Consider the following 72089-nt stretch of genomic DNA (forward strand, 5'->3'; position numbering starts at 1 on the left):
TCTTTGAAACCTCATAACTATGGTTCTACTGATTGGACTTTTGTCATTTTGGTGTCCTTTTATTTATTTAATTTTAGTCTATTTCTCTAAATTGATGAGGGATTATTATTGTGTTGTTTTCTCACTTTATTATTGTTTGTGTGCTGCAGAATTACTTTACACATTGCCTCTAAGGTAAGCGTGACTGCGTTTGTGCCAAGCTACCAGAGGGTTAAGCACAGATTAATGTAGTAGTGTTCTTTATTCTTTATTCGGTTATTAGAACAATCAAAGTACACATCCAAAGAAAATTGCATCAATTAGAAATAATAAATACACAGGACATCCATCAAGATACCGTTTAATATGCCATAGCCCCCTGAGGGCTTGTAACTGTGAAGCGGGCAGTAATACAAAACAGATGATACTGTATGGGTCTTCCTGCAGCACTTCAGTTAGATTATTAAGATCGTATCCCAGAACGGATGTCTATAAAAATGTAAGCTACATGTTAACACGATCGTGGACTATACAGTTAAAAAGATAAAATTCAGGAATAAAAGAACATGTACATGCACGCAATGTTGACAGTAATGCTTTGTTACAGCCCTCATTGAGGATTTTATTTAGGGTCATACCAAGAAATAAAGTGACAAGTGCTTCAAAATCAGTGCAACTAGCGGTACCAGCGATAACGCTCGCTAAACAATAGGATACAACCCCATTGATGGAATCACTTCAAGGACCGAAGTGGTCTGTGCTGCAATACCAGTACAAAATAAGAGCAACAATAAATGTACATAGACAATATTCAACAGGGGCACCTTAAAGTCCTTAATGATGAGCTAGTTACTCATGAACAATGTGCTTTTTCATAGTTAGGGATATAAGAAGGAGAGGACCATGGATCATTTACACATCGCTTTTTAAAACTGCTCTTCGTTTGTGTCAGACTGCCTCTAAAAATCTGCTAACAACTAAAATGATTATAAAACATTTGTTGGTTTTTAAAATCCTGAGAGATACTTGATAGCGAGAGACCCCCAGTTCACGAAATATGGGAATGATCCACTTGCGGCGAGATCTAGAATACCCTGGCAGAAAAAGAGTAGATGTTATTCATTCTCATCAACCTGGTTGCACTTAGGACAAACCATGGTTACCTGTTCTTTACCCCATTTGTGGGTGAATGATCTTAAAGGGAGTGTCCCCAAGCTAAATAGTAAAAACAGGCTCTTAGTAAAAGAGGAGGGCATAAAATCTAAACATTCCTCAAAGGAAGGGAAGAATTTGTGATTGAGAGACCTATTGGTCAGGGAACCCACGGGACTTCTGTGTGTAAGTTCTTAATTTATGTATGCTCAATAGGTAGATTTCAATACATTTTTATCCAGTACATTATATTTAATTTAGTTAAATCAGCCCAAAATCTAAAACGTCCTAGCTTCCTCATTCGTGTGAACACATGTTTACTTCAAGGGAGTGATCTAGCACCTGGTAACTTGAGAATATCATCAAGTGAGTCCTTATAATCAACAAGCTCTGGAGTACTCCAAAAACGGACTCAGTATACTAGTACTTTTAGTACGGCCACATCAGTTACTCTTTTATACCCCAATTCAAGATACAACAGGATAAGGGGTGAACTGGATGGGAGGCAGAGTAGTTTCCTAGCAAAGTTGTTTTCCGCCTATTCCAGGGGCTGACCATTCACATCGCGCCTTATTTCAGCCCCATAGAGTGCAGCCCCTTGTGCTTTAGCCCGAAATATCTCCAGGATTAGCGATACTACATGTGACATTGTTCTCTTTTGTGTCCTGATAATGGCATTAGACCTGTGCTCGATTATCAACCAGCTTTTGGTGATCTGATTCGTCCACCTAAAACTTTCCATGAATCATACCCCTAAGTAGTCATAGTTATCTATCCTTTCAAGTGCCTCATTCTCCAGCCGGATGGTTGCTTTTCCTTTCTTTACCCCCTTCCCCAATACCATGAATTTAGTCTTGGTAACATTTAGTTTGAGGCTCATTGTCTTTCAAAAGTCTAAGAATGTGTTAATTAAAGTCTGTAGGCCCATGGGTGACTTCGAAATAAAGAGGTAGTCATCACCAAATAATAAAATCGGCACCTCTATATTGTTCAGGGTTGGGGAGTCATTTACACACTTTCTAAAACTTCCACTACATCGTTCAGATACAGGAAGAACAGCGTGGGTGCAAGAAGGCAGCCCTGGCGACCTCCACGTTAGATCGGGATACGTTCCCTTAGTTCACCATTTGGGACCCAGCGGACCTGTGCAAAGTTGTTCACATGCAGTATACTTAGGAGATATACAAGGTTACTGGGAACTCCTAAGTTGAGTAGGACTTGCCATAACTCTGCTCATGGGATGACATCAAAAGCAGATCTATGAAAGCTACGTAGAGCTTTTCTGTTTTAAAAGGATGGTTTTCCAATATAATAGCAAAGAATCTGGCCAGTGGTGCTAACCTTTGCCCTTAAGCCAGCTTGGTATGGTGACATTATTGTATTATCCAATCAATCAATGTATTTAAAATGTGTCTGCCAAAGATTTCTGGGCTTTGTCTATCAGGCTTATAGGCCTGTAGTTAGCTGGGTTGCTAGCATCTCCCGTTTTGAATATGGTTATGATCTCAGCCCACTCCAGGATTCAGGTACTTCTCCCACTGCTGAGATGGCATTTGATAGCAAATTAAAATAAGTTGACCAGATTTGAGGCTCAATCTTATAGAAGTCTCCTGGCATTTTGTCCCGGCCTGGTGCCTAAGCCATTTAAGCAAATTCATTGCACTAGCAGTCCCTTCAAGACTGGGAAACTGGGGTAGTATCTGCCTCTTGTATTGCAAGATGTGGGATAGCGGGACTAGTCTTACTGTTGGCTCTGCCACAGTCATTGTACTTTTTGAGGAAAGAGCGGAAAAGTGTGACAGCAGGGAGGCTTGGCAGTTCCAGGTTTATTAGTCGCTACTAGTTTCCAAAAGGTTCTACTATCCTTGGTTTCACTAGAGGCAAGCAAATCCTGCCAGCAGTTATCCTCCCAGTCTCGTTTGGCCTGTCTCAGTCGAGCTTTATAAGTGCTTCTGGCCATACACATTTCAAATCTATCCCCCTCAATAATGGCTAGCCTCAACAAGCTCTTGGCTAACTTACATGCTGAGTCAAACCATACATTTTCTTTAGAGGGCACAGTGTTAGTGACAGTCACCTCTTTGTAAAAGACCTTTTGTAGCTCACTAAACAGCTGGTTATGCACAGCTAGGATAGGAATACTAGCTGCTTCTAACCCCTAATTTTGTTCTAAGGAGGCAATAAACTGCTCCTATAGTTCTGAGTAAAGGTTTTGGTTTGCCAGGACTTTGGGCCATTTCACAGAGCGACAGTTGTTGGTTACAACAAGGGCAGGTACAACCGTGAGCAAAACATTACTCCCTTGTTCCAAGGGCTCGCCAAGGGAAGTCACCTCGAGAGAATTGTGGTCGCTATCAGACCTTACATTAACTTCCATATTGGCCAACAGTGTCCACAATCTCACGTCAATCAGTAAATAGTCTATTACGTTTGTACATGTTGCCCTTTAAAATGTTGGTGCTCTATTAGGATCGGAGATGCTACAACAATTTAGAGCTCTAAGTCCCCTGCTAGTTATCAATGAGGCTATTTGCAATGCGCTAGAACAGAGATTTTTCCTCGATGGTACTATCAATGCTGGGATGCCCCACTACTCATCCTGCTCTGCGGTAATCTCCTTTAAAAAAGTGCAGGGTTCAAAGGAGGTGTTAAAATCCCCCACCACTAATACTTTTGTATCAGGGTGTAAAGTATCCAGTGTGGTATCTAGCACTGCCATGATGGGGATTTATCATTTGGTTTACATTCTTATATACGTGTTAAATAGGGCCAAAGAAAGTCCCAAGGGTAAGGGAACTATGGTCCCCATTACATTTAGGCATTCAATTGCCAAGGGAGTTAGGGTGCTGAAACGGCCATTATTAACCAAAGTTAAAAGCCCTCCACTTTCTCTACCATATTGCTCGGCAGGTTTGGCTTCCACACTGAGGGAGGTGAACCCATCTATATAAGCTTTCTCTATAGCCCCTGTTTCTTGGAACATACACACATCAAATTTCATAATATACATTAACCAATCAGGATCACATATGTTTACATTTAAACCAGCTAGATTCCATGATAAAAGGTTTAAACTTGGCAGAATAAAAATGCTGCCAACGGAGTTAGATTTAAGCCCTAGGCAATCATTCGGACAGTGGGGCACAACCGGGATTGTAATGTGATTGCAATCCTCCATATTATGTGGTTCATTAATACATCCAGCTCCATTATACAGAACATCCCTGTTCTTACTATTGCTTTGGATGGGCACTGGACCACATGATGGAGCAGTGCTAGAAGTACACTCTAAAGAATTTGCCTAGGATCACTCCGATGTGCATGAAATTTTCATTTTAGGGTTGTCGTTAGCTGGTGTGCTTGTACTATGACCCAGATGAATGCAAGGATATATGTGCGAGGAATTAGATAGTTAAGCAAGTGCATTCATGGGTGACGACGGAGCATGAGAGGAGGTAGTAATTTCCTTGGTCACAGGAGCAATCCACGAGCTGGACTGGCCCCTCATACCAGTCAGCAGGGGGGAAATGCTTTTAGCCATATCCGATTGATTTCTCCCAGAGAGATGGCAGGTACGTAGTTCAAAGTTTATAAGGTTTTCAGACATGAAGTTGGGGCACTGGACTACATGAATATGGTCATAAGGTGATGCAGTAATTGAGCGCCTTTTTGAAAATATAATGTCAAATCGAATTATAGATAAACAGTCCTGCTCCGACCATATCCAATAAATCACCTTGTTTATTAATGCATCAGTGTCCTCCAGGGTACCTGGCTTCAATTTAGGGACCTGTACCAAATAGATGGACCTGTTGGTTTTCAGGTGCTTGCTAGAATGTTGAGAGTAATAGTTCAAGGGGTGGCTGCGTACGGATAGTGTAAAAGCTGGTCCAGGGCAGAATAGATGATGCAGGGGTCTTCTAGGAGGAAGCTTCCTCTCTGCTAGTGGATGGCAAGCCCACAAAGATGTTTTATTTTGCCAGTTTGGGGGAGCAGTGTTAGGGTTTGTCCTAGAAGTAATCGTTTCGTTTCGTTTCAAAAATCTTTATTTCGATCACAGATCATGAAAGATACATAACAAAATATACACAGTTATAAACGTATTAAACATGATGTGATCCAATAGTTAAGACATTAAAATACATTAAAAGGAGAACAGAGGGTACAGTGTACTGTGCTAAAGTCTATCAGGGGGTCTGTTATACAAGTCTTTTCAGCACGCGACTACGAGTAAACCACAGGGAGGTTAAAAATTTTGAAAGTGCAAAGACAACAATAGGATAAAGATCTGTCTTTAAGACTCTATAGGCAGGTTGGAAGGATCTGAAGCCCAAGTTCCTGAGTAACGGGACTAACCAACGTTTCCTGCTCCTCTCGTAGCCCTTGCAGAAGAAAACAGCGTGAACTTCATCCTCCTTCGGATGAGCACAGACAGGGCAAGTTGCTATGGTGGAGCGAGGAGACCAAGACGCTGTAAAAAATGCTAGAGGGAGGCATCCGTATCTCCATTGAAAGAATAGTTTCCTCGTTAGCAGAGGGGAGATCGCATCAAGAGTACTTTCGAGACAGTAAGAGTCTTTCGCTTTCAGGAATAAGTGTGTCAGGGATCCTTCACGGCTGTCGTTGATAGCTCTTGTGAGCATCAGTTCGTAGTATGCTCTCGCGAGTACCTTCTTTGAAATCTTTGTACAGGAGTTGGAAGGATCCGTCCATAGTTCCGGGTAGCCCAGATCCTCAAGCCTTCCCTTGACATAGGTCAGCCACGGGATCCTCGTGGCATTCCGCAGCTGCAAGAATTCCTGGAGTTCCTCTCTGTAATTTAAGAGATCGGGGCTGCACCACAAACGCCTCCAAAAGGTTAGGGGTTTAAGACCTAGCTCCTCTGTTATTGGTCTTACTCCCAGATCTAATCTGAGGGGGAGTAATGGAGTGCTCTGGGGGAGGGCAGTGACCTGTCTCAGGAATTTATTTTCGGTGGACTGTAACTTTGAGAGATGAGTGTGACCCCAGAGCTCACCCCCATATGTGACACCCGCCCGTGCTTGAGTTTTATATATGTGAATAATTGGGGTTAGTGGACGATAAAAGGATTTGTTCGCCAGGCGCATAGTGCCACCCGCCAACTGTGCCAGTTTGATGGTCACTTTGGCCTGATGAGACGTCCACGATAGATGTTCGTTTAACGTGATCCCCAAATATTCAATATTGTGCACACGTTCCAGTTGTGTTGTGCCTAGCCTGGGTGGGGCTCGATTCTGGGGGTTGGGGTTCAGGATCATGAACTTAGTTTTTTGGGGGTTGATTTCCAATCCCCGATCATTACAAAAGTCTAGAAAACCGTCCAAAATGCGCTGAATCCCCATGGGGGATTTAGACAGCAGCAGGGTGTCGTCTGCAAACATGATTGCAGGCACCCTGCTGCCGGTCAATTTTGGGGCATCGGAGTTGGAGATCCTGTTTAGGTGGGCAACAACCCCGTTCACAAAGATGCAGAACAGGGTCGGTGCGAGCACGCAACCCTGTCTCACACCTCTGCGAACGGGGAACCTTTCGGTTAGTTTGCCACCTCTGCCACACCTTACGCGAGCGTAGTTGTTGTGGTGGAGTCTCATCAGGATTGTCAGGATGTCAGTAGGGACATTCAACTCTTCCATGACTCTCCATAGCCTCGCTCTGGGAACCAAATCAAAGGCGGCACGTAGGTCTACAAAGATGGTATATAGACTGCCGCCCTCGATTGCAGCTGTTCTCCAGTAGAGGAGATTTAACCTGAAGATTTGGTCTATGGTTGATACACCCTCCCTGAATCCTGCCTGGTAAGGGGACAAAATTTCCATTTCTTCGGTCCAGGCCTGCAGTCGCTTCAGAATCAGTCTACCGAACAATTTTTGGGATATGTCGATTAGACTGATAGGACGATAGTTGGAAGGGAGCAAGGGGGATCCCTTTTTGTAAATTGGGACCACCTCTGCTCCCCTCCAAGTATCGGGCACCTCCAGTCCCCCCGCAATGGCATTGAATATTAGCGTAAGATAGGGTGCCCATATCCCGGGTTCCTGCTTAAACAGGTCACCGGGCACCCCATCAAGTCCTGGGGCTTTTCCGGCAGCTAGCCCTTTAATGGCGTCCCTCACTTCTTTTTCGGTGAAAACAACCCTAGTGGGACAGAATGAAATTGTGGGACCATCTCTGTTCTGTTCACCCCCACCCTCTGCGTACAGGGCCTCAAAGTGGGTCTGCCATACCGTAGGGGCTATATTGGGCTCTATTGCGGAGGATAAATCCTCCGTGCCGTTCGCCACTACGCGCCAAAATTTACGGGAATCTCTAGCTGTTAATGCATTAGTGAGGTTTTCCCAGTAATCGTGGTCCCATTCTGCCCTTGCGTTCTCCAGGAGGATTTTATATGATCTTCTCCTGGCGCGGATTTCATCTTTGTTATAGTGTTCCTTTATAGCAAGTAGCAAGTGGGCCTTGGCTTCCCTGCAAGCGGCATTATACCAAGATGTCTTCGGTTTAGGGCCATTCCTTTGCCTTGCAGATGAGAATAGGTCCTGCTCTAGGGTGGTGAGGATGCCTGCATGTATTTGTGCAAGCTCTCCTCTAGTAGCATCGTCTAAGACCCTAGTTCCTAGCTGGAAGGCATCCTCCAGTAATGGGATTATCCTTTCATATAGCCGGGATATTCGTTCTGGGTTGCTGGCCAGTATCTCCCACTTGACCTTCCTACGATTATTTTCAAGTAGGAGGCCCGTTTTATCTTTGTCCGACCCATTGATTATTGCCTCTCTCCCAGGCAGGGAATAAGTCAGTTCCAGGGAATTGTGGTCACTGTCTAATCTTGGGGTGACTTTAAAGTCGACTATTGCTGGCCACATAAACAGTTTGACCATAATATAGTCCAATCTGGATTCGCTGCCGGGTTTGTTAAAAGTATGGGTACTTGGTGTGTCTGATTTGGTACGACCGTTGCATGCCCTTAAACCAAGGTTGAGGGTGAGGGCAGTTATCTGTAGGACTAAAGGAGTCCAGGCCCGTGGGGGTGGTGCCACCGTCTCAGGTATAAGCCAATATGAATCTTCCTCCAGGGAAGGACCATCACGTAGCCCAGGCAGTGGTTCGTATTGAGCATTGAAATCGCCTCCTACCAGGCAAGCAAGTTCGCTTGGGATTCCTTCTAAGAGCTTGGCTAGCTCATCCACTGTGCCAGATTCTTTGTGCATTGGAACCGGCCTCGAGTAGATATTGATTACTAGCAACTTCGATGAGTCCGGCCACTCGAGTGAGACAGCCAATAGATCATCAGAAGCGGTCTCTAAATAAGTAGCTTGGCAACCTAAGTCCGTGGCTACCCATGTAGTTAGTCCCCCAGATGGCCTACCCCTTCCCCCCCATTTAGCTGCTTTAAAGAAGGAGGCAAAACCCGGGAATGCTGTTTCTTCGCGCGCCCAAGTTTCTTGTAGAAGAATTATATTTTTTGATCTGATGTATGTACCCCATTCTGTGCAATCTATTTTGCTAGCAAGGCCTGCCACATTCCAAGAAATCACTGTTATTTCTAGTGGTTGAGTAGAGGCCGTGCCCATAAAAACCGAGTTGGTAGTAGTACACTCGTGGGGCGGCCGTGGATTTGTGGGGACGAGGAACGTACCGTTGGGTCTGTTATCAGGGGAAGGAGAGGAAGGCGTAACGCTTGGGACCTGTCTGGGATCAACTGTGCCAGGTGCTAAAAAATAAGTATCAGCAGCTGTGGCGAATTTGGGCTCGTTTGTGGGAGATATTTGAGTTGCGCTCCCCTCATCAACCGCATGTCAGTCTACCATTTCAAGACTGCTGTATAGGTTATGGGTAGATAAATAGGCGGGGTAGTGTATTCTATGTGGCCCTGGAATTCCCCTCCTGTGTCCACCACCTCCCCCCCTCCTTCTTGTGACAGTTTCCCAGCCGGCCTCATCCCCATATGTAGGGAACTGCTCTGTTGGTCTTTCCCTGTGTGACGGATAGTTGTTGTTCTCCCTGTGACAGTTTTCCCAACCCTCCAGCAACTCCTGATGGTACCTCCACCTGTGGTCCTCAAGGTTATACAGATTCGAGGGGTAAAAAAATGAGAGGGGTAATGGTTGGATGATGCTCGCAAAATCCTCATCAGCAGCACAGGTACAGATATATGCGGCTGTATTCGGATCTCTGAAGGTGACCAGAATACAGTCACCTCTAATGGATTTCTTAGTGTAGCCCACCCACATTGCCCTCCTAGCCATGGATATATCGCTAGTAGTTCCTCTCGGTAGCGGTCTGTTTACGGAGAGCCAGTTGATTACTTTGTTTTTAAGTGAAGTGGTGGATTCAAATGTGGTGGAATTTAGTTCAGGAACCCCCGCCAGAACTAGAGTGAAGGGTGCTGCTTCTGGGGGGAGGTTTATGGATTTAGGTTTGGGAGTAGTATTAGGTTTCTCTCCAGTAGTAGGAGGATCTCTCTTAGCTTTAGCCGGAGGCTGAATATTATCTTTCAGTGGAAGGGTTGATTTTGGGGTAGCAGTTGCCGTTTGTTGGGTAGGGATAGGGGCCTTGTTTGCAACTAGTGATGCCGGAGCGTTGATTGGTGCAGGTTGTGAGGGTTTGGGATTAGTTTGTGGGGGTTTATTAATTATTGTTGTGGGAGGACCATTGCCTTTGGTGGATTTTGGTCCTGGTCCCTCTCTTGTTGTTTTGGTCCCACTGTTAACAATTTTCCTTGAGTCGGCAAGTTGCACGGTTGCCTTTTCGATGCTAACTAGTCTAGCTTCGATCTTGATAAGTCTTGCCTCAAGGGGGCTCAGCAGAGACCTAACTAGTGTGCCTATATCCTCTAAAGTGATGTCGTCTGAGGTAGTGTCTAATGGTGCGTTGCTGCTGAGTTGTGGTAGTGAGGTTGAATTGATCATTCTAGGGGGAGATGGCGGTCCTGATATATTCACAATAGGGTCAGAGGAAGCACCTTTCTCCCTTTTGCCTCTGACTTGCTTGGATTTCGGAGTTTTGGTCCTATGATCTTCTTTATTTTGAAGCCCCTGCTTCTTTTTAGGAATAGCCCCTTCCCTAGTACCCCTATTGCTATCTAAGTTGGTTCCTACAACTTTGGCTGTCTCAATGTTCTCTGTGTTTATAAGCTGGAGAATTTGGGTGTTAGGTAGGGCCATAAGGCTCATGTCCTCAAAGTCACTCGGGACCTCAATAGTGAGCTCGGGGTTGGTGGGAATAGTGACTGGGAGTGGACATGTTGCCTGGTCTGTGCTATGGCTGTTTGGAAGACCAGATCTGTTTTCTGGGGTTCTAGCTTGGGCCATAGGGCCCATTGAAGACCTCCTTACCCAGTCTATTTCTTGTGAGATTCTGCGCTCCAGAACCTCGATTTCCTCAATCAAAAGGGAGCCAGCTTTAGCAAAGTAAGTGTCAATAGGGCCTTTGACAGCCCCGGATACAGCTAGTGAAGAAGTTTTGCTCCTGGTTTCCCGTGTACACATTTTACTAATGGTTCAAAGACCTTTGGATACGGCAAAGAGAGGGGGCCCGGACCGGACTCTCACGTACTCGAATGGCCTCAAACGGCCCGCTCTTTGCCCGGTCTTCGCCCCGTGCTCCGTCCCGCGCGCGTCCCGCGTCGCGGTGGTGCTGAGGCCAATGAAGTACAAGAAGGTTGGGGGCGTGGCCGCCGGGGGAAGAGGCAGCAGCTGTGAAGAGCTGGGGCTGCTGGTCCTCGCAGTCCCCCGGTGGGCTCCACGCGCTGTGCACGTTTGTCCTAGAAGTAATCAATTCCCTCTGCCAGGACCGATCCAAGCTCATTGGAGGAACGCTGTGAGGGGAATTGGATTTGATGGTATCAGCAGTAGTATGTTTGACTATACCCCCAATGAATGGGGCGGGAGTCTGAGTAACAGCACATTCCATTCAATGAAGGATTAAGATGTGAGGCCTTCATTTCGTTCATCTGACCATTGGTCCTGCACTTTCAGCTGCACAAAAGGCTCAATTTACGATCCATTACAAGGGAAGTTATTGACCTTAGTTGGGTACGAAGGTCATTCATCTTACGAATCAACATTTTGCTATTCACTGCATCTGAAAAGACACTTTTTGTTCCGAGTATGAGAGGGATAGTAAGGACTTCATGTGGAGGGACAATAGGCAGAGGTGGTTTTACATGATGGTCAATTGGTTGTATGGGGTCAAATCGATTGTGGCATGGCATGTTTGGAATCACAGTAATGGTGGGGTATAGTGGCTTGGTCTGTAATGCTAATAGCATTGGCCCTACAAGGAACAGATTCATGAGCATTCGTGGTAACCTGGCTTTCAGAGTTGGTCTCGCAGGGCGGGGTAAGATTCTCAGTCAAGATGGGAGCTCTAGCATTAGACAATGCTTTAAACATGTCAGGAATTTCTGGCGATTTATCCTCCCCCCTGATATTGTTTGAAGTAAGGATCAGCTCTACTTCTCCAATTAGGGTGTCAATGTCAGCTAGTGTAGTAGATTCAAGTGCTGTAGTCTCTGGTCTAGTCGACCCTGGTCTATTATGCTTTTTAGCAAGGAGGCCATCGTTCACAGTGTCCCCGGCCTTGCGTTTGCCCATATCTGACTTTAGCAACAAGAGTTAAAAGGACTAAATGCGCACTTACAAGAGACATCTTCAAGTGGCTTCCACAGTAGATCATAGATGAAAGAGAGGGGGCCCAGCCCAGCCTCTTCCGGGCGATGAAGGGTGAAAATGGGCCCGCTCTTGGCCGGCAGCTTCCTTTGCTCTGCGGCTCCCTGCCACAATGTAAGCTGGGGCTTGTTGTCTGCCCCAAACACAGATCCAGGTAGTTTCAGCATGTCCCTCACTGCGGGTGCCCTAGAGGGATTTTGGTCGGCACCTCCTGGTGCGTAAACAGGCAGCAGCGTCCTTTGCTCTGCGGCTCCCTGCCACAATGTAAGCTGAGGCTTGTTGTCCGCCCCAAACACAGATCCAGGTAGTTTCAGCATGTCCCTCACTGCGGGAGCCCTAGAGGGATTTTGACGGCACCTCCTGGTGCGTAAACAGGCAGCAACGTCCTTTGCTCTGTGGCTCCCTGCCGCGATGAAAGCTGGTGCCTGTTGTCTGCCCCAATCACAGACCCAGGCAGTTTCAGCGTGTCCTCTCTGTGAATATTCCTAGCCAGTAGTCACCGAGGAGAAAGAAACCAGATGCTGCAGTAGTCGCCTCATTTCAGTAATTGACCCATGTCCCTGCGCTGCTGTACACTTCTGAATTGTTCACCACAGCAGCTAGATTGTGTGCGCTACCCAAATATAAGGAATTGAAGAGGAGAACCCCTGTGAAGTTCCACCTCAGACAACACACTTGTTTACATTTGTTCACTGCTAACTTCACACGGGCGTGCTTTGCCCCTGCTGTCCTTCCGAGTCTGGCTGGGGTGATGCCCGATGTGTGAGCGGTACACGTCGAATAAGAGGCAGCCGCTTACCCCGATGCACTGCCAGTGCTCCGCGGCCACCCGCCACTTTCTCTCCTTGACCTTTTGCCTGCAGCCCGCAGACGCAATGCATCCGGTCACCACAGTAGCCCAGACTGCAGGCGACACTCATCGCCGATCCGCCCCCGATCCAGGCAACCCGCAGGCGCCACCAAGTGATGTGTTCTGAACCAGCGGGCTCTGTGCAGCATCTCCAATCTAAGCAGCAATTCCTCCGGCACCTCCGGCGGCATTCCTCCCTTCTGTGTTCATTGCCGCCGCTCATTTCCTCGGGACAGGGATTATGTCAGTGCCGCCGGAGGGTGTCTTCAGCACAGGGGGACGCCGGGCGGTTCTTCAGGCCCAAGCAGCAATGTCTCCATGCCCCTCAGCCGCCCGCACACCTTTCCGCTCTCTACATTTTGTTAGAGCTGCCGTATTATCCTGGGTATGTTTTTTCCTTTCTTTTGCTTAATCTCCAATGTCATGTCTTCCAAATGTTATGCTATTCAAGACCCAGCCGCCATATCCAGTATGTTAATGTAGTAACTTTTGTGGTTTACCCTGCCAGGGATTGTGGTTGTCCCACTCCGACCAAAAACCCAATTCCTCACAGAGGAGACAAACCATTTGGGAATATAAGAAATTTGAAACAGGGAATTAGAGAGCAATACCCTGCAATATTATGAAAGAGTGTATGGTTAAAGTGAAGTTGCAACTGCATTACAAAGGCATCTTCCAGTGGAAACCCCAAAATACTGCCGGGCAGTGTGTGCACTCAAGCAGCACCTTGCAAAGAAGAGTAAGAAATTAATTATAGGCAAACATGTTTGATTATGGACCACTAAAAATGCATTTTCTGCATTGATGATTGCTCTGATAAAGTCCCATGATGGAGGCGAAACGCATTGGCTGCACTTGTTGATCTTTGAAAAGAAGGATGGAATACAATTGTATATATTGGATAATTAATGGAAGAATCCAAACTAAAGTGCTTGAAAAAAGTTCCTTGATTTGGATGCTCCTTTTCCCTTGATAAACTGTGTGGAAATTCATGTGACCATCAACAAAGGATCTTAACTGATCAACTGTATTCATACTTAATATATGAAATTATTGTTATTTGAGGTGCAATCCTTTCATTTAAGTAAGCATACAAAAACTTGCCTGAATAATGTTGAGTTATCAGATTTACCTGCATTTTGAGGAGAGAATAGGTATCGGGATCTAAGGGAGTGTGCTTTGGAGGGGGATGAGTAGCTCCTGTCAGCTAGAGAAAAGGTTATTACAGAATTAGTGAAGACAATTGACAGATGAGAAGGAATGGGACACATTTCACAAATTGCATTTTCTAGTGTGTAAGACGTGGTACTACTGCAGTACTACTTACCTACAACAAAATGGCATTCTCAAATCTATGGACAGAAATCTCCAATTTAAATTAAATTAAAAAAGAATGACTAATAAACTAAAAGACAATTTCTCATCCATTGAAATAGGGATCTAAGTGGGTTTCCAGGGTCCATAAACCCTCTGTATTCCAAAAAAGCTCCAACAACACACACTATTGCTTAAGTCCAAAGGACTTATTCACAACATTAAATTTACATATGTAGATTTACTCATATGTAAATTAACTCTGGCACCTATGTGTAAATCCACACTTTTTTGCTATTTACTCCTAATTATAGACCTACAGGTCTACAAGATACCTTTTGAATCCAGGGGCCGGGGAAATCTAAGGCTGAATTTATAAGTGTAAAGATAGTACTACCAACTTTTCACTCATAGGAGGAGGTCACCACCAAGAGGGCAGAGATCTGTCTTTGATAAAGTACAGGGAAAAATAATAAATGTTATCAATTCCTTACAAACAATATTAACAATATTTTATAGAAAGCAAAAATCTAAATTATAATAATTATTACAAATAAAATACAATTTTACTACACGTTAACTCCTCGCAATTAAATGTTCATTAAATAATGTAATATTTAAAATATATTAATTTATCAATATATTTTTTAAATCCCACCCTCACTAGTATTTTAGTATTTAATTATTGTTTACTAATTTAAAGTAACAGTTGTTTTTAATTACTTTAAAATAATTTTTAAATGGACATTTCAGCCCATAGATTTGTGAATTGGGAGTAGACTTGGTAGTGTGGTTGGGTTCATTGTCTTGGTGTCTCATGCAGCAGGTTCTTTCGACTAAGAGACCTAACATTGTTGTTGATGTTTTCAAGGTAGGCAGGTTTGTAACAACCCTTAATTTCCAATCATATGTGTAGTTTGAATGCTGTAGTCAATGCAGTACTTCTTGATACCTAAAAGTTCTCCTCTAGAAGTAATATGAATGGTGCTGAGTGGGTGGCCGCTGTCTGCTGAAAGGATCGATTTTCTTCTGTGATCTTTCTGCATAATTTGGTTTGTATGGTATTGTGCAAAAAGTAGATAGTTAGATCAATGGAGTCGACTTGGGATTTAGAGACGTTGTTAGTAATTGTTATTCCCCATTTGTTTGTGATTAATAAGTGCTAGGTAGTTTGGATGGCGTGAAAAAGGGTCTTTACCAGATGAGAAGAACATTGTCTGCATGGCTACTCCAGAAGATAACATAGAGAGAATAATCCTGGAATTAATAATCCCAAATCACTTCTCCTATGAATATGCATGCATTCAGTGGGCAAAATGTAACACCTGTCACCACACCCTGATTTTGAATGTATTATTCCTAGTTGAAGCTAAAGAAGTTGTTCTGTAGGCAACATTTTAGCATATCTAGAATTGTTAGTCCTGCGAAAATGTGCTGATCTAGTATTGAGTGCCTTTCTCACTACTTGCATGTTATGCTCATGCCTTGACCCTCCTGGTACTAATATTTGAGTCTAGTATGGAGAACCTGCTGTATTTGTTTAGTTCAGTTGAAGGGGATTTTTTCAAAACAATTTGTGTCCTCAGTTGTTGGTATGCTTTGTTTAAATAATTATCCTGGTGAAGGATGACCATATTTCCTCCCTTGTCTGCCTGTTGAGTATGATGTCACTATTATGATGTAGTTCTTTTAAGGCACATCGTTCTTGAGTGGTCATGTTGTATGGAAGGAATTTGGCTTTTTTGCAATATCTTTGTACGCCTCTTTTAGACCTCTGAGAATGGCAACATAGACGAGATCTATTGAGTTGCCTGGTGAAAGTCATGTGGAGAAGGTAGATTTAGACTGCATCTTCCTTGATATTGTGAAAGATGCATCTATGTCTAAAGAGAGGGCAGTATCTAGGCTTTGGTGTTCTGATTCATGAGGTATGTCAGATAAAGTGTTAAGTAGGTGGATAGCTTCTATTTCGCCTTCAGTAAGAATATTAGTCATTCTTTCTTGTGTTATGATATTTGCCATGGAAGCTTTTCTGCAAAGCATTATGTAACTTTCAATTGACTTGTGAATTTGGAGAGGTCAATCGTGGTATCCACCAGATCCCAGGATGACATTTCACAGAAAGATAATCCTCGATTTATTGCTGTTAGTTGATCTTCTGTAAATTTAGTTGTACTAAAACTAACTACTGAGCTTGTGGAGCCTGAGATTTTTTAAAGGAATATGATTGGAAGGGAGGGCTACAGATTTGAAAGAGCAAATCGAAGCCTGAGAACCAGCAACCTCAGTGATTTATGAGGTGGAATCCTATTGGAGTAAAATAAAATTAGCAACCACCACTACCTTCATTGTGCTAGATCTTTCTCCTACCTTCTGTATTTTACATGCTCAATTTAAAAACATCGCGCATTTCACCATGCCCCTCAAAATGGCTCTATTCTCTTTCTTCGGAGGATTGTTCCCTCATTTCTACTCATGTGTTGTTTTTCTGCTTTTTTATTCTCTATAACCCAAAAATACCTCAGACATCTTCCCAATTCCACAGATTCCCTTTTCATATTTCAGATGGCAACATCCACGTCCCTCTTTCTCCTTCCTTTGTCTCCAGATGCTCTTAACAGCTTATCCCTTAAAACCTTTTTAACACTAGCGAATCTGTCGCCTTTCTATAAAATTCTAGATTTCGTAATTTTGTTTACATTACTCTTTTCCTTGTAATCCACAGTTCCACAAATAAAAACAGAATGTTCTCTCTGTCCAAGTTTAACTATGAACTTCTTTCAATGCATATCACATTTCAGAGTTCTTCCTTCATCTCCATTAGTTATTCCATTGGTCACATTTTTTCCTTTTCTTTCTGGCTTTGTCCGTTCTATAATGGAGTAACTGGGAATGAAAATGAAATACATTGGATTAGACAACCTTAGGGTTTGAGCCAGAGGAAGGCTTCATGCTTAAGGGAAGGAAGAGAAAGTGGAAATCAGTGGGCCCGTTCTAGGGCAAGGAAATGCTAGTCTGATAGGTAACTCCAAAATGGGGGCACCATATTTCACCTGATGAAGGTAACCATGGCTTCATTAACCTGGGTTGGCGGAAGTCAGAAAAATGTCTTGTCACTTTGGACAGCAAAAATCCCTGTTTCTTCCCTAGTTTTTGTAAAGACGAATGCTGCGGGTTAGAGAGAGGTTACTGTACGTCTGCAGGAATATTAGTAAGTATGTTTGAAGGATTTTTCTGATGGATCTGGAAATGCTTTGTGTTTTTTATCTTGGAAAGAAGAACCTTAGATTTTGTGGTTTCTTCCTCTGTACTTTAGGTGTAACAACTAGATTCCCAGAGTCAGGTAGTTGTCAGTAAATGTAATTATTTGGATATTGTGTCCTTTTTCAGAAACCCAGAATATTTAATATTGAAGGATCATGACAGGAGGAAAGTTAGGCAGGGGATCAAAGAAACACACACTCATGAATAATATATATTGTGCCTGAGGGTCAGAATAAGATACTATCTGTCTATATGGAAAAGGAATATTGGCATTAGAAAGGCACAGAGATGCAACTGGAAATTCTTCCTGGCCCCAGCCACACACACACACCAGTGGTCCGCTCACTATCTGACCTGTTCTCAGAGAAGCCTCCTATCCTTATCCACTTAAAAAAAAAGTCCTCCCTAGACCACACCAGGATCGAAAACTACTTAACTATTGCATACTTGAATTGGTATACCGGTTGAAGTTCTTTCCTATACATATGCAAATTCGCTGGCCTTGTTGTTGTACCTCAATCCATTTGGGGTACAGCTGAACGGCGGCCTCTTCACATACACCAACATGGACATGGCAACCAAAGTTGCTTGTAATATTTCAGGCAAGTAGGAAGCACATTCCTATAAACTAAGTCTCGTCATGCTTTCTGCCATGATAATAGGCATACTGATCAATTCAAATGATGTTCATTCCAGCACCACTAAATGTGGCTGCAAGAAATGCAAAGTCTAAACAAGAAATCATGTAATTCCAGCCCTTCAAAGGTTGCACTCTCTACCAGGTAGCATAAGGATAACATTGAAAATAGGCTGCATAACCTAGCAGGTCTTATCCAGGAAAGCCCAAGTGTGCATGCATGTACATGCTCACCCTTTACATTTCTAACAGCCTCAGATGTCTAGCCCACGAGCCCATACATGAAAGCTCACAGAACAAGGATACTTGCATGCTATGCTCCAAAGGCAAGCCTGTCTGCGCCCGTCCGCGCCTGGATCACGTCCAGCGCCAGAACCCCTGGACCCCGCACATCCCGCAACGTCAGACTCCAATACAACGCCAACACCCTCCACGCTCTCAACACAGGCCGGGACTACCTCTGCTTCCAGGCTGCCCCGAAACGCACACACGGACCCTTCTCCTGCCGCACATGCAGCTTCTACTGTGACAGAACCACCAAGCCTCTAAGGAGCGGACCCAACTATCTCCACTGCATACTCCTCAATACTCGCTCCGCACGCAAACCCTCCGTCGAGCTCTGGGACCTCCTTGACACTACGGCTTCAGACGTAGCCTTCCTGACCGAGACCTGGTGGAACGACTCCTCGGCACCGGACATCGCCATAGCCATCCCAGACGGATACAAGATATCCCGCAAAGACCGAACCCACGGAATCGGAGGAGGAATAGCCATCGTCCACAAATCCACTCTTCAGGTCCACACCCTCGCAGACGACCCTCTCAACTCCACCGAACACCTCCACTTCCAGATCCACACCAACCTCAACACCACCCTCAGAGGAACACTCGTCTACAGACCTCCAGGACCCAGGGCCCCGTTCAGCGACGCCATCGACGACCTTGCCAGCACCCACGCACTCCCCTCCATGGACTACATCCTCCTCGGGGACCTAAACTACCATCTCGAGAACAACAGCGACACCAACTCCACCACCCTGATCGACAACCTCGCCAACCTCGGATTCCGACAACTTGTCACCGAACCCACCCACGCCGCCGGCCACACGCTCGACCCCATCTTCTCCACAAGCACCCACCTCGCCTTCAACCACACCACCGAACTCCACTGGACTGACCACCGTTGCATCCACTTCACATTCAAGAAGGCAACCACGCAGCACCGCACCCAACAGCTGCCCCGTCGCTGCTGGGGCAAAGTCACCGAGGATCAGCTGACCTCAGCCCTCGCCCTGGACCCACCTAGCGACCCCACCGACCCAGACGTCGCCGCCCAGAACCTCAGACAATGGATCGATGACTGCGCCAACACTCTTGCCCCGCTCAAGAAACCCCCATCAACCACCCCAGCAAGAAGGCCGCCTGGTTCACCGAGGAATTCCGGGCCTCCAAACACACATGCTGGAAGCTAAGAAAGACATGGCTCCACGACCGCACATCAGACAACCACACTGCCCTCAAAGACACCACTCGCAGACATCACCAACTCATCAGAACAACCAAAAGGTCCTCCTTCAAAACCCGCCTCGACAACAACGCACACGACTGCAAAGAACTCTTTAGCATCGTGAAAGAACTCTCCAACCCCAGCGCCAACACCAACGACATCCCGCCCTCACAAGAACTGTGCGACTCCCTGGCCACCTTCTTTCACCGCAAAATCACGACAGTTTCAACGTACCGCCCAGCCCGACCATGGCAGACCCCATCCCGACCAACACCAACCTACTGACCTCCTGGGCCCACGTTAGCGACGCCGAAACACGCAAGACCATGAACTCCATCCACTCAGGATCGCCAGCAGACCCCTGCCCACACCACGTGTTCAACAAAGCAGACGCCACCATCGCACCCCAACTACGAAAGGTCATTAACATCTCCTTCGACTCAGCGACATTCCCGGAAAGGTGGAAGCACGCCAAAATCAACGCCCTCCTCAAGAAGCCCAAGGTGGACCCCAAAGACCTCAAGAATTACCGGCCCATCTCCCTGCTCCCCTTCCCGGCAAAAGTCATCGAGAAGATTGCCAACATACAGCTGACCCGCCACCTCGAAGACAACAATGTCCTAGACCCGTCGCAATCCGGATTCAGACTGAACCACAGCACTGAGACGGCCCTCATCGCCGCCATCTAGACAACGGCGAAACCTCTGCCCTCATCCTCCTGGACCTGTCAGCCGCTATCGACACGGTCGGCCACCGCACACTAAGAACGCGCCTCCAAGAAGCTGGAATTCGGGATAAAGCCCTGGACTCGACCCCCTCCTTCCTCGCTGGTAGAACCCAGAGAGTCCGCCTCCCACCCTACAGAGCCGAAGCAACCGACCTCATCTGCGGCGTTCCCCAGGGCTCATCCCTCAGCCCGACACTATTCAACATCTACATGGCCCCCCTTGCACAAGTGGCCCGCCAACACGACCTGAACATCATCTCCTACGCCGACGATACCCAGCTCATCCTCTCCCTCACCAAGGATCCGCACACCGCCAAAACTAACCTCCACGAGGGTATGAAGGCCGTCGCCGAGTGGATGAGGAACAGCCGCCTGGAGCTGAATTCGGATAAGACGGAAGTCCTCATCCTCGGCCCTACCCGTCTGCCTGGGACGACTCCTGGTGGCCGACTACACTAGGAACAGCACCGACACCCACAGACCACGTACGCAACTTGGGATTCATCCTCGACTCCTCCCTCTCCATGTCCAAGCAGGTCAACGCCGTCTCCTCCTCCTGCTTCAACACCCTCCGCATGCTTCGCAGAGTCTACAAGTGGATCCCGATCGAAACCAGAAGAACGGTGACCCAAGCCCTCGTCAGCAGCCGGCTGGACTACGGCAACGCACTCTACGCTGGAATCCCAACCAAACACCTACAGTGACTACAACGCATCCAGAACGCCTCAGCCCGCCTGATCCTCAACCTCCCTCGCTGCAGCCACATCAACCCCCACCTAAGAGACTTGCACTGGCTCCCCGCCAACAAGAGGATCACCTTCAAACTCCTCACAAACACACACAAAGCGCTCCACAACTCCGGACCAACATACCTGAACAGCAGACTCAACTTCTACACCCCCGCCCGCCAGATCCGCTCTGCAAGCCTCGCCCTCGCCACCATCCCCCGAATCCAACGAACCACCGCCGGAGGCAGATCCTTCACCTACATCGTGGCCAAGACCTGGAACTCCCTCCCCACCCACCTGCGGCAGACCCAGGACCTGCTCACCTTCAGGAGACTCCTCAAGACCTGGCTCTTCGAGCAGTAGCAGCAGACCCCCCCCCCTTCAGCGCCTTGAGACCCTCGCGGGTGTGTAGCGCGCTTTATAAGTACTGTGATTGATTGATTGATTGATTGATTGATTGATTGATCCCTCTTACTTGTCCTTATCTCGTTCCTCCACTTTGTAAAGGTTTTGTCTTGTCTCCTTGTGCCTCTTTATCTTCCTCACTTTTCTTTCTCCCTTTCTGCTCTCCTCTAATTCTACTTTATTGTGCCTCCTCTCTTCAGTCTACATCCTACCATTCTCTCTTTCCCAAATTCTAATCTCCCTGTCCTCTCGCTCTGATTCTACCCTTTCTCTATCAAATCTATGGTGCCGATTCCGATTCTGGAAAAATTTTCCCCGTACGACTCGTATCCGGTCTTTTTACCGTACGAATCGTACAAGTAGCGTACAAACTGCCACGTACCATTCGCATGGGAAAAATTCCATACGAATCGCATTCGGAAAATTTCCCCACACGTCCTCGGGTCGGAAAAAGTGTCCGACACATCCCCGGACGATTTTACGTACAAATGTGAAAACAGAAGTCCGAGCGCGCAAGTACGATCGATCCCGTGCGTCCGATGTTACAACCGTATGGAAAATGCACCGTACGGACCGAACTCCCATAGCAACCATGGAGACATGTGCCCGCATACGTGCCGAACCCCCCCCAGCCCCCGTGAGTACGCGCCGAACCCCCCGTGTATGTACACCCGTGTACGTACGAGTCGAACCCCCGTGTATGTACACCCGTGTACGTACGAGTCGAACCCCCCGTGTATGTACTCCCCCATGTATGTACACCCGTGTACGTACGCGCCGAACCCCCCGTGTATGTACACCCGTGTACGAACGAGTCGAACCCCCCATGTATGTACACCCGTGTACGTACGAGTCGAACCCCCCTGTGTATGTACCCCCATGTATGTACACCCGTGTACATACGCGCCGAACCCCCCGTGTATGTACACCCGTGTACGTACGAGTCGAACCCCCCGTGTATGTACACCCGTGTACGTACGAGTCGAACCCCCCCGTGTATGTACACCCGTGTACGTACGAGTCGAACCCCCCGTGTATGGGGGTACGCACCGTACATACACCGGTGGGGGTTCGACTCGTACGTACACGGGTGTACATACACGGGGGGGTTCGACTCGTACGTACACGGGTGTACATACACGGGGGAGTACATACACGGGGGGTTCGACTCGTACGTACACGGGTGTACTTACACGGGGGTTCGACTCGTACGTACACAGGTGTACATACATGGGGGGGTTCGACTCGTACGTACACGGGTGTACATACACGGGGGTTCGACTTGTACGTACACGGGTGTACATACACGGGGGGTTTGACTCGTACATACACGGGTGTACATACACGGGTGGGGGTTCGACTCGTACGTACACGGGTGTACATACCCGGGGGGTTCGACTCGTACACGGGTGTACATACGCGGGGGGGTTTGACTCGTACGTACACGGGTGTACATACACGGGGGGGTTCGACTCGTACGTACACGGGTGTACATACACGGGGGTTCGACTCGTACGTACACGGTGTACATACACGGGGGGGTTCGACTCGTACGTACACGGGTGTACATACACGGGGGTTCGACTCGTACGTACACGGGTGTACATACACGGGGCGTTCGACTCGTACGTACACGGGTGTACATACACGGGTGGGGGTTCGACTCGTACGTACACGGGTGTACATACGGGGGGGGGTTTGACTCGTACACGGGTGTACATACATGGGGGTTCGACTCGTACACGGGTGTACATACACGGGGGGTTCGACTCGTACGTACACGGGTGTACATACACGGGGGGGTTCGACTCGTACGTACACGGGTGTACATAAATGGGGGGGTTCGACTCGTACACGAGTGTACATACACGGGGGGTTTGGCGCGTACTCACGGGGACTGGGGGGGGGTACGGCACGTACCGGGCCCCCTGATCTGGTCGTTTCGCGGCGTACTTTGCTTTTCTGGCACTTTTTGGGTGCCGTGAAAATATTGCCGTCCGGACTGCTGTCGGTTCGAATCATACTTCCTGGGTCGTGAAACGCTGCCTGAAAGCGTCCCGACGTCACGTCGGAGCATTCCCGGATCACATTCGTATGTATATTTTCGTCGGTCGGTGTTTTTTACGATTCGTACGGAAATGGTGTTTCCGTGCGAATCGTACTTCCATGTTTGTAAAGTTTTACAACCGGGTACGAGTCGGACGGAGAAAACACTCCGACCGACGGTTCGTACCCGGTTTTTCCAGGATCGTAATTGGCACCTTAATCTTGACTAAGTTTCTCTCCTACTCATCTCGTTCATTATCTCCGACCTCCTTTGTTGTCAATTTTGTCTGCCTATCCACTCCCTTTTTTTAAAAAAAAACAGTTTTATCCAAGTTTTCGATTTGTTGCATTTGAAGAACACAACTACAAAACACCCCCCGCCCCCAACTCGGATAACAGCTCTTACCCAACAATTATGTGCAAAGTCACTTAACTACTGTACTAATGAATTTCATTCTTAAGGAGATTAACCCATTGACCTAGTCTGTCTGGTGTTGCCCTGGTAGTCTTCTAATTGTCCCTTTCAATCCTTTTCCCTTCCCTCTTGTTACCTATCTCCTTTTGTTTGTTCTTAGTTTCCTTACTTTCCTTTTGCTCTCCTTTCTATGTTTCACACACCTTTCTTTCTATTCCTCAGCATTTTTCGCTTATTCACTTCTTCCTTTTTTACTGTCTCACTCCTTAAGTTCATCTTGTCCATTCATGCCCCCTTTTCTCTCTACACTCAGATCTCCCTTTCCCTTACCCTCTCCCCAAATATTCCTCTCTCTCCATCTTTTTATTATTTCTGTCCTTCCTAGTATTCCGCTAGTGAGAGCAGACTGATTCTCTGAACTCTATTCCACATGGGGATGCCTGGGATCACTGACAGAATATCGAGGAGCAAAATATCGACCTGGCAAAATATCGATGACAAAATATAGAATGCCAGAATATCGAATTCCTATCTCCAAACAGGTAAGTACAAAAATATCGAATCCAAAATATCATTGTAAATAATATAGTTTGTAAAAATATAATTTTTTTAAATGTCTTAAAAGTAATGTAAAATAATAAAATAATTAATATAATTAAGTAAAACATACCTAAAAATACTTTAATAACCATAAAATTAATAAATAATTAATGTAATTTAAAAAAATAAACATGCATTTTTATTTTTTAACACATATATATATTAACTTAATATTATTAAAAAATATTAAATAATTTTAGCGTTGGATAGCGTAGGGGTAACAATTACTATTCCCATGCCAGAGAGTGCAACAGTAGGGAAAGTGTTGGATAGTGTAGGGCTAAAAATTACTATTCCCACTCCAGTGAGTGGAACAGTAGGGAAAGTAATTATTTAATATTTAAATAAAAATCAATTAATTATCAATAGCAATAAAAAGTAATTAACATTAATTACCAACTACAAAATATTTAATTAATTAGTTACAAATACCAATAAATATTACTTATTAAAAATTAATTACCTATTATTAATTAATTAACAACAAATTAATTTGCAATACCAAATATTAATAAGTAATAATAAAAAACAATTATTGATTAATTAACAGTAAATTAATTATCAATGCACAAAAATAATTGCAATAACTAATAAATTACAATTAAATTACTTCCCACCCTATTCCCCTATAAACCCACAACCCGCTCCGAATGATTAAATAAAAATAAATTAATTATCAATAGCAATAAAAGGTCATTAACATTAATTACCATCTACAAAATATGTAATAATTAATTAATTATAAACACCAATAAATATTACTTATTAAAAATTAATTAGCTATTATTAATTAATTGACAACAAATTAATTTTCAATACCAAATATTAATAAGTAATAATAAACAATTAATGATTAATTAACAGTATATTAATTATCAATGCACAAAACTAATTGCAATAATTAATAAATTACAATTAAATTACTGCCCACCCTATTCCCCTATAAACCCACAACCCGCTCCGAATGATTAAATAATACAATTAATATAATTATCAATTAATACAAATTAATTACCAATTAATAAAAATCAATTACCAATTAATTAACAATACATTAATTATCAATACCAATAAATAAAAATAAATAATTTCTTAATTACAATTAAATTACACAACCCGCTACAGACCTAAAACGCAAAATTAAATTAAAAATAATTAATAATATTTAATTTACTATAATTAAATTACTTCCCACCATATTCCCCTATAAACCCGCAACCCGCTACAGAATTAAATTACGCAAAAATTAAATAACATAAAATTCAGTACTTTAAAAAAATTCAAACATACATTACAAAAATATTACATACTTTTAACACATATACTAACACTTGAAACACTATGAAAAAAATTGATATTTTTAACAGCTATATTATGACTGACGATATTACTAACTTCGATATTATGAAAATCGATATTTCTTACCTGAAGTTCGATATTCTGCACCACTATATTTTTGCAAGTCGATATTCTGTCCATTCTATATGAAAAACTCAATATTCTGTCCAGTCGATATATTTTTTTTCGATATTGTGTCTAGTCTCCAATGCCTGGCTATTCATTCTCATGACACGAAAGCATACAGCTAAAAGTTACACAACTCATTGGTACTCAGTCTATCAACCTCAGAGGGATAAAAGGCTTGCCTTACATCCCAAGCCTAAAATTCTCTTTAATCCAGCTCACTATTCCAAGAATAGAGCTCTCCCCAACCTGCCCTTTGCAGGTCTAGTGCTGCCACAAGACACTGATACTCTTACCAAGAGCACACACATGCGTCCACTCCCTACCCCTTCTATGATGCTTTTTAGTATGACGGACTCTGATGAGTGGATGGAAGGTAGCGCATGAGCAAGATGATACTGGCAGTGGAAGAAGTGGTTAACGGGGTGAGGCGGGGGGTTGAGTCGAGGCCACCCTCAGGAGAGAGGCTGGGACTGGAGCCTCGGCAGTGGATTAGACATAATAGGAGTGCTTGAAACTGGGCCTGCCTTATCAGGCCTACTCAACTATTGCCTTGTGGCCTTAATGCTGTGCAGCTGTCTTTATTTGCTCTTCAGTGATATCAGCTACAAGCAGGACTAGGGCTTCAATCTGGAGTTCTTGACTTTTCCAACCCACGCTGTGGCTGCCGATAGAAGTACAGGACCCAGCCTGGATCAACACCAGGTACAGTGATAATTGTACATTGAGATTAAAACAGTTCTTCAATTTTAAATGAAATAAATATATATATTGTGTTTAAAAAATCATATATTCAATGAATTCACATATCAATTAGGTAGGCACTATTAAACCCTTTGCAAAATGTTTAAGTACTTTTTGTTAAAGTAAAAAAAACTGACTTACTAAAAACAATGAGACAAGTACAAATCTTTAAAAAGCAGCACTATCAAACATTGAGCTCATGGTATATATGGAATGTCTCCACGATGAGCAACATACTACTTCCATAGCGCCTGTAGTGGCGCATGTGTGACAATCTTTAGCGACCCCCCAATTACCTCCTTCTCCACGGATTCCCTCACTACCACCCTCTAACAGTATACTTCATCTCTTAAGTGCCCCTCTCGCACACACCATTCATTTGTTGTATAGCACTAATCATTCCAGTGTAAGGTGTCAGAGCACATTACATCACACACATACATTATACAGAGACAATGAATTATGTGTAAAAATCACTTTATAGAAAATGTTACATAAGACGAGAATTAATGGATATAGCAATCACATGTCTTTGATACTAGTAGGCAGTATATTTTAAGAGTGTTTGGTCTGGAAAAGCACAAACTCGGGATTTAAAATGTACCCCAGTAGTTGGGATTGGTGGTTGGGATTGGCCCCACTGGGTGGGGTTAGAATTAATAAAACTAGTTCCACCCAAACAAACCCTTTTTAGCAATATTAGGATAATGAAAGCCCGGTAACAAAGTACTAAATTCTAATCTATACCATGCAGTCTGCGAGCAGCTCTTTGAAAACAATTGTATAGGTCGCTGTGCTATATTTGGATTGTGACTTATGAACTGCAAGTAACAAAAGGATCTCTCTGACAAAAGCAGTATCTACTTGCGCTATCCACATAAATACAATACCGTGATTTGCATGGTACACGTTTCTTTGCAGGAGGCATATTAACCCTCTGCACTACTTTATGATAAGTCAAAACTGCCTCTAGACAAAGATCCATTTCTCTCCAATAGGAACATTAATCACCAGAGTCATTTTGACATTTTACTGTTGCCTGAAAACTGCTAAACACACAGCACAACACTAAAACCAGCCTTGCTCAACAGGCATCCTGAAATCATATATTTGAACGACCTCTCCTATGCGATAACGAACGAAAAAGAGGCTTGGTAAAAAGAAGTCTTTGCCAAGTCTTTAAACAAAATAATCCAGTTTAACACGTTTATTTCCCACTGACCCGGAATGGCCTCCTGAAATGCTCTATTCTTAAACTAAAGGAAGGTGTAGCCCCTTTGTCTTTGGTGCATGTCCTGGGCCTCCTGCAGAGCAGCCTGCCACACATGAAAGAGGAGTTTTCACACCTGCAAAGGGTCGACGCCACGCAGCAGGTGTAAAAACACTTGCCGCGTGGCGCCAGCAAAATGTACTTTTATTGTCCCTTTTGCTCCTGGAAGTGGCCTGGGCGCTCTCAGAGACAGTCTGGGCACAGGAAGAGGCGCGCAGACTTATGGGAACATAGGCCACAAGTACGATTTGCATATTGGCTCCTTCAGCGTGTTAAGTTCTAACTGTGTGATGCAAATTCTGCAGGTGAGTAATGGACACCGGTGCAGCCCATGTGTTGTCAGGGTGGGAGGAACACCAGTCTTCTATTCCTGGATGGGTCCCCTCAGCTTCTTTGTGCAATGCTGTGAGTGTCTTTCTAGAGCGGCTTCAGTGTGCAGCCTGCTCTGAGCTGACCCAGGAGTGAAGAGAAACAAAATAACGTATTTGTTTCTCTTTCAGTCTGAGTCGCCCAGGTCACTTACAAGAGTGGGTGGGACCTACTTGGTAAGTGAGAACATCATCTACAGCACATTGCTCCTCTGAGAAGGGAAGAGGCAGCACAGAACTGACTGTGGCAGAGGTAGAGTTGCAAGCTCTCCCAGAGGAAAATGCCTTCCATCTGTTCATGTTCCAGCTTTCTGGAAATGCGCAGACATGATTCTTAAATTGAACTTTATGTGAAATTGTTAATATGGTATTTCTGTCTTCTTTTCATTAATCTGAGCTCATTAGGAATGCTGCAGAACACATATTGAAGTGTTTTCTTCTTACATTGACTGGTTAAAGTATGTACCAGGGCCCGCTCTAAGGCGGTGCGACTGGTGCCACCGCACCAGGTGCTGACTCTTTGAGGGGCGCCTCTTTAGAAGTATTTTATGGTTTTAAAAGCACCTGCTACTGCATTTCTGGCCTCCCCAATTTTCATACAAAAATAAAAATGCCAAGATAACTCGGTGATTTGTGTTCTTCCTGGTGAGAGAAGGAGTTTTGTCATTTTATGGTATCACAGAGGGTTAGTGTGCCTGCTGCGAAGAATGTGTACTATGCAGATCACAAAGTGCATATAGTTTAAATAGGTCAGTGCTTTTGTCAGAGAGATCCTTTTGTTACTAGCAATGTAGATGTTAAAATCCTAACATGGAACAGTGAGCTAATAACTGTCATCAAAGAGCTGCATGCAAACTGCAAGGTATAAATTAGAGCATTCTGATGTTTTCCTCCGTCTTTCATTATTCTAATGTTTCAAAAAGTGTTAATTTCGGTTAAAAAAAAGAAATCCTTATTATTAATTGTAACCCCCAACCATGGGGTTATGTTTTAAATTCTGAGTCTGTGTTTCTCCAGACCAAGCACTCTTAAACTATACTGTCTACCAGTATGGATGACATGTAACTCCTACACCCTGTAGGCCTCTGTATTATGTAACATTTCCTATCACTGAGTTACACACCTATGATTGATTGTCTCTGTGTAGTGTTTGTGATGTAAAGTGCTCTGACACCCTACACTGGTAAAGGTGGCGCTATTAAATACATCTGAGAGAGAGTGGTTATGGAGACTTGAGGGGGCACTGTTAAAGCGTAGTAGTGTGGGAGTCTGTGGGGGTGCCAACAAACATTGTCGCACAGGGCGCCACCAGCGCTAAAGCATGCCCTGGTAGGTACTGATAAGGGTAAACAATACCGGCTATCTAAAGTACGTACTGAAAAGGGCAAATAATCCTGGCTTTAGGATTTGTTTCTACATTTTGTACCAGTAGAGACATTAAAATGCTGGTCATGCTGGTATAAAACCATCCAGGTAGCAACCATATGGAGAGGATGTGTGCAAACCTAGCAAGAGGACCAGGACTCTGCTTGGAGGCAGTGAAGGGACAAAATATAGCTAGAATGTTGAATGACTGGTATAGATATGAAGAGGTGATGGCACATGATGGTTGTGGTGGGTGAGGCGTAAAGAAGTGGATCCTCACTGGCAAAAGAATCTTCTCCAACATTGGCCTTTTTTGTCAATGACTAGCAAAGTTGTGCCATGCACAGGGAACTTGTTTTGTTAAAGGTCTGTTGGAAGGGTACAGGGCTAGAAATTTTTAGCATGTTTAAATGGAGGCATGGTGTTCCCTGCATATGCAATAAACCAAAGGGGGGTGTTGTGGAGGGACATGTGAACAATTTTAACTCATGCAGATGCTTTGAAAAGGTAACAGCATCTCTTACACTGAATCAGAGCCCCAAAACAAGTATTTTAAAATGATCTCCCAAAACAGCAATTACTTATGACTGCGTAGGCCATGGCATACATCTGCATAATGTATTATATGCAATGTTTAAAATACCACTAGCCAAACTATGAGTGGAAACAACAATGAAGAGACTCTGGAGAAAATGAATACAACCTTGAGGGCTGGGCATTCAGGGTGAGTAGCAGGGAAGGAAAAGCAATGAGAGTTTGCGATGATTGATCCAGTCTCCACGTCATTTATAGGCTACAATACAGGTGTGAATCCAGCAATGCTTTAAAAGCCAAGCTCTTCACCCATGGACCCAGTCTCTACCAGATGGAGCGAGCACACAGTGCTAGGTGAAAAAGCATCGGGACCACTATACCAGGGGCATAGATATCAGTTCTGTCGCCTCTGCAGTGGCACCACACCCCAGAGGTGAGAGGGTGATGCAGAGTGCATTGCACTAGTCGTAGTTCATTTAAGAGACCTTCCTTCTTCCCATTCAGAATGCTTTTTTGGGGGGCATGGCTTGGACGGCAGAGCTAATGACTGCCTGATCCCGTCGCTCGGCGTGAGGAGGGGATATTTCTCCGCCGTTCTGGAGCTTCAGCATGTGGTTTAAGGAAGCGAAGCATGCTATTACTCCGTTAAGGAAATCGGAGCAAGGTGTCCCGTTTGGATGTAGTGGACAGCGTCTCCTTTGCCTGATATTCAGGTTTGAAGATTGGTGAGTTGCGGCGGCTCCTGCTCCACAAAATGGCGACAACCACAACTCGGTTGACCTGCTGAGGGGCTGGTGAAGTTACTACGGTATTGTCTCAGCTGCAAGTGAGACCAACGGGTACCTAGAATTCGCCTTTACCCCGCGAACAGTGAGCCTGAAGGTGTGTTACATGCTGTATAATTCTCTTTTGCTGGAACGGCGATTACTGCCATAGAACGTCAAACTTGTGCTGCCTGATCCCAAAATGGCGTTTCATCGTTCGTCAGCGCCCGCGGCGATTTTGGCTTCCTAAGGTGACGTTGCGAAGGCTGCATGGGCTGTTAATTCAATATACTTCTATCTACCTGGTGATGTCCTGACCCTGACAGTGAGGGTGTTGTTCTCTGGCAGAGTGATGTGATCTCTCCCTCAGAAGGTTGTGCCTGACCTTAAAATGGTGGAACCGCTGACATAAATTGAGAATAAGGAGCACTTCTGTGTCTTCACGCCCGATCTATTGCACTGCAAATTCACCGCCAACTCCATCCCTGAGGGAGTGCAGCGCTTGAGAAGTAGAGATTACCCCGCTGCTCACACACTACACCTGCGGGGCATGCTGTTTCTTGGATGGCTGGATGTCCACACATGAGAGGCAAGTTGTTTCCTTCGCACTGCTGCCACCGTTGCCATTAGTTCCAATACTACCTTACGCTAAAATGATGTCAATACCTACCTATCAATACCCGCTGCTTCCCATCCAATATGGCAGGCCAATATGATCCTCTGTCCGGGTGGTGACCGCATGAGGGGATAACAAGTCCTTCCTGCTGATGCTTTGGTGGCTCCTGTTCTGTCCACAGCTTCTCCTTCCAGTTTTGCCAATTTTACCATTTTCGCCAGCACTGCTGATGCAGCGTGGAATTTTAAATCCTCCCTTCGTCACAGACCAAATATCATACTAGCATATTCACTCAATACATTCATTGGTGGGGCCCATAACACCAACACTCACACATCATTGATCCGTTCTCACGGGAGAGATGAATTTTCTAATCGCTGACATGAAAGGAATACCTTTTCATCTAAAGAACCCAATTTACTTGAACATACATTAAGTACCTTTATTAAACTCTGAACCTCGAGATATTCCCTCCATTTAGTCGATGGATCAGTTAGTTGAAATTGGATATTTGGTGACTCAATTCTTTAATGTACATTTAATCTTATTCTAATTTCTCCAAATAACTCACCGACACATTTGTTTGTTAGAATAATAATTTTGTTTATCTAATCAATTGCTTTAAAAGATCATAAACTAAACCACCGAACATCATATTTACCTAATCTGGCTATTAGTCGTCCTCTAAGTCAATCAAGTTGTGGAAAAGTCTTTAATTCATCAAAGTCAGGCAGCAATTCAGTCTGTCAAAGATTCAGGATAAACAGCTGTCCAGCAGTGTCGCCGTCCTCTTCGTCAGCATCAGCATTCTCCTTATAATAATGACGAACGCAGTGTTTTTAACTCACTATTCTACCATCTTTTATAATAAATGTTATGTCAAGATGTAACAAAAATCAGTTTTAGACAGTCCTGATTGGAGGATTTGGGGTCGTTCGGTGAGGTTCTCACATAGTTTTTTCTGTTAGATCATCACGCTTGCTGGTTCCGGTTTTAAAGACAGTCTTTTGTTTAACAATTTTGGCAACTCTCCCAGTGCGTCCTTGATGGGTACATCTCACATGAGGTCAAGACGAGGCCACTTGTTGCTGGTTGTGGCGCAGGCGCACTTCACCCGAAACCTCGTGGAACAGTGACTAGGCCATCATGTCGAAGTCTGCATCTTTACGAAGGCCCAAAACGGTCAACTTAAGTAAAACAAACACAAAATGTAATTAAAACATTGAAATGGCTAATAAAATGTTAAACCCTCACTAATACCCCTATGTGTATGTAATTATCTAGCATGATAGCAACATTCAAAGCGTTTATATTCACCCAACAATGTCATCTGGTGCAACTTACAATTACATCACAAAAGCAACATATATCATGCAATATTCAAATTTTCTACCATTAGTATGCGTACATGTATTAGTATACAAATTAGTTCAGTTATGCAAATGCAAATCCCACATGTAATTCTTTCATTAATATAGTTGGTTAGATATCACTTCCAACAGATTAATAATATTACAATTAATAGATTATTCGGATTAATATAAACATGCAGAAATGGGGGGGTATACAAAAGTTTGTACTACCCGCTCCAGCACTGCCACCACAGCCGCCACTACAAGCCGAATTACATCTGTCAGTATCTATCACTACCGGAAGACCTTACCGGCCATTTGTTCCGTTTCCTGCCTAGCCATAGGCTTTTGACCAGTGTTGGCACGGGTTCTCAGTGCCCGGGGGTTACCTGGTGATCTGTTGTACACTGGTGTTCGCCCATCTACCACCAAATTACGATCAATACCTCTCTGCTGCAAGATGGCGGATAAAGAGCCCAGGACACAATATAAAAAATCTAAGGCTGAACAGACGCTCTCTTACTTACCGATCAAAGCCACATCGGACATCAATAGCACTATGGACATGATTTTGAAGAAATTAGCCGACGTCCATGACCAGGCGAAGTCAACAAAACAGAATACTGATCCATGCAACTGGAGCTCACCGCCATATGTGCAGACATGAGCACAATTAACTCAAAAGTTAATGACACAGAGCAAAAAATAAGCGATATGGAAGATGTCTCTTCGCAGGCCAATAAGGAAATAAAGTACCTTCTGGACACTGCCATTGACACGCAGCTGAGTTGGAGGACCGCAATAGAAGAGGCAACATTCACATTTTTGGGATTCCTGAGGGCTCGGAGGATTCCGCTGGGTCTTGCGTGGCATTTCTGGAAACCTGGATTCCCATGGTCACAGGAATAAAATTTCATCAAAGCTTGGAATTGGACCGGGCACACCTAACCCCTACGTTTAACTCTTCAACTAGGAAAATGACTCGCCCCATCATCTGCAAACCACTGTGATACCAACACATGGAAGCCATCCTTAACTTTGCCAGGAAAAATCACCAGGTCTCCTGGGAAGGTCAAAAAATAACATTTTTGCAGGATTATTCAAAAACCACCGTAGATACGAGGAAGGGATTCCTCTTACTAAGGGACAAGTTGAGAGATAAGAACATTCAATTTTCTTTCGCAGGTCCCGCAAAGTTCAGAATTTTTGAAAATGGCAAGCCACATTTCTTCACGAATCCAAAAGACCTGGCTAACCCAAGAAATGGAACTATCCTCAGCGGCCTTGAATAAAAGGAGGCCTTGATACCCTTTAGGTCTAGTAAATGCTTCTGGATGTGACTCAGTTATGTCCACATCTATGTTGGAGATTTGATGTTACCCTTGCTTACTATACTTGCCTAATGCTATTAATGTATATTGTCAATGCATATTTTCCTGTGTGAGATTTTAATCTGAAGTTCTTTTTTCAGACGTCAACGTTTAACTCCGTATTCCTTGCTTTTCATAGAACTTCGGGGCTTTGTCTTATGGCAATTTACGCTGATCTACTTTAGTTTGCAAACAGGTAATATTCTTTGTTTGGCACAGTAGTGAGTCTTGTCTTACTACAGTTCATGGTGTTACTTAGATGGAAATGCAGTTTGTTTGCATTGGTTACGTAGGTACTACTGGCCCTTGATGTAATGACCAGTACATATGTTAGTTGCAGAAGTTGTTACCTATTGATTATAAATTGCAACAGTTAAGGAGGTGCATGTTTTGTTTAATTTTTGCGATACTCCAGATTGCTAAGATCTATGTTAATACCCTCAATGCTGCCAGATCGATGCTCCTGTTGTTGCAGCTCCTACATTTGAGTCTTTCAGGTACGGAAAAGGAGGGGAGGGGGGTAGAGGGTTTGTGGGTACAATTTCACTTGGTTGTTTTTGTTTTTCTGTATGTTTTCTTGATCCTTTTTCATGACTATCTTGAGGTGACAGGTATGCACTACTCTACGTTTGGTAGCAGGGCCTCAGTAGTATGTAGGTTCAGTAAGAGACTCCCTTATCGGCACAATACCCAGATAGAACAACACGCACCAAACTGTGGAGAGTTGACGGGGGCTCACAGATATCTTTTGAGGGCTTATATTATCGTCAACACTGACTTAATTGATGTCTCATGTTAGATGTAATAATATTGCGGAGGACCTTAATGTTGTTTTCTTAAATGTAAAGGGGCTTAACCACCCAGTCAAACGCAGGAAAATCTTTCATTACTTAGCTAAAACTAAAGGCAATATCATACTTCTACAGGAAACAAAATTATCTGAGGAGGATGCTGCCTTTCTCAAATACAACTGGATCTCACATGTCTCATGCTCGCCGGCGGACCATAAAAAAAAAGGAGTTCTTACCCTTATAGCTAGAAAATCTAACATCTCAATTGAGTCACAATCACATGATGATGAAGGAAGGGTGGCAGTTACACATCTGAAAAAGGGAGATGATTCAATTCATGTTCTCAATGTATATGGCCCTAAGGCCGATGAACCCAACTTCTGGGAAAATATTTAAAAAACCATAGAAAGTTTTCCCCAAGATGACCTTATCATAGTGGGTGGCGACTTCAACTTGCCACTAGACCCTATAATTGACCACCAATCCAAGTGCAAATACCAAATCACTCGATCTCATGACATTGTTTAAAAAATTTGCTCTAAGTTTAATCTTAAGGATACCTGGCGCCTTCAACATCCGGACTCTCGAAACTATATGTTTTACACGGCCCCACACAACTCCTATACTAGGATAGATTACATATTAATATCTAGTTCCTCCACACACCTAATTGACCAAACTGACATTGCACCCATACTAGTGTCAGACAACTCCTGCATCAACACCAAACTGGCTGGTACCCATACCACGCCTCCTACTAAAAGATGGCTTTTTAATGAAGATGTTCTTTTCGACCCGGAAGACAAAAAGAATATTGATGACACAATCTGGGACTATATTAAGCACAATGATCTCCCTGAGACTGACGTTTTCACCCTCTGGGATGCGCTGAAGGCAACTGTTAGAGGTGTCCTCATTGGGGTTAAAGCGAAGATTAATAAAAAACTAAATTCTGAATTAATTAGTTTAGAACGTGAAATTAAGCTCCTAGAGACCTCACATGCCCATGCGTTGTATAACAACAATATCCTTAACCAATTGGTACTGAAAAAATATGATTATAATAAAATTGTAAGCAATCGGGCGGGTGTGTGGATCAACAAGTTTAAGGCCCTTAAACTGTGTAAAGCCAATAGAGCAGGCAAAGTATTAGCTTCCTACCTTAAACATAAACAGAGACAACATACCATCTCTCCAATAAATAATTCCAACAACAATACACAGACTAAACAAAAAGAGATTTTGAATGCCTTTAAGTCTTTCTATGAAGATTTGTATAAGAGCAAACAAACCTTCTATTCGGAAGAATGCGTTAGACACTTAGATACATTAAATCTCCCTCGGATGTCGGATGCAGACAGCTAAGCACTAGGGAAACCAATCTCTGAGATGGAACAAACCAATTCCATCAAGTCCTTGAAAAGTAATAAAGCTCCGGGCCCAGATGGCTTCTCAGCAACCTTCTATAAGACATTTGGAGGGTCAATTCAACCAACCATGTTAAAAGTATTCAACACTATAGCCTGGGAAGGTCATACATCCAACTCAATGAAAGAAGCCAACATTATAGTTATACCCAAGGAGGGGAAGGATCCTCTTTTACCAAAAATGTATAGGCCGATATCTCTGATCAATGTCGATTGCAAGATCTATGCAAAAATACTTGCCACTAGACTAAATGTGATTCTTCCACAGCTGATAAGTAACTCACAAGTTGGATTCCTTAAAAATAGAATGTCCAATGATAACACCCGCTTGTTATGTCATGTTCTAGAACAAGCAAAGCTGAAGCCAGAACCGACTATCGCAATCACACTGGACGCTGAGTAGGCATTTGACAGAGTATCATGACAATTCTTTAAGCATTGCATGCAATCCTTCAATCTAGGTGAATCATATATTAACATGGTCATGGCTATGTACTCAACGCCTACTGCTGTATTGCGATTAATGGGTCTCTCTCTGAAGCCTTCACCCCTGAACAAGGTACGAGACAGGGTTGCCCTCTTTCTCCATCAATATTTCTATTAGCCATTGAGCTCTTAATACAGGACATTAAAAGTGATAAAGAGATCAAAGGAGTAAGTTTTAAAGACACTCTCCTTAAATTAGCCGCCTATGCGGACGATATACTTATAGTTACAGAGGCCCTTCAATTGGTGCCCTGATGTTAACCATAGCAAAGTACTCGACTCATTTGGGATACAAATTAAATAGGGATAAATCAGAAGTAAAGGCCCTCAATGTCCATTGTACTAGGGAGGTATTGGGAGACTCAGGCCTAGCGTGGCAACCTGGATACATTAAATATCTAGGTATTGAGTTGGGCAGTAATATTATAGGTGCACTACAACAAAACGAATCCTCCACAGTGGGGAAGATTAAAACCCTCTTAGACGCATGGTCACCAAAATGTATCACATGGTGGGGCAGAATTGAGACCATCAAGATGATGATCAAGCCCTTAGTGAATTATTTAATCACCATGCTCCCTCTTTTATTAACCAATGATTTTCACCGCAAACTGGATGTCCTTGTATCTAAATTTTCATGGCAAGGCAAAAAGGCAAGAATTGGTCTAAAAAAACTAAGACTGGATAAATCTCTTGGCAGAGTTAATTTAGCCGACTTCAAAACGTATCAAACGGCCTTCTTAGCAAAACAAGGCTTGTACTGGATCTTACCCCCGTTAATTATTCTCCAGTATGGCTAGAGGTTGAAAAACCTTTACTTAATAACCATGACCCAATAGCCCTGCTTACATCCAAACATACAAATATTAGCAGCTCAAAATCTATTTTTAAAAACACAAAAGCAGCTCTACTGAAATTGGATAAGAAATTAGACATCAGTATGAGACACTCTAAATCCGAATCGCTATGGGACAATCACAATATATTATATAAAGGGAAAACAATACATTATGATGCCTGGATTGATAGTGGGATCGTTTTTTCCCTATCAACTGGAAAATTCAGCGTACCCTATCACTTTTAAAGATCTTCAAACTAAATATAATTTGGACAATCTAGAGTTTTATAATTTTCTAAAAGTTAAGGCTGCACTGACATAGGCTAAACAACATACCTCATCCCCCTCCTTACCAAACTTTGTTATGAAGATTAATAAATTAGGTCATCAAGTCTTTTGGATCTAAAAAACTAATTCGCCCAAAGAACTCAGCCTTAATAAGAATCTTACATCCTTCTAGGAATCACACTCCTCTACCGCGATCTCTGAAGCTGATTGGTTGCAAATATGGTGTTCTGCCTCCAGAAATAAAATATCCCCAGTCCTATCACAGACACAATTCTGGCTCCTTTACAAGGTGTACTGGACGCCGGCCTGCCTACACTTGCATAATATACGAGATGATCCTAGTTGCTGGAATTGCAATGAGGAAAAAGGAAGACTTGGCTCATCTGCTTCTGCACTGTAAATGTGTTGCATCATATTGGGACAAGGTATTTGACTTTATATTCAAACTATTTTCTTGCACCCTTAAGAAAGAACTATCCACTCTGATAACCGGCTTTATACGTGTAGATACACTAAACGATGATGATAAAGCCCTACTAGACCGTCTACATACATCCGCTGTTAAAATCATCCTCAATAATTCGAAAGACACACAAAAAGCGACATTTAAGTGCTGGTTGAACTGGATCTCTCACCTTAGGGGTGCTGACAATATTGCTCTCCAAAACTCCCCATGGAAAACCTCCACTAGACACATGTGTGATAGCCTAGATACATATTTCAGTTCACATAAACCTCCATGATCCACTAGTGTCAATGTATTATTATGGCCCCTTTCTCTTGTTGTTATCATGTGCTACCTGTTTTGACCGTGGTCTTCTTATTGCTAGAAGAGGTTTTTTATCAATGCTATTGTATTACTCACTGCACAACTTTGTTTTTTTTGTAGTTTTATTGATTTGTATGAAGTAGTATTGATGGTCCAATATCTATCACTCCAACCTGCATTATTGTTTATCTCTTTGCATGAAGTACTGAGTTATTGATACCATGCTATTTGTCATAGACCACTGCAACTTTTATTTTCTATTTTTGATTTTTGTTTCTATTTCTTTTTCTTTAAAAAAAAAAAAAAACAACCCATAAAATTATTTGACATCAGAATGCTTTTTCATCTTCGTGATTGTCTCTAACTTATCTCTGTTAACTCTTTCTGGGGGGAGGGGGCGTAAGATAGTCATGGAGTGTGATACAGACATAGCCCCATGCAACCACTGGAAAAAAACAGAAAGTAGAGCAGATGTGGGCAGTCATTCACAGTCTGTATACATGGTGCTTGGTATGAAAAAGACAGAAAGATGATTTTTATTTATAGAGAATGGAAGAAAAACTAAAGTATAGAGAGAGATAGAGGAGTGAAAAGAGAAACAGTGGTGGGAAAGAAAAAGAAAGCAACAAAAAGTATGAAGGATATAGATGTAGAAGGAAAGAGGCGACGAGTTGCTACAAGAACAGCTGGCCTAATCGGAGACAGTAGAGGGCTTCGGGGTGACAGTATGTTGTGTTCTTTCTGTTTAAGCGCTTAGAGACCGATGGTGATAGGCGCAATACAAAAATTTTAGAACATATCATAACATAACATAACTGTTCTGAATTCCATGCCCGATGGGGTGAATTTGCATCTGATTGACTCTGGCAGGTGACTCTAATTAAAGAGAGGCACCCAGCATCTCTTTCTCCAGCCATCACAGTGGCACTCGGCTCAGAGTGGAGGTGGTGGACCGGACCCTGTGATCTCCTTGTTACCTATGGTGGCTGCTTGCCCTCCTCACCAACCACCGGCTGTTGTGGCTGGGGAAATCCTCCTCATTACCCATGCTCCCCCTGCCGGGGGCAAGGAGCAGGGTCCCGGGGGGTAGTCCACATGGTTGTGCTCCCCTCCTGCTCTGTGTGCTACAGGGGGCCCCCTGGGCTGGTATGAGTCGAGGGGCGCATGGACTGCCACCTCTAGGGCTACAACACTGTATGGATCGAGCATTATACCTTGCTGAGACATGGATTTCTCATAGGACTGGGACCGAGACACCTCCACCCTGGTGAATGCACACTCTCGCTTGTTGGACCACATGGCAACTCCGGTGGGGACCTGGGAATTGGTATATCATTGCTCGATCCTGGTGGGGACTTGGCCTCAGGAATCGACACCTAGTGATGCAGGCCGGCCCCCACTGCCATCAACACGACATTGTACTGAGCTTTACTGTCCCTTCTCCCGACACCTATTTGTGGGCCATGTTCTTCCCCTCCAGGGTAGCGAGGGCAATCCTTTCACTCACCGGGATAACAGCTGCCCCACACCCCACCTCGCACTCACCTCAAATGACCTGTGATCACCTGCAAGATGGGCAGACTGCACTCAGCTGTGCCCCGCACCCACACCTCAGGTGGTGGGCCCCCCATCCACCATCTTGGACAACCATATGCCGAACACTGCCTCCCTCCTTACAACCTCGGACAAACTGGACAGGGTCTTGGCCGCAAGTGAAAAGTCACAGGTCTCCATGGAAGCCTGGTTTGGGTCCTTCACTGCCCAACTGGGTTTCTTGCGTGATGACCATCACAAGCTAGTGGACAAAGTAACCGACAGAGAGAAGATGGCTAGTTTCCCTGCAACCACTTGCTGCAGGTACACAGCTCGAGACCTGTGGTCTCCTGGACAGAGTCTGCCAACTCAAGGAGAGAGCAGAAGACGCAAAGGACATTAATGAAGGAGCAATGTCCAGATCTTTGGTCTCCCAGAGGGAGTTGAAGGGCATCACCCTCTTGCATACCTCGAGACCTGATTCAGATTGTTTAATCCAGCATCCAATATCTTACACCCTTCTTCTCATTGGAGAGGGTCCACCAGGTCCCATCTCGCTGCCCTCCCCCCGGGGCGCCACTGTTCCCATGTTGGCTGAGCTGTTACACTTCAAAGACCATGATGCCATCTTGGGACCTTCCAGGTGGACAGGAAAAGGTCATAATGTTATTACCGGATTACTCCCAAGCAGTACAACACCAGCACTCCTTCTTCCTGGAAGTCAAACGGTGGATCCGTCAGCTGGGGCTCCAGTACTCTTTGATATTTCCAGCTCGTCTCAAAATCATGTGGGATTGGGCGGACTGCTACCAGACTACCCCAGCTGCGGAGGATGCTGGACCGTCAGCTAACATCACCAGACTATATCGAAAGTCACTCAAGAGAGAGGGCCCCCCAACCGAAATCTCCAACTCCTGGAGTGCTCTTCATGCAGCGCCTGCTTGGGGGCCGATACTAGAGCCTTCAACAATGAGTGTGGTCCCCACATCTTCACCTCCGATGATGGGACGATCCCCTCGGATAGCTCCCATCAGGGTTCTCAGACCCCACCACTGGTAACTCCCCAAACTTCTGACACTTATCCCCCTTTGTGTCCAGTTGTCCCTGGGCAGCTCATCCACCTACCTATCTCCTGCACCTCTCTGGGATCATGGCAGGTGCAGGGGTTTTACACATACATCTATGGCCTTTCTGCATGTGGGCACCACCCTGGGGTCAGCTCACTAGGCTTCAGGTACCCCAGCCTGACCCCACGACTCTCAGACATATTTAACCAGGGCTTATCATATACCATACTTAAACTTGGTTACCAAGATCTCAACCCCACAATACTATAACATAGTTACTTGAGTAGTGCTTGGACATACTGCCATTGCGGTAGGCTCTTAATGTTTTCTTCTACACCTGTTATTCATATTGCCCCCTGCCCCCCCTCCACACAATTTCCCCAGGCAGGCAGGACTTGTCCACCACAAATATGCCTAGCGGGATGACCTAACGAAATGGGAATTTTCCTGAGCACCCCCTGCCGCGCACATGGCGTGCCTCTTTCAGCACAGACTATGCCTCCTCTACCTAACATCCATATACTCATCCTTGAATGTGCTTGGCATTCACACTGCAAGGAAGAAATACTCATTTTTTTCCTATGTCAGGCTTCAACACGCAAACATAGTACTCCTCCAGGAAACACACAGAACTTGCGAGGGATAGGGGAAAACGCTGGAGAAGGACTATACACCACTAATAATACGGCGTATGCCCGCAGTACCATGATTTGGATCAGACCAGGAGTGCCATTTCAAGTGTTAGATGTTATCATAGATAAAGAAGGGAGATTCATACTCCTCGAGGGTCGCCTAGATGGCCACCCCATATTTATCGACATCTACGCCTCTAGCACAGACCAGGGGACCTTGTGAACACCGCTCTCCAGAACACTGGTGCACAAAACACGGATGCCTTGGATACTCGGAGGCAACTCTATCCATTTTCTTTACCCTTAACTAGGATAGGTCCCACCCTCCATTGCCGCACGCTACACCACATGTGCATTCAGAAAAACTCCACCACTGTGTACGACACTGGGCCCTCACTGGTGCTTGGAGAGCCATTTAACCCAACAACAAGGTTTACTCCTTCTCCTCAGTACAGCATACTCTCTATGTGTGACTGGACCACTACCTTCGCTCCCTCCCCTTGATTCAACTCATCCACCAATCCGATTATCTTGGCCATGTCATCTCAGATCATGATGCACACATCATGGATCTGCAGTGGGTGACCCCTTTCCTTCCACGTCGTCTTTGCTGCTTACTTGGGATTGCCTGGAAGACCCCGTCTTCTATGAGGCGCATGAAACCCATATCCACATTACTTTGCCATAAATTATGATATGGCCTATACTCGACTGTTAGCGTGAGACGTCTTCAAAGTGGTATCAAGAGGTAACTGCCTGCAGGAGATTGTAGGTGTCCATCGGATGCTGGACAAGGAGACCATGGAAGCGGAGAAGCTCCTCTCCCGGTTGAGCAAAGAGGTGACCCGAGACCCCACAAGGCTTATCGAGCTCATCAACACCAAAATGGACTATATGGCCCTCTTGGAGTCCTTGTGGTGCTTTAACTTCACGGTGCACAATGCCAAAGTCCACAGAAAGGGTGACCAATCCGGCCATCCTCTTGCCTGGTTAATATGACAAGAGATCCCTGAGAGCCCAATTATGGAAATCTTTACTTCCACCGGGGTCACAGTCCATAGACAGGGCAAGATCCTTCAGGCATTCCCCAAATACTACACATCTATGTACCAGGTACCCTCTAAGGCTGTCTTTATGTCATCTCTTCCCTCCTACGCATCCCTGACACTCTTAGACTCTCCCTGGACTCTCCCTGGACACCAATATAACACCAGTTGATGTGACACAAGTGATCCATGAGCTCACTATCAATAAAACCTCGGGCCTTGATGGGTTACCAATAAAATATTATAACACCTTTTCAACTAGCCAAGCACCCTGACTTGCAGAGATGTTTAATGTGGCTGTCCGACTAGGCGATCTTTCCCACTCTCTCCAAGAGTCCCTCCTTGTTTCCATCAGCAAACCGGACAGGGACCACATCCTATTGGCATCATGAGAGGCCCACTGCTATTCTTGGGACAGACTACAAGATCCTGGGAAAAGTTCTCTCCAGCAGATATGCACAGATGCCCCTGGAACTCATACACCTTGATCAGAATGGTTTCGTCCAGGGGTGCAGCACCTTGCAGAATATCAGAGATCTATTCCATGTACAGGATCAGGTACAACAGAGGTTTCCTCATGCGGCCTGTCTTATATTAGATCTTGAGAAGGCATTTGAGTTGCTGACATAGGATTACCTATTACAAGTCCCAGTTCGCATGGGGATAGGAGACAGTCTGCTCGCTTACACCAAGTTACTGTACACCAACGCCATCTCCCAGGTGTAGCTAGGCGGCCTAATTTCTAAATGCTTCCCCATAGGTTGGAAACCAGGCAGATGTGCCCGCTCTCCCCCTGCTCTTTGCAATTGCCATGGAACCTGCGGCTATCGGACTGTGAAGGGAAGGTCAGAAATGGGGTATCCCATTAGCAGTCAGGACACACTCAGTATCCCTGTATGCTGATAATTTGCTTTTTTATCTACAGGACATAACATCTGACTTTTACTCATTATACGTTTCCCTGACTGACTTTGCAAGAGCTATGGGAGCTATGGGACACCAGCTATGGGTGAACTAGGCAAAATTGTCTTGGGGATGCATGTTTCCGATCGTGTGGGGAGGAGATACGTTATTTGGAGATACACCTCTATCACACCCCGCTGGACCTATACAAGGGCGATCTTTGGGCCTTTCTAGCTGGCATCAAATCCCGTTACACTTCTGGAAGACACTCCCCCTGGCATTGGCGAAAGCATCTCCTATATTGTTTCTCAAATCTCCCCGTAGTCCTGCCAAGAACCTTCTTTGGAAAGTTGGACTCTTTACTTTGTGTCCTGGTTTGGTGCCACAAACACAGCTAAATCACAGAAACTACAACTCCTGGTGGGCCAAGGGGGACTGAGTGCCCCATCTTTGAAGTGTACTTCCTAGTGGCACAGCTACAGTGGATGGACGGGTGCTACATAGAAGAGACAAGTCATGGATCAAGCTCTCCGCCCCTATCTAAAATATGGAGTTTCTCCTCCCCAAGGTTTTAACCGTCCCCCTGGCCCCTGCAGGTGTCGATGGCCAAGCCTGTATGTTCTGTTTACATTGTCTCACACATGGCACTCCTGTATACGCTCGGCACTCCCCCTTGTGGGACTCCCCGGCTATCCAGGGTTAGAAACACCCTGGGAACTACGCAGTTGGCGAGTTCAGTCTTTGAGCACCATAGGGGATCTGTTCAGCGATGGTCACCCACTCACCTTTGAACAACTCATGGTGATTCGCAGCATACCTCCAGGACAATTCCTCACCCATAGGCAGTTCCAATACACTTGCCAGATCCTTTGGGGCATGCTAGACTTGGAGCTGATCATGCACCCTGTCCTGCAGGCTATCCTCACCATGAGTGAAGTGGCAAAGGTAAAGAACTTCTAGAGCAGGGTTACTCATAGTACGGCCCGCGGGCCGCCAGCGGCCTAGCAAGCCTTTCCTGGCGTCCCGCGGACCTTGCAGATATCCTACATGTGTTTTAAAAAAAAAAAAAATAGTGTTAGCAGCCCGGACTCTGAGACTCTGCTCTGTGGGGGCCGGGGGATTCCAGTGATTGTCAAAGTGGAGATGCAGGGGCCTAAGAGGTGAAATACAACAAAGCTTTATTAACATGTAAATGGTCTTTTAAAGACCTGTGAAGTACTCGGGTGCGGGCTGTGTGTGAGTGCTGGGAAGCTGTCTCAGTGCAGCTGTGTGCGTGCTGAGAAGCTGTCTCAGCCCGGGCTGAGGGCTGACACACACACGGGGTGAGATGACAGAGGGTGACGGAGGAAGGGAGAGGGAGTCCGAGGGGGAGGGAGGGAGACAGAGGTTGACAGAGGGTGACAGAGAGGCGCAGTCTGGGGGAGACAGAGCAAGGGAGACGGAGGGGGAGGAAGGGAGACCGAGAGAGGCAGAGAGGGAGGCAGAGAGGGAGGCAGAGAGGGAGATGGAGGGAGGGAGACAGAGGGAGGGAGACGGAGGGAGACAGAGGGAGGGAGGGAGAGGGAGACAGAGGGAGGGAGACAGAGGGAGATAGAGGGAGGGAGAGAGACAGGGAGAGATAGAGGGAGGGAGACAGAGGGAGATGGAGGGAGGGAGACGGAGGGAGGGAGAGGGAGACGGAGGGAGACAGAGGGAGGGAGGGAGACGGAGGGAGACAGAGGGAGGGAGGGAGACGGAGGGAGACAGAGGGAGGGAGGGAGACAGAGAGAGACGGAGGGAGACAGAGGGAGAGAGACAGAGTGAGAGGGAGACAGAGAGAGATGGAGGGAGACAGAGGGAGAGAGACAGAGTGAGAGGGAGGAAGACAGGGAGGGAGACGGAGGGTGACAGAGAGAGGGAAACAGAGGGAGGGATAGGGAGACAGGGGGAGAGAGACAGAGGGAAAGAGACGGAGGGAGGGAGGGAGATGGAGGGAGAGGGAAGGAGGGAGACGGAGGGAGGGAGACAGGGAGGGAGGGAGACGGAGGGAGACAGGGAGGAAGGGAGATGGAGGGAGACAGAGGGAGGGAGGGAGACGGAGGGAGACAGAGGGAGGGAGACGGAGTGGGAGACAGAGAGGAAGACATAGAGGGAGACATAGGGAGGAGGGCGACATTGGGAGGGCGACAGAGGGGGAGGAGGGAGACAGGGAGGAGGGAGACAGAAGGAGAAGGGAGACGGAGGGAGGGTGATGGATGAAGGGCGACAGAGGGAGGGCGACGGGGGAGAGAGACAAGGGGAGAGAGACAGGGGGAGAGAGACAGGGGGAGAGAGACAGGGGGAGAGAGACAGGGAGAGAGAGAGAGGGAGGGAGGGAGAGGGAGGGGGAGAGAGGGAGAGGGAGGGAGGGGGAGAGAGGGAGAGAGGGAGGGAGAGGGGGAGGAAGGGGGGGAGGGAGGGAGGGGGAGGGAGGGGGAGAGAGAGAGAGATCTGTGTATGCTGGGTCTGGTGGCTCAGAGGACGAAGGCGTCTGCTGCAGGGACCTGTGTTCAACCTCATGGTCACAATTTTTTTTGCTTTAGCCCCTCCCCCTCTGACCCCGCCCCCACCGGTACGGCCCTCGGCCACAAACCACACTGTAAATTTGGCCCCCGAGAGAAAGTTTGTGAGTACCCATGTTCTAGAGGGTGGTTGGAGAATGCAAGGATATGGGCACTTTGGGAGGCCCCCCTCAACATTCTTTGCAGCGGGGAGCCTTAGGGTTTTAATAAGCCTCTTAAATTCTGTACATAAACACATACATTTAGTGCAAAAAAAGAATATTAGGTAGGTGAGGAAATAATGCTGTAGGGTTAATGTAAGGAGGATAGCCTGAGGGTTTAACATGGAATGAGAGAATCTGGCCATGTTTTACAATAGCAGAGCATGTTAAGGTTAACCAAACATCAGAAAGATAAATATGAAAGCACATTTGAACATGTAGACACTTTACTTGGTAGGAACATTGATTCATTAAGAGCTTTGTATGACCTGAATTGCTGTCTGGGGACATCGATTTTCCTGGCATAAGTATCCATTGACCAGGTCAGCAAAGGAAATTGCAGCATTTCAGTCTGGAACTATTTTCAAAAGAATATTTTTTTAGTGATTGCTGGAGATGGATGATCATTCGTAAATGTCAGCGTGGCGGCCTCCTTCAAAATTACACACCATCTTCGACTCAACTTTGTGAGATACAATGCAATCTATTCGGAAGTTACTGCATAGCCCTTTATAATGAATAGCGCATCTTCAGTATTGTAAAGACTGACCTCAAAATGCCGTCGAGAGAGATCTTTTGTACAGTTCCTCCAGCGATATTTGCCACCCTCTAATCACCATGCCATTTACTCTGAGAAAAATGCCTAAAATTAGCTAGGGGTGGGCATAATTTGCTAATTTACTGTAGCCTAATTACGTGAAAGTACAGCAAAATTACATGAGATCATGCGGAATTGCGCCAGCAGCATACCAAATAATTTAGTTCCATTTTCAAATTGCACCTTTGTGTCAAAACGAACATGCAGATGCATTTTGCGCTAAAAAGGTAACGCTAAATGCAGCAGAAAACGAACAGTAACAGTCAGCTTTTTTGCCCTAAATTACTCTAAATTACGAGAGTAGGTGTAATCAGCGGCGTCACTAGGGTTGGTGTCACCCAGTGCGGTAACTCATGGTGACGTGCGGTCCGCATCCCCTTACTGACCCCAATGCTCCAGCTTCCCGCCTCAGGCACATGCGAGTGGCACACATGAACACCTGAGGCCATCGCGAGTGGCACACATGAACACCTGAGGCCATCGCGAGCTGTATATACAGCTTGTCATCGTTGTTTTTGAACATCACTGAAACCATAGTGTAACAGCATAATTTTTTGGTAATTATGCTTCACAAGAGTAACGCGGAACTACCGACGTAATTACAATTTCACCCAGGCTCAATTAGGACCCTTCTCTTGATCGCAATATCTGCACCCACTAAATTAATTTAACATGACATATTTTGGATGCACATAAACAGCAACATACTGAGCTAATACCCGAAGAACACAGATCACAAGTAGTGACTGCATAATACACTGAAGTCCAATGATTTGAACTATTAAATATGTGGAGAGAACTAGAGCCACATGCAAGACAGACAAACAAGAATTCTAACCCACAATTGTGGCTGGTGCTATCTTGGGCAGTTTTCTTGGATTGGTAACTGGGTAGTATTTTATGTGGAAAATGACATTTTCCTCTGGTGTGACAATGGAGTCTGTTAGAATACCAAGTATCTCCATTTAGGCATTGGGCCCAAATGGATAGGTATTTAGAAGAGGGTCCAGAACTGAGGAGTCAATGACACTTGTTATTGTCACCATTATTTATCACTTGTTTTGCATACAAACTGACATTATTAGAGAGTTGTGGCATCTTTTGGTAGTCTGAGGTGTGACTTTTTAAATGTTTCAATTGTATATCATCTATGGGGTATATTTACAATGAAAGGACGCAGCGCAGCGCTGCAAGCAAATCTGCTGTTCCGACCTGCGTCATTTAAACAATGCAGGGATACACAGTATTTATAAGAATACGGTGTACCCCTGTGTTTTCCCTTGCGCTGGCACAAAAAAAAAAGCTGCCTATCGCCAACACAGGCACGCTTGCACTAAGGTGCAAGGGTATCTGTGTTGCAGGGAATGATTGTTTATGTGCAGGAAGGGACAGGTAAACAATCTTTAAAGGCGATTTGCCATTTCTATGTGGGCTGCAGTATTTCTCTTCATTGAGACAATCTAATGCCTGCTTTTGAAAGGCATTAGGTTTTGACACTTTCTCAGATTTGTACATCCATGTAAATCTGGGACAGCATGAAAACGCATTGGGTGAGGCTGTGGAACGCCCACAGCCACTCCCATTGTACGCCCCTTTCACGCAGATATCTGCGTGTAAGGGTGCCATATTTACAAAGCGGCGTTAAGCCATGCAAACTGGCATAACACCACTTTATAAATATGGAGCAAGGCATTAAGCCACGGAACGTCGAGAAAAGTGACGTTCCAGTGGGGCAATCATGGGGATTGCGCCACTGGAACATCACTTTTCTCGACGTTCTGTGGCTTAATGCCCCCAAATTATTCTGTAGATGACCTGTTGATAGGGTAAGTATGAGAGTTTGAATGATTTATCAAGTTTCTGATGGATAACATTGGAGATCAGTCCTGAATTCCTTAAGCTTTTTCTCAAATTCGCAATGGCCCTGTAAATGTAAAAATGCCAAGATTATGTATGGAGAAAGAAAGGAGTAGATTGCAGACGGTAAACTAAAAACAGCGCTGATGAGAATGTATAGGGCAAGATGTGAGAAAATAAACAACTTAATAATTTCTGGAGTTGAGAGGGGCAGACGAGTATGACATTCAGGAGTTGACTAACAAAATGTGGTTTTAATTTGTATCAAATTGGCAAAAGAGAAAATCAATCAGTGGCAGCTCATCTGCTAAGGTGGAGTAGAGTCGATCCCACTGAGTTTCAACAGTGGAAGAAAAAATGAAATGAAAACAACTGAAAGTTATTATCGTTTTATTTTTTCCTGATGTGGGTGCGGCAGCTTTACCAGGCGGCTTGGGGAGGGCTGCTCTGCTGATAGAGCAGGGAGGGGAGGAGTGGTTTTCACTCCCTAAGTGCGCAAAAATTCGCACTTAGCATGTTGTCCACATAGGCTGCATTACAGCCTGGGTGGAGAACATGCCCAGGCTCCCTGTCCCCATCTGAGCACCGAACCACGGGACTCAGACCAATCACAATGCTGCATTGCAGCATTGTGTTTGGCTGAAGGGAGACTCAGCCAGGGTGATTCCTGTTCTGTGTTCCGGCCGGAGGAGATACATGACGAGGAGGAATCGGCTAGGAGGTAGGTTAAATTTTATTTTTTATTTACCCCTTGTCCCCGTCCCCAACACCCCCCCCCCCGCCTCCCTGCCACCGATCGGTGCCTGCCGCCACTGAAATCAATAAAGCATATAAGGTAATTGAGTGTTGTGTAAACATTTTCAGGATCCCAGCACAAACAGAGCTTACTGGGCTAAAGTGATGTCATTCAGAGCAGCTTACCACTGGTCTTTCGGGGCTTAGCCCTATTAAACACCAAATACACACACTGGCTCTTGACCTTCAGGATGAAGAAATTGATAAGTCCAATGCTTAGTCAGGCACTTGATGTTGCAGCAGAGACTCGCCTATCAACAAACTAACCAACGCAAGTCAAGAATTCAATGTCCAGCCAATACTTGTTCTTTACAAACGAAAAGCATTTTGTTCAAAACACACGCTATGCGGTTCAGCACATAAGATTTCATTGGAAGCAAATTTTACTGCTAGAACTACCATAGTTCAACAATTAATAGTGAGACAGCCTATGCTGCGTTTGTGGGACAAGCTCCTAAAACATTCTTGTAAAGTTGTTCTTGATCAGTCACTGGGGGTGCATCACAGTGGTTTGGTAGCCACAGAGTATCTAAGGGGAAAAAAGGCTATGGTGCGGGTCAGCAAGTCTCAAGAGTCCTTCTCCCTTGGCAGCAGTTTCTTTCCACCCACTTTCTTGGCTCGCCTGGGAAGGCACATAACTTTGTTTCTTGTCTCACTTTATTCTTTGCTGGTGCAGGCCTCATCTGCAAGGGGAAGTGACTCTTCCACAGCCCTCCTTTCAGGTGTCTGGTCAATAATGTAGGTGTTAGCATGAAATAAGAGGGCACAGCACCAGCACCAGTTGAGGAGGCTGCTGTGATGTTGTGGTGCTTGCAGCTCGGTGGTTCTTGGATCTTTGGTTATTCCTCAGACACAAAACTAGCCACCCAAACAAACTTGGGCCCCAATGCTGTGGCCTTAGTGAGGGCCCAACAACAGTCAATGTTGTTCTCCTCCAGTAAACTGGATTGTTCTTCCTGGGAACTGTGGAGCAGCAAGACTGGTACTCGACATCCTCCACTGCAGCCACATCATGCAGCACCTCTGACAACTCCACTGGCTCCCAGTTAACAAGAGACTCACTTTCAAGCTCCTCATTCACACCTACAAAGCTGTACATGAAGAAGGACCAGCATACCAGAACCACCACCTCACATTCCGCGTACCCACCAGACAACTCCGATCCTCCCAACGTGCCCTTGCCTCCGTCCCCAGGATCCACAAGACCAGAACCGGAGGAGGGTCATTCTTCTACCTCGCTGCCAGACCGGGACCGCCATGCCCCTCCACCTCAGGCAATCCACGTCGCTGACCCATTTCAGGAAAGGACCTCAAGACCTGGCTCTTCGAATGATCCTCCACCCAGTCTGACCAGCAACCCCTCTCCCCAGCACCTTGAGACCCTCACGGGTGAGTAGTCGTGCTCTACAAATCCTTGATTGATTGATTGATTGATTGGACTGCAACCCAATCTTAAAAGCTCGAACTGTGGGGTGTCTCCCGTGCCTCAAGGAGCTCCAGTACCTTTTTGCTCAAGCCGAAGAAATTGCAAAAAAATGAAAACCTACAATCGTACAGTCTCAAGTATTGCCCGAGAATCTGTAACTCCCTTCCTGCGGAATTGAGACTGATTCCTTCAACACTTGCCTTCAAAAGGGAAGTGAAAGCTTATGAGCACGGCGCTGAGCTAGTAGCTTTTCTCTTTTTGTCTCCGATCTTATACAGCTGATGAATTTGCTACTTGGCTCTTGTACGGCCCCAATGCCCGCCTTTATTAGATCATTTTGTACTTGATGTTATTTCTATATATTATTACTTTTCTCCCACAATTATCTACCTATGTTTTCTGCAACTCGAATGTAAAGCGCTCTGATACCTACTAGGGTCATGTTCGTGCTATATAAAACTTAAAAAAATTAAAATAAAAACATTTTTAGCTGTGTGGCTTCTTGGTTCTTTAGTTCTGCAATAGAACTTATAAGACACGAGTTCTCTCATACCCTCAAGCGAGGTTGGTTTTCCCTCCAATTTTCTATACGTGATTGCATTCCACCGGAGAGGGACATAAATTGAAGGGCTCCCATGGTGATAATTTGGACGCCCAGAGATGTATCATGGAGAGCTGCCCTGGCCTTCAGCAAGGAGCTGAATGCCATTTTAGGTTGAGGCTCCTAAACAGCATAAACTGTTTGGTTGTAAAAGACCTATTGTGAGTTTACTAAAAATTTACAGGGGTTACAGTCCGCCTATTGCTCACCTTTGTTTGGCTTTACTGTCACTCTTATTCGCTTACTTCTTCTCCAGTGGTTTCCATGTCCATCTTGTGTTTATACCTCCACTACAGCATAGCCTCTTCACCGTTCTCTTGACTGGCTCACTTGTGTTGTTCCACTGCTCACTTTTGGAGGGCTACTTTTTTCTTTTTGGTTAAGCAGTCCTTTAGAATGCATGTGTTTCGCAGCTTTTTTTTTGTTTCTCTCCCCCCTATGGCAGCTCTCTCTCTCTCCTGTGTACTTCTCCTCATGTCTAGCGTGTCTTGTTGCTGTCTCCCTAGTGCGCTTTTCCCCTGCTTTCTCCCATTTATGCTTCTCCCCATTACCATATTGTTCTCTGCCTTGTGATCCCACTCACTCCCTGTTGCTTCCTCTAACCCGCTCCTCCAGCCCCTCCTTCATTGCTCCCACATCTCTGCTGTTCTTTTATGTACCTATAGATATACTTTTGAGGGCCAAACAGCAACCTGCTGCCAGCCCTCCGGAAAGCACTTTGTATATTTACAAGTTTTTTAAATTGATCTAAGTAGCACTTTCCATCTTTGGTTGGTCAATACAAAATAAAAGAAAATGTGTCGAAAATGCGTCCTACGTCATTTTGCAGGTGCGCAAATGTATGGTTGTGCATGCACGCCCCTACAGATTGACGCGACCACCAACTGCAGCTGTTATTGTCCAATTCTTTTGTTGTGATGCTTAACAGCATCAGCAAAAAAGCATTTCTTCTTACCAAAGCTGTTCATCATCCCCAAAAAATATTGGCATAGTCAGTATGTCCCAAAGGCAAGACCACATTGCATAATTATCCATCATCTCTGTACTGGAATAAAAGACCTTGAGGAGCTTTTGTTCACGGTGCCTTTGTTTTTAGCACTCTTTCTTTAAAGCAGAAAGTGCAATCTCTCATGCAAAGTGGATGTGAGGACACATTTCGGCCTAAAATAGAGTGCCAAGTGCATCCCATTAGTGAGCTATGGCAGCGGGATATGGGTATATGGCGGGGATGCCTCATTCCAAGTAGAAGAAAAAATACTTTTAAGGGGCCTTTTAGGAGTTCCACAAAGTGTACCCTACGACATTGTCCATAAAGTACTGGGCTTAGATTATATTATTGACCAGCTCCGTTTTAGCCCTCTAAAACTTTGGCATTCTATCTGGCTAAAAGAGCAACTGGGTTTTAGTAGATTGATCATGCAGGATTGTTTAAACCTGGATGAATCCTACCTGATTCTGTGGCCGGCATATGTTGTGCATAATATGTGGATTCTAGGGACGTCCGATCTGTATGACAACCCCTCCAGTATAACTTGCCTTGATGGCAAATGGGTTAAAAATGCTTTTAGGGATAAGCTGTCATCAGACCGTGAGGATTCTTCACTAATGAAACACTCTATGCGACATGCGGTTTAAGTGAAAACTGCCAACAAGAAAAACCCTACTTGACTTGGAATGTGATACGTCACCAACGCCGCCTGTTAATTCAGTTTAGGTTGAATTTATTTTCTCATTTAGTACCTTTTAATCATGGTTGTTTTATGAATTCGAAATTGCCCCTTTGCAACTGGGATAACACATCGATTACAGGGGCGTAACACAGGCCCCCGCAGCCCCCGCGGTGCGGGGGGCCCAAGCTCCAGGGGGCCCCCTCGGCACTGCACTCTGGCCAGAGAGCTCCTGATTGAGCCTGGAGGGGGCCCCTTTTCGTACCGTGCAGGGAGACCCTCTCAGTTTTCGCTACGCCAGTGGTCGATTAACGACACACTTCATGTTATGTTCTGCTCAAAATATAATAATTTGTGACACAAGTTTTTACGTCCAATTTCAAAACAACTGAATTTTACTCAAGTTAGGTCTGCTTTATGGAACTTAAAGCTGCTAAATTCTCCCGCAGTCTTTCTTGCACGCTTTCTTGTGGGGGTTTTAAAATAAGCATGAGTTTGTCGATGATTATTTTGTGTACCAGTTTTAATGTCTTGACTTTTATTATTTTATTTTTTAAATCGAATAAAGATTATGAACTGAACAGTGCCAAGATGCCAGTTTCACATTTTGCCTTATCGCTCGTAATTTTGTGTCATTTTTCAAAAATTGAGCGTAATTATGGAAAAGCAAATTACATGAATTTCGTACACCCCTTTTGCCAATAGCACATGCCATTCTCCATTCTGAGGTGCACAAACAGCAAATGTATGCAATTTGGACACACAATACGTGTGAGGCTTAACCTAGTTAAAACAATGTGGGCAAATACCCTGGAGTGCACAATGTGCACTCAGGCTGTGGTATTGATTCAGTCACAAGTGGCAGTTTGCTTCCGCATATGCAGAATGATTTTGTTTATGTTCAGTATGCATATGAACTGCATACATTGCCTGAGTTAACGATTTTCTTATGGAATTAGCAAAACAAAAACATTTTAACCTTGGCGAAGTTTCAAAGTTTTCCTCAGGCTTTCTCAAAAGTGGATAAAAAATACTTTACAATGTCATACACCCTTAGTTTTGAGAAGGGAGTGAAATATAAGAAGTAAAACTAATAGCAATAAGAACAGTTTTAAACTATAATTGAAATTATGAACACGAACGGTATTCAGGAAACTGACTTTTCAGACTGATGTCCAAGCATCGATTGACCTGAACTACATAGCAAATTGCAGATTTTTAATTATGGATCTACTTAAGCAGAATCCTTTTTAAATTATTGCAAGACAGGGTTGATTAAGTGTACACAAAGAAACAGGCCGCAGAGGCTGTATCTAAATGTTAATGTGCTGTTTGTGGGATTTAGCTCTCTGAGTACGGATCTTTTTTACTTGGAGCATTATCCCCATTAATCTCAATGCAGAGGGGCAATGTGCATCAAGAGCCTTTATGGAAACCAGGCGTTGGCAAATTTGCTAATCCTCACTTAACCAGAGTTTCATGTAGAATACATTTTTTTTTGCTATTTGATTCTGCCTTTTACCAAGTAACAAGGATATTTTTTAGACCATTTGTTACAATCTGGCACCTTTTGAGGCAGCAGCAGTGGTGCCATAACCATAAGACAGCTGCCTAAAAGAGCATTTATTTAGCAAAGGTCCTTCTCACAACATTGCAGAACTATCGTAAATTCATAATTGAAAAATAGCGGAGAGGACACTTTTAGTGCAGAGAGAAGTCTGAGCCCTTGCGTGTTCCTGAATGGAATTCTCACTACCTAAAAGTTGTGTCAGTCTCAGGTTAGTGGCGGCTCCTCCGCTAAGGCAGAGGAAGGTAGCCCCACTCACTGGGTGCGGGGCGGGGCGGGCTGCTCTGCTCACAGAGTAGGGGAGGAGTGGTGGGCACACTGAAGTGCGCATGCCGCTTTGGCCGGTCGTCTCAGGCCGGCCACACAGTCATGCTCACTTAGCATGTTCTTCACCCAGGCTGCATTCCAGCCTGGTTGGAGAACATACACATGCCCCCAGTCCTCATCTGAGCCCCTGTTTTGCAGACCCGGAGGAGAGTTGATGTGGGACAGAGCAGCAAGGAGGTCTGTGTCTTTTTTATTTTTTACACACCCCTCAACCCCCGCCACCCCAGATCCATGCCGGCTGTCACTGTACCGGATATTGGAGCCGGTAATTAAAGGGGCGAAAGACAGCGCAAACTGAGAAACGGCTCAGAGTATCTGGCAATCAAGCTCAAGGAACTCACCATCAATGGAGAGTGAGGGTTTCCCCGATGCCTCCTGGGGAATATGTAATGTGTGGAATTAAACCAGTTATAGTGCAAAGCAATTATCGAAGAAGCAATAAATTATAGGTGCCAAGGTTGTGTGTATTGTGTCATTCATAACACTAACATCACAAATATAGAATCAAAGTGGAGTGGTGTAGATTAGAGTGGCGTAGAATGAAGTGTCATACAGCGGAATAGCGTAGAGTGGAGTGGCATTGAGTGGAGTGGCTTAGAGTGGAGTGGCACAGAGCGGAATAACAAACGGTGATGTGGCACACAGTGTACTGGCTTAGAGAGCACCGGTATAGAGTGGAATGGCGTACAGTGGCATACCATAGATTGGAGTGGTGTAGAGTGTTTTATTGTTGTTCCCTACTTATTATTGCTTTATTAAAGTATTAATAGATAGGGAAAATTATTTATACTTTTATATATGTTTTTATTTTATTTTATGGACTATAAAAGTACCACCATATTTACAGAAAAATGTAATACACTATATTAATTAATTAAAGTGTCGTATGGGGCATAGCTTCAGGGGGGTGTTTGGGGTGTTAAACCCCCCTAATAAATGTATTTTGTGGTAAATAGTTGGGTACAGATGCTTTCTGTTGGGTATGGTGAGCTATCTGTTGGAAATCACCAGGAATTTTTACAGACACAAACACGCACACACTCTCTCCCGCTCTCTGTTTTGAAAGTCTTCAAAAGTGTTGTTTTTTTTACAAAATATTGTGTTTCAATCTGTGTTGCTCTCCCTTTCCACTGCCCCTTAATTCCCCCTCATGTGTCCTGCTTGTCGTGTAATGTATTTAAAATGATATTCCAACATGATCTTTGGGAAATCTGACATTCACCCCCTCTCAAGCTATGCCCCTGAGTGTAGTACAGTGTATTTGTAAACAAATGTACATGACGTTATTTTTTTTTAAGTAGCGCTGTAAAATGTAGGCATTTCCCCGGTACTATGTAGTCTTTTTTTGTAGAGAATCAAATATGTTAAAAATTGATAATACATCGTAGAACATTATTTCCATGAAATTTAGTGTAGTGGAGTGTAATTTCAATTTTTTTCATATTTAATTTTCTTTAAAAAGGTAGTGCCACGGTACTCTGTAACTTTAAAAAAAATATATAGAAAAATGTAATTATTTTTCCCTTCCTATCGCCACTTTAATAAAGTTGTACTAGGTAGGTAAAAATAGAAAACCTACTACTTACCTAGACTGAAGACCCAAAACCAGAACACAGCCAAAGTGTGCTTAAAACAACATAGCTGCCTTTCACTTTTCTTAAGTCAATCATTAGCCAATCACATAATTCTTTGTCCTGGCCATGTACCGGGGTAGTTTTGTGATTTGTGAAATTCCGTGAAGCTACAGTGGAATACCCTGGCCTGAGATATTACTATGTTTTAGTGCCTTATAAATCCAAAACGTATATTTATGAAACCCCAAAAACGATCCTTCCCACACCATAATCCAAATTCCTGCCAAATTTCATGAAAATACATCCAGCTGTTTTGGTGCTACGCCTGGCGAAGAAAGTTCAAAATAGTACATTGAAAGTGCATTGGAGGGAAAACGTGTTTTGGCACCATCCTTTTTTTGCACCCCCAACAGTTGTGTCTTGAGTTTTTAATTTGAAGTGTACATCCTCATCGAGTGCTTGAAGGTCAACACCATCTGGTGTGCAATAGATGACACAGTTTTGTTTTGCAGAGTAAATCCCTGCCTATAGAGAGAGTGTACTTGAATCGCTTATTACAAACTGATGGTCTTCCTCAAGGGGCACTATTTTTACATGGACTTTAGCAGAAACTGGGTTCATGCTCTACTTGTTGGCGATACCTACAACTTGCACTTGTTTACCTGAGAGAGGTCTAGCTTGAGTGCCTCTACTGTTCTAACAAACAGCCCCAGTATTGATCAAAAACGGTACAGGGTAGGCATTCACCTCTCCATCTAAATATGGCCCACTCTGGCCTTTCTCTGGGACTGCATCACACACACATTCTTCCTCTCTTCTCAAGCACTGTCATTGTGAGTGATCCAAATCCAGGCCATTGGGACTGTCCGAAACCAGTAACTATTAGAGACTTTCAGGACTCATGTAAGTGTTCTGCTGAACCCTGGAGTTTGGATTCGAATTATACTTTGGATTTTCTATGTTTTAGTGCATCATGGGGTACATTAGCGTTATGGGATCTTTGAACTTGCATATTCTGCATTGTCATTGCATTCATGTTTGGCTTTTAATCATCATTTTGCCTTCGGTTTGGATTCAGTATACATTTGTGTTTCCAGTGGCCCACATTGTTATAAATATGACCGGGAGTAGTCTTTTCAGCATATTTTTGTCCATCCCTGAATTCTGATAAATAGCGATTGCTTCTTTAATTCCTGTCTTTTGCTCAAATCAACCCCAAACTCTGTGTCCAACTCCTCCAATTTTGCATGATTTTCACAAGCACTTCTTGCAGCCGCCCTACTCAAAAAGAAAAGCTCCTGTCCATTGCACCCATCTATGAACTCCAAATCAAGGTTCCCTTTGCCAGCTCTTCAAACTCTGCCTTGAACCTTAAGCCATCCAATTCTCTAGGAGCTATCTCCCTTTCTCAAACTTGTGAATCTGCTTCATCACCAATAACAGGGGCGTTTAATAGACAAGTGCCTCCTATATAGGCTGTTCTCCCAAATCTAAGTTAGTTCCAGTATCAGATGAACTAGGTACTGTGGTAACAACAAATGATCCTGGAGTTGTAATGAAACAGTAGCAGTGATGGCTCCTAATGATGGCTGTGGGGTAACAAAAGGTAATCTTTCCTCATCAACAGATGTGCTTAGATTTATATCAAGGTTTGTTACTCGCCCTAGAGTTCCCAATATGGGCTGTTGGTTTCTTCTAACCCAGTGAACAGAATTCTGAAGAGGGGGTTGTTAAGTTAGTACATTTTAACCTGGCATCATTGGCATGGTTTTCCCCAGTCTTTTTGCCTCTGCTTCCTGTATATTTGCTGTGTGCTGGATTTCGTTTTTACTGGTCTAGATGCATTGGGCACTTTGCCACTGCTGATCAGTGCCAAAGTGCAAGTGCTTCCTCTGTAAATTGTGAATATGGATTGGCGGTTCCTTGACTTGCTTGTTTGACTTACTACTAAGTCCCTAGTACAGTGCACTGTGTGTGCCCAGGGCCTGTCAGTCAAATGCTGCTAGTCGGCCTGCAGCACTGATTGTGCCACCCACACAAGCAGCCCTTCAAAGGGGTCTCAGACCTGCCACGGCAGTGTCTACATGCAGTCTCTACTGCCATGTCCACCTGGCAAGTGCACCCTGTTTCCAGGCCCTAACCTTCCCTTTTATTACATGAGTCGCCCCTAAGGTAGGCCCAAAGTACCCCTGTGGGCAGGGTGCAGTGTATGTGAAAGGTAGGACATGCACTGAAGTGTGTGACATGTCCTGATAGTGAAAGACAGTGTTTTTTTTCACTATTAAAAAGCTATTTGTTCCATAGGATAGAATGGGAGTTTATTTATAACATCTTAAAAGTGTAACTTCCCATTAGGACAAGATAGAAATTTAGAGTTTCTGTTTATGCCTGACCTCAGAACATAAAAATGCATTTTTTAGTAAAGATGATTTTTATATTGTGGGTTTGAAAATACCACTTTTAGAAAGTAGTTATTTTCTTGCTTAGCCATCCTATGTGCCTCTACTTTGTTGTGGATTGACTGTCTGGCTTTGGAGTAACAGGGGCTGGGGATGTTCATTCACTGTAGGCAGCCACTGGGGGGGTTGAGGTGTGTCCTGCCTTTCCTGGATGAATCAGGACTTGCCTGAAAAGATCTGGGCTGCATTTAGAGTAGGGGGGAGATTACCTTGCACCTGAATGGGCCTGGTCTGCCTTACACAATGCTGTCTCCACCTCCTGCCTGGAAGCTGGACCAGAGAGGACAAAACTGGTTTTGACTGAGCAAAGAGGAACCTCTGTCAAGGAGAAGAGCTGGGAAAGCTGAAGGAGAAGCACTACCCCTTTGCTGTGTGCTGTCTGGGATTGGCCTGCAGTGGCTCTTTCTGCCAAGGAGAGGACAAGGACTTTGCTGTGTGCTGTGTATCCTGCTTGAAGAAAATCTCCAAGGGCTTGAAGTAGCTCTTGCCTCCTGTTCTGAAGTCTCAGAGACACAAAGACTTCACCACCAGCGCCCCTGAACTCCCTTGCTGGGAGTTCTGACCTGCCAAGAGGTGCCTGTTCCTGTGTTGGGCCTCTGGAGGTTTGTCCTGTAGCTGGGAACTGGGAACAGAGAAGCAACTAAAGAAGCATGAGGCATCCGCACTTATTTCCGACACAACATCGCAGTGCGGGAAGAAGTTCCACGCATCGCCGCGTGCCGCTGAAAAAACCGACACACGCCTGCCTGTAGCTGGAGAAATCGCTGCATGCTGAGTCTCATGCACCAATCTCCAAAGTCTGAGATCACTGCACGGACTCCGATGCAGGCCCTGCTGTGTGACTGCAAGAACTGACACATCGTGGGACCATGGCTGGAGAAGATCACCACAGCGTCGTTGGCACTGCTGCATCGATGACCGACGCATCTCCAAATCCCCACACATCGCACTGGGGCGCCAAGTCTAAGAAACCGTCACATCACCTCCCCACACAGTAAGAAACCGATGCATCACCTCCTCTTCAGTAAAGAACTGGTGCATCACCTCCCCTCTGCCTAAAGAACCAATGCCTCATCTTCCCTGCAGCTGTGTTTGCTTATGATTTTGACGCATCCAAGGTACTTTGTGTTGAAACTGTCGCATCTGTAGTTTGCTACAGACAGAACTGTTTTGACCTTTTAAAAGTCATATCTTAATTACTGTAAAGTGGTGTGGTGTCCATTTGTAGTGCTTTCACTGGATTACTGTATGTGTGAACAAATGCTTTACACACTGCCTCTGAGATCAGCCTGTCTGCCCATGCCAAGCTACCAAGGGGATGGGCAGGGGTTATTTTAGAAGTGTAATCCCCTTACCCTGACTAGGAAGAAGGGTCCCTACTTGGACAAAGGTGCAAACCATTGCCAACTAGAGACCCCCATTTCTAACAGTAAATCATCCAAGAAGTCGTCATCTGAGTCACTGTCACTCTCCTCCTTTTTCTCCTCATTCCCACATCCCTCACATGATTTCTTTCTCTCAGTTCTTCCCTTTGCTATCATAGGATAAATCTCTATGAACTCAATCACATTTTTTAAATCCGTTCTGCTCTGCTTTCCCCTTTGCATCCACCCAACCATGGACCTTAATCCTCGCTTGAGTTTTATATTTCTGTTTCATATGTGTGGCATGCTTACATGCATTCACAGTCTCATAAAGAGCAGGTCTTGGTAGGGGCTTCATCTCATACAACAATCGCCTTAGGTTCTCAAGTATTCTCAAGTTAAAGGTAGCGAGCTTTTAGCGTTGTAGCCGCCCGTCTGTGGAACAGTCTTCCTTTAGAGTTAAGACAGATCCAGGAATCGACATTCTTCCGTAAGCAGCTCAAGACCTGGCGCTTCCCCAGAGCATAACTCCTATGGATTCATTGCAAGGACCCTTCAGTCACCGTAATCTTATTTCCTTGTTTGACCCAAATACAAGTGAGTGACCTGGCGGACTGTCATCTTATGCTTGCAGAACTCAGCTACCTCTCCAATCACTTGTTGACTGTATCTTAGCTTTTAACGCTGAACTGCGCTCTGCTGCCTTTTTACTAGGTTCATTTTACACAAATAAAACATACACACATGCATGCATACAGCTGGGTGGCAGGCTTCCTGTTCCAGGACATACCCTAGATCGGGCACAACGCAAAAGGACATTTTGTGGCATCGCTCACTGTCAGTTGGTAGCCTTCCCTGTGCAAGTGTGATGTTTGTAGAGTCGTGCTCAGATGATGTGGCTGGTTGGGGTGATGTATTTGGGGACAGCTTGGACGGTGGGGCTTGCTCAGAAGAAAACTGAGAGGGACGTGGTCAGAGCATGTCTTAGGAAGTTAATTGAGATAGGGGTGTGGGGCAGGGGACTGCCACCATCAAACAATGCATTTTGGAAATCTCGGGTAGTTTAATCAAAACACTGCATAGTTGAAAGACCTCAGTGCACCCTACACACCATAATACCTACCATGAATAGCACCTTGGGTGAGCTACTCCTGTTACAATAAAATGTTCTCTGGAAATAATTCTGTTGTTCTTGAGGTTTATTTGCACTCTATTAAATACCTAAAATTAATTATACTAATAACAATTTTTTGTATATTGATTATTGTTTAAGAATTAGTTTTATCACAGACGTTTAAATGTTTTTTGTTTTCAAAGGCTATACATTTAAGAATGTATTCTGAAAATGTTAACTATATTTGAGGTGTTGAACTCTGAAGCAGAATGGCAGATGCATCTGCATGTTTGCAACCCAACCAGTGGTCCCATTTTGTATTATTCATGCAGTTTCTGTCAAACACCTCGGATTGTAATATCACAATAGCATCTTAAGGCAGTTCACAAATATGATATACATGCAATTTCTTTAGGTGTCTAATTCCAAATATGCATCAACTGGCCATAGAGGTATCCACCAGCACCTGCTATCATCACTGACTTGCCACACATATACATTTGCCAGGCTTTGGGAATTAGAATCAGCTGAAGAAATAATTGAGCAATTTGGCACTGCTCTCCAGTGTCACCTACTACAAAAGCCACAATTTTAATTAAAACTGCATTTTCACCATACTGACCCCAAATCTCCGTACCAAATTGGACTCATGTCTCCAATAGAACATTGATAAACCGGCCCACTGAAAGGCGTTGTGCTACCATATTGATAGCAAATTGCACTAATTAACAATACTTAATGTGGTTGTGTTTAATGCTAGTCGAACGTTATGCATGTCGACTTCCTTCCTGATGGATATGTATGTTGTCTACCTTTCAGAAGGATGAGGTTGTCATTCAGGAACTCTGCATCTACAGGTAAAATGGATGACAGTTAGGAGGAGAAGCTGGCCTGTTTCGTTTGGTGGCCATTGATGATAAATAAATTCAAGCAAAACCTACTGAGCAAATGGCCAGATGTACGACCCGCTTTTGTATGCGCAAACGGGATTGCGAACCCGTTTGCGCATGCAAAAACCTATTAGGCCATGTACATAGCCTATTGAGCTAGTTGCAATTTTTTTGCTAAATAGGTTTTGTGACTCGCTATTTGAAAGGAGTGTTCCCTTCTAAATAACCAGTCTCAAAACCATGTACAAATGTTTTGTGACCGCAATTGCGTTGCAAAACACTTGCAATTACTACCTACTTCAAGTAGGTGGTAATGCATTTGTAAATGGGAAGGGGTCCCATTTGCAAATGCATGCAAAATTATTTTTTAAGGGCAGGCAGTAGTCCCATGGACCACTGCCTGCCCTTAAAAAATGAAACGAAAACTTTTCTTTTTTTTTTTTAAATGTATCCTGTTTTCCTTGAAGGAAATGGGCTGCATTAAAAAAAAAAACTGCTTTATTTAAAAGCAGTCCCAAACATGGTGGTCCGCTGAGCCCAGCAGGCCACCATCCCTGGGAGGGCTGGCATTCCTAATGGGCTCACAAATTGTGAGAGTCTCATTAATATTAATGAGCTTAGCAATGTGCGCCCCATTGGGAATCGCAAACAGTGTTAAACACACTATTGTACATTTCATTAAGCGCCTCGTTTGCAAGTCACAATGTGTCGCAAATTGCGAGGTGCTAAATGAAATGGTCGTACATCTGGCCCAAAGTGTCACATTCTGGAGAATAACTCAACACTGGTGACAAGATGCCTCGGTGGAGACAGGCATTCATCAACAATCTCTCCTGATTCATAAACCCACGACAAAGACACACCTTACAACAGAGATAACAAACGTAGAACGAGGGAGGATGTGGCCTAATGGCTAGAGTGGCCGACCTTGAAGTGGGTTTGGGTCTCTGCAGGGACACTCAGCATCATGTGATCTTGGGCAAATCATTTATTCTTCATGTGCCTAGCAAAATTAATGTGTCTATCTAAAATGCAACTGGTGCTAATGTAAAGTGCTCTGATACCTTCAAGTCGAGTTTGCGCTATGTAAAACTCTCCCCAAAAAAACTAGGAACTCAAATGTTCATACCCCACACTGTGGAGCACCTTCATTGTAACCTGTGAGTACCAAATGACTCCAAATTGAATTTAGGAAATGTGTATTGTTGGCTCATAGTCACGCGATCTTGGGTTGCTCGAGCATGAATCGTGGTTGATGTTGAAGGGCATATCATTCAACTGTCAAACGCATAAACCTAACTTGCTCAACAGCGACGTATGACAAAATCATGCATGTGTCATGTAACCTACGACACATAGGGATCGATTCAGAGGTCATTTGGAAGGGCTCCGAATCGTATTCGGGTTTGCCCAATCCGATCCAGAGCCCTTGTTTCTGGAAATCGTAAGGGCAGTCCGAATCGGTTCTGAAAGGCATGCAGACAGGTCGAGACTTTCCCGAGCCGATTTGTACAGCTCTATGGGCTCGGTTTCCGAGCGAGCGAGTACGATGGCTGATTCGGACAGCCTTTCCGATTCAGTTTGCCCAGAATGAAACAGCTATCGGTCCTTGGGGGCCCTCTGAATCGGGCTTGTGGGGTACCCATGGGTCCCCTCTTCCCAACCATGCACAGTGTGGCAGGCACCATGGGGTTTCCGCCACAGGGTGCACAATTTTTCCCAACCACCCCTTTCAGAACACAGGCTCCCATTGAAGTCAATGGGAGTCGAGTCGGACCGAATCGTATCCGGATGCATACGAATGCATACAAGTCGGACTCCCCCAATCCGAGTCGTATGGAAAGCATTCCGGAATCGATTCGGTCGGTATGCTTTCTGAACGAGATCAAAATCAGACCTTTAGTATTAAGCATGCATCTTGAATTGGAAGCATAGCGCTTTGCAGCAAATGCAAATAGATCATCTTTCTTCCACACATGTTTAAAAAGGGGACAAACAGAAGATGTTTGATATCATGAGGTCAGTGACCTGCATCGGTTTAATGAATACAATGTGGAGGAGGTAAATTAGTTATTGGAAAAATATCACCAGTAGATAAAACATTACTTGAGTGAACCTTGTGAGCAGAAAGACTAAACAAAATAATATTTCACCGCCTGCTGGGTTGTTTCTATTTTGTATATTGATGCATATTTACACCACAGAATAAGAAATGGCGGCCGCTAGTATGTTTCAACCTCCAGCCTTCCTTTCTAAAAGGGGAGAGCCATTGTTATCTGGAAATATTGGGGAAACTTTTCCATTCATATCTTTTAGCCAGAAGAGGTGATAAATGTTCAGCTACCAGAAAACAAGATCGCCTTCTCCACAATCTAGGAATTGAAGACAAGAATATATATATATATGAGAGCTTGTATACCATTTTAATAGGTGATGCTGAAGAAGAGCCAGGAGATGCATTTGAAATATCTGTACTAGGGAGGCATTTCAATACTAGAATAAACATAGTTTTAGAATGCCACAGGACCCAAAGAAAATCTGAAAATATCAGGAACTATGAAGCGTGCCTAAGAACATTAGCATGTACTTAGTTTGGACCCCTGAAAGATTAATTGATTAGGGATCAGTTGATGAACTGCAAAAATAATTTAAGGGTTCAGGAGAAGTTATTGGTGAAGAATTCTAACCTTAAAAATGCAGTTGCAATTGTTGACCATATGGAGAGTATTATTAGGAGATTGCGAGACATGTGTGACAACAAGCTAGTTATAGTTGACTTGTCGGTTGCAGAGATAGTATATGAGAGCACCAAGATGTGAATGAGATGGTGTGTGTGCAGAACGTTGGTACTGAAGGGAAGCTATCCCACACTAACAAGGAAGTTAAGGAGTTGAGATTAAGATGTTACAGGTGTGGTAATCCTGGCCACTGATCGAACAACACACACTATTGTGCAAGAATTCCACTTTTCGCAAATGAGGAAAAAAGAGCCCATTATGCCTGAGTCTGTAGGTGTGATGGATTCCAGAGTGTTGAATCTGTTTATGAGAACGTGAGCAAAATGGTTTTCAGTGTGAGGTGAGAAGAGAAGATGAAATTGCATGGGGCTTGTAGCTATTCCTGATTGCCAATTAAGGGGGTTATTAGGATGGTGGGCAGAATTTAGTCTGCCCACCAACCTAGCGGTGCTGGGACCAGCCGCCAGATGTGCGGCGGTCCCGCACCACTAATTAGGATGCGACCGCCACCCTGGCGGTCGCATTCCGCATGTTTGACATTGCGGCGGGTGCTGCTGTAAGCAGCACCCACCGCAATGCCAAAGTGCCATGTTGTGCATTGCCATGCACAACATGGCAGGCACCACCTTGCACATGGAAATGCCATAGGTACCCCCCAAGTGCAGCCCCCCAGGGTGGGGCCCCCCAACAGGCCCCCAAAGCAATTCCCCACCAGCCTTTCCATGGCGGCATCGCTGTCATGGAAAGGCCTTAGAAACCACACATACTAATATGGATGGCGGTGCCTGCACCACCACCGTATTGTAGGCCAAGTCCACCCAGCCAGCAATCGGAACGATTCCTGACCGGCAGAAAAGCGGCAGACGCACTTTGTGTCCACCGCGATACCCTCCACCATTATAATATGGCGGGGTAAATCTGGTTGTGATGGCAGGTGGATCTCCACCGCCAACCTGGCGGTGGAGATCCACCTGCCATCCCAATCACCCCCTAAGTTGGATGGGAAATGTATAGTAGATTGGCAGATTTGGGGGCACTGTATAACATGGTGGGTGATAGAATTTGGGCAAGAAAGTTTGGAAATAATAACTTGTTACCACCTAACAATCTAGGAGATTATGGTGGAGTGAGAATTGATGTTGTGGGTCATGCCAGTATGAGAGTTGAATTTTGTGGTAAAGAGACCATTGGAAAAGTTTATGTAGCCAAAGGTGGCTACAATTTGTTGTGTTGGTGTCATCAACGAGACACAGGAATCACATTGAATCCAAATGCTCCAGAGCAGGTCATGCTGCTAAATGATGATGTTAAACATGTTGATTTTTATGAGGAGTTTTCTGATGCCATTAGCAACAACATGGGGCTTTTGAAATACTTAGAGTATGAGATTGTACTAAACAAAAGTTGTACCATGTTCACACATGGCCAAAATGGTTCCCAATCTTATGTTGGAACCCCTCTGTGGAAAATAATTAATAAACTGTTGGATATGGGGGTGTTTAAATAGATTGCGTCATCAGAATGGATTGCTCCTGTCATATTGGCACCCAAAGATGGGAACAGACCGATAAGGATGTGTGTCAATTTCAGGGACTCATACAAGCACTTCTGTGTAAACTGCCAACCACTACCAAACATATCAGAGGCATCAGCTGTGCTTGGTTGTGCCAAGATGTTAAGTGTTATGCACCTCTCATATGTATATCACTAGGTTAAGCTACATAATGAGCCTAAACATCTTACATTTTTGTCACATGGCTGGGACCTTACCACTTTATATGGTGGCCTTTTGGGTTCGGGTCAGCGGTGGTGTGATTCTTAAGGACAATGAAGAATGTACTTCATAGCATTTCTCATTTCTTGGTCTTTCAAGAGGCTGTATTGGTTTTTGGAAAGATTTTGAAGGACCATTATAACACAGTAAAAACAGTTCTGAATAGTTTAGCTAAGGCTGGTCTCACTCTACAGAGGGACATGTATAGAATATGCATAACTGTAGTATCCTACATAGTTAACCCCATATCTAGGGAGCGTATTAGACCTAAATTAGAGTTGCTTGCTTAATTGTGAAAGCACCATTACCCCAAGATATGGACCAGGTCGGATAATTTCTTAGGCTGGCTGAATTTGATTGCAAGTTTGTAATTTGTTTTAGTGTTGCACAACCAGTAAGGTAATTACTTAAGAAGTGAAACAGGTTTGACTGGACTGATGAGTCCATTGTGCCATTTTGATACATCAAATTGAGCATTGGTAATGTGCCAAAGTCGGGCCATTTTAATGTATTTAAATGAATTGTACTAATGACAGGTACAAGTGTTAAAAGGGTTGGATGCTGTTCCATCACAACTTATGGACAGTGAGGGGAAAGTAGTTGCCTTTGCTTCATGCTCCCTCAAAGGACCTGAGGAATAATACTTAATCAAGGGGGTGCTCAGTGTGTGCATTGGCCATGCAATATTTCAAATGTTATTTGTGGGACTGACTTTTTGTAATAAGGACTGACCATAGACCATCGACGCCCACATTTTTCACTAAGAAGAATGATGAAGTGATTCCTAGGATAAAAAAAGATGGATAGAGGGGTTGAATGAGTTTGATTTGCAAACAGAACATCTGTCTGTGGGAAAAGCGTAAGTTGCAGATTGCTTGTCCCATTTGCCTATTGATGGAGTTAATGATGTGTCTGATTTGTGTCCAATCAGTTGGGTACATGGGAGTACTACTAACAAAGATGAATGGAGTTTGGTGACAAAGAAAGCGATGAAGGGGTGAAACACCTCAAAGTAAAATGGTACCTCCCAGGGTCCTTGAAGGGCTTTTAGAGTGTGCTGGAAAGGATTGAGCTGGGTGAGAGAACAACTTTTCAGAGGCTCAATGGAGGTAACCCCTACTGAAATGAGAGAAAAAGTTGTTAATTTGGCACATGAAGGCATCTAACTAAAGCTAGGGAGAGATAAATGTATTGATGTCTGGGGCTAGATTGCCAAGTGGAGGAAGTGGCTAAAGATTGTAATCTGTGTGCCAGGAATAACAAAGGCAGGACAGCATTAAAGTCCTCAGTTGAAATCTCAGTAGAACCATGGATGAAGTTAGGTTTGGATTTTATGGGTCCTTTTGACATACTATCCCCCGAAGAACACCATGTGATATAGTTAGTAGGCTACACATCAAAGGGTGTTGTAACCAAGTGTGTAAGTTTGATTAACATAAGAGTGGGACTAGATTTTTTAAAGGAAGAGTTCTCCAGTGAAGATGTACTCAACCACCTAATCATGGATAATGGGTTCAAGGGGACCTCCCTGAGGATGCAGGAATTCTTGAAGAGTCTGTCCATTGTGCATTTAAGAACAGCATTGTAGTCCCCTCAAGCAAATGGCCGTGCTGAACTCCTGAAGAGAATGGTTAAATCTTGTGCTCAGAGGGCACTTGATTTCAAAATATCTCTTTAAGGAACATTGTGATCTATAGTGGGCACATCACATAACTCCTAATAGTGTGACATATAAAACCCAATTTTTATATTTGTAGAACAGGTTGGAAGAATTTGATTCAATGGAATTACATTAAAATTCTGTGAGATTCAGCGGAATACGGCAACGGGCATAGTGGGCATTTGGCACACAAAATGCATCCTCAAATCCATTGTTGGATGCGAGGATGGGATCCCTGACATAACATCGACACTCCTAATATCGACATACAAAATTATCGACACACAAATATCGATAACATAAATGTCGATATTCTATACTTATTTTAAAAAACGACACAAATATCATCAAACATTAACATCGATATCACTAATATCAATCAAAAAAAAATATCATTATAACTATTATCGCAAACATTAAATAAACATACAAAATAACACAAATATCGATTACAAAAATAAAGATCACACAATTTGCGAAAAACAAAATATCGACACCTTAAAAATATTTTTAATAACACAATATATAACAAAAAAAATATAAACAATATCACAAACACACACAACATACTAAATAAATAAAATAAAAGTTAAATAATTTATAATTTAAAAAAGCAAATTAACAATTAAATCCACCAAATGAATTACTCCTTACAAATAGAATATATAAAATACATAATTATTATTATACATTCAATACAATATAAATTATAAATTATATACTATTATACTTTTACATAAAGTAAGAATAAAAGTTTAACTAAACATTAATTAGTGTTTCCCATATAAGGAAACAACTGCCAAATTAATTGAAACTTTAGTAACAACCAATGAAAAACATGTACAACTTAAATAACCCAATAAGATTGAAAGGACAATTAAATAAACACTATATAAACTAAAGAAAATGTAACATTATTTTCTTTTACAACAACAAAACCAAGAATAAGGGGAATCTCGGCCGGACTGTTTCTACAACATTGGACTTCCTCATTGAAAACCCTAATTTCAACTTCACAAAGTAAGTAAACAATCAATTCAATGTTACAACTGTATAAAATAATAGTAAAGGACTTTTTACAATAATTAAATAATTAATGTATTTTTTAAATTATATCTCCAATGCAAAAACTCCAAAAGACACTCAACTAACTACAAAGATTATCAAAAAACAACCTTGCAAAAAAAGTAAGTATAAATCACAAATAACATAACAACTACAAATCCCAACTCAAAGTGCCCACTAACCACACATACCCCAGAATACATAACATGCTGTTAAACAAATGTATTAAAATTATTATTTTGTTTCTGCAGGCAATAAAAAGAAACACTAAAGCCAAGCACCAACAGAAACTTTCAACATATTCAAGCATGTAAGTATAATTTTGTATATGGAAATGTGTATTACAATAAAAACAATTACAATACATTTAATATTTTGTATATACATTTCTCATAGCATTTGAAACATCAGTATGACTGAAGGTGCAAAATTCCCTACTTCCCAGAAAAGAAAACATTTATTATGCTATAACATAACATAACAACTACAAATCCCAACTCAAAGTGCCCACTAACCACACATACCCCAGAATACATAACATGCTGTTAAACAAATGTATTCAAATTATTATTTTGTTTCTGCAGGCAATAAAAAGAAACACTAAAGCCAAGCACCAACAGAAACTTTCAACATATTCAAGCATGTAAGTATAATTTTGTATATGGAAATGTGTATTACAATAAAAACAATTACAATACATTTAATATTTTGTATATACATTTCTCATAGCATTTGAAACATCAGTATGACTGAAGGTGCAAAATTCCCTACTTCCCAGAAAAGACAACATTTATTATGCTATATGGGATATGTCTACACCCAAGAAAAAAAGACAGGTGACAAAGTTAATTGGAAATGTAACAAATGTTGAAATGCAACAAATGTTATGGGAGGGCTATAAAAAAAGAAACTACTGTATTAAATGGTAAGGAACATAACCACCCCCTAACATAGCTTAAATAGAAGTGAGAGACACTTTAGAGGCTCTGAAAGAAGCTAGCACTAGCTCTAAAAAACCTACGATTGAAATACTACAAGACATGCTCCCCAGAGTTCCAGGACATGTAACTGGCCAATTACACTCTGTCTCAACATTAAAAAGGCTAATAGCTAGAACAAAAAAATCAATTGCTACCACCCACCTACCTCCAAAACTTTCAGTGAAATTCAAATATCACCTGAACTCACTGTAATCATAATGAAGAGCAATTTCAACGATGACAATAAATCTAACGACAAAAGGATTATAATATTTGCAACTCCCACAAACTTACTTAAACTACAGAATTGTGAGATATGGATGATGGACGGAACATTTAAAATGTGTCCCTAACCATTTTACCAATTATACACAATCCGTGGACTGTATCACAATACCAACATCCCCTTTATATCTGCCTTGTCACCAAACAATCAAACCACTACCTATGTAGAATTTGTAACAAAAGTAAAGCAAGAAACTAATAATTGCTATCTTCAAAAAATTATCATAGACTTTGAACAGTCAGTGATACAAGCCATCCTGAAAAACTACACACACAGCAATTCAAGGTTGCTATTACCACTTTAATGAATGCGTATGGAAACACTTAAAAAAATCTACACTTAGGGGTCGATTAGGATGGCTGGCGGACCTGAGTCTGCCCGCCATCCTCGCGGTGTTGGGACTGGCCGCCAGACTTGCGGCGGTCGCTTTCCGCGAATTAGGATGTGACTGCTACCCTGGCGGTCGCTTTCCGCATTTCAACATTGCGGCGGGTGCTGCTTACAGCAGCACCCGCTACAATGTCAAATTGCCATGTTGTGCATTTCCATGCACAACGTGGCAGGCACCGCGCAGTGCCTGCCACCTTGTGCATGGAAATGGAGGGGGTACCATGGGCACCCCCCAATTGCACCCCCCAACCCCCCACCCCTGGGGGTCCGCAACGGGCCCC

Source organism: Triturus cristatus, chromosome 3_2 (assembly GCF_964204655.1).
Source record: "Triturus cristatus chromosome 3_2, aTriCri1.1, whole genome shotgun sequence".
NCBI classification, from domain to species: domain Eukaryota; kingdom Metazoa; phylum Chordata; class Amphibia; order Caudata; family Salamandridae; genus Triturus; species Triturus cristatus.